The 55,437-nt window shown below is 44.6% G+C and overlaps 1 protein-coding gene and 1 pseudogene across 2 annotated transcripts; one reads left to right on the forward strand and one right to left on the reverse strand.

The window, feature by feature from the left end:
- Window positions 1-4,149: 4,149 nt before the first annotated feature.
- Window positions 4,150-4,642, forward strand: LOC101828036 (annotated as a pseudogene).
- A 13,496-nt stretch (window positions 4,643-18,138) lies between these two features.
- On the reverse strand, window positions 18,139-48,218 carry Calcoco2 (calcium binding and coiled-coil domain 2). 2 transcript variants are annotated; one of them, XM_040749566.1, is made up of 13 exons: window positions 48,139-48,218; window positions 40,217-40,405; window positions 34,925-35,027; window positions 34,168-34,301; window positions 33,261-33,386; window positions 29,134-29,222; window positions 28,790-28,859; window positions 27,608-27,730; window positions 27,010-27,096; window positions 24,179-24,274; window positions 22,040-22,175; window positions 20,068-20,099; window positions 18,139-19,387 (listed from the first exon to the last, which is right to left on the reverse strand). In XM_040749566.1, the coding sequence occupies exons 2-13, from the start codon at window positions 40,394-40,396 to the stop codon at window positions 19,235-19,237; spliced, it is 1,329 nt and encodes a 442-aa protein (XP_040605500.1). In that variant the 5' UTR covers window positions 40,397-40,405; window positions 48,139-48,218; the 3' UTR covers window positions 18,139-19,234. The 2 variants fall into 2 exon arrangements, 1 of the variants encoding a protein (XP_040605500.1); XR_005878407.1 differs by lacking the exons at window positions 18,139-19,387; window positions 20,068-20,099; window positions 22,040-22,175 and adding exons at window positions 24,797-24,971; window positions 25,237-25,392.
- Between the last annotated feature and the right edge of the window lie 7,219 nt (window positions 48,219-55,437).

A 55,437-nucleotide genomic window follows, 5' to 3' on the forward strand; every position in this document is an offset into this window, starting at 1 on the left:
CTCCATGCCTCGTTGGCATCTCCCAAGCACCTTGATTATCTCCTCCTGCTTCCTCTCTCTGCCCAGAAGTCCTGCCTATACTTCCTCTCTAGCTATTGGCCATTCAACTCTTTATTAAACCAATCACAGCAATGTATCTTCACATAGTTTAAAAATATTCCATAACATTTCCCCCTTTTTTTCTAAATAAAAAGACAAGGTTTTAACTCTAACATAGTAAAACTATATACAATAAGGACAACTATTGGGTAATAATTACATTCACAACGTCCAGTCCATTTGTATTTGGCATATTCAGAGAAAATACTATATTATCTATCCTAGCTTAGTAAGTCCAAAGTTTTATACCTAAACGATTTTCTATCATAATTGTATTGCCATCCTAAAAATATCTTTTTAGACCTAAAATTGTCTTGTTAGACAGGCAACTTAAGCTTTTATGTTTCTCAACCTTACAAACTTTACATCTCTTGTGTAAGTTACTGTAAAGAGCAAAAAGTCTTGGGTACACAGATAAGCTCTGGAGAAGCCAGGAAAGTTAAACACACAGTTCACCTCTTCAGTGGAATGAGGTGAGTAGCTACTCTTCCTGGAATTCCAGGAATAATGTCGTTTTACAACCTGGTGATCCTCTGCTGTCTGATGAGACAGGCTCTGCCTTATCTCCCAGGATTTATGTTTTTACTTATCGAAGATCTTTTCCCATAAATCATGAGCATTGCTTTTAGACCATGAAACCCATTCTCATGAGTAAGATCATTTATGCTTAACAGCACCTAAGTGACTTCTGTGTTATCATAGGGTCAGGCCAATTCTGACACCCACAGGTATTGTGTTTACCTGAACCAAGCTCCCTAGACTCTAAATCACTGAGTCAACAGTACCCATTCTTGTGAAAGAAGCCAGATGCCTTTTGTGAGGAATCTCAATATAAACATATCTTAAATTGTTGTGCACTTGAGAATGAGTTAATTGTTATCTGAATACCTTTTTCAAAAATTGTGCTGTGCTTAAATATGACTAAAGAAAAATGATCTAGGTCAGACTCTAAAAGTCCTGGTCCAATACTGATTACAATAAAATCAGGCTGAGTTGAGTTTCATTCTTGTCTCTTTGTGGATCATTTTTCCCCCTGCCTGCTGTAAAGCCTGCAAAGGAATCACCACAAGTTTCTTTTTTGAATTTGGTAACAAGGAAAACTGTAACTGTAACTATCTAGTCTTCAACCCCATCAGAGACCTGAGAAGGATATACTATAATCTGAGTAAACAGAGAAAGCAACTTGCAAAACTATAGAAATTACAGAAATAGCTGGCTACCTGGACAGTCACCCAAGGTTCCTCTGAGATGTTGGAGCATTTATCTTTGCCCTCCCAGCCCAAAGTATCTGACAGACATTCCTGTGAAGCAGGAATTTTAAAGGACTGTAGATTCAGTAATCTTCCTTTTTAGTCTATCATTTCTATACTCTTTCTTCCCTTTAGAGATTCCTGAATCTAATCTCCTTTGTTTAACTTTTTTTCCTATTACTTATAACAACTTGCAAACAACCCCTAAATGATAACAAACATCCATAACCCACCAAATGACCAAAAAACACCCATTTCAATGTGAGAGTATGGGTGTTGTGTTCTCTGGACTGCTTCCTGTTGTCTAGGGCAATGGCATCCTTAGGGGACCCTGGGAAAATCGAGATAATGGGCAAGTCCTGGGAGAGCTAGCTGTTATCATTTGTTGTCCAGTCTCTGTGTGATAGAAAACTTCAGGTCTTATCTGGAGTCCTGGCTGGAGTAATCTGTGAGGCTGGACCATATCAGCTAGCAGCTTTGAAGTTGTTCTGGATGTAGAATTTTGACGAAACTGCAATAGAAACATTTTGAGGCTGGATCACCTGGGCTGCATGCCTCTGTTGGTGTCTGGTCCTTTTTTTTTTCTGAAAACACACAAACTTTTAAAGGCAACACATATATCTGAATTAACACAAGTATGGAATGTGTGGTGTGAACAAGTCACCTAATGATGACTTTCTGTTCTATGTTTGAGCAGATAAAAGGTGTCTGTCAACTTTATAGATTTGTTTGGACTGTATAACCAAAATCTCTATACCTGTGCTGAGAAGTTGGTGTCTGAGTGTGTTCTGTGCTAACTCTATCACTCTCCATCTATCCTTTTTTTTTTTTTGGTTTTTTGAGACAGGGTTTCTCTGTATTGTTTTGGAGGCTGTCCTGGAACTCGCTCTGTAGACCAGGCTGGCCTCGAACTCACAGAGGTCCACCAGCCTCTGCCTCCCAAGTGCTGGGATTAAAGATGTGCAACACCAACGCCGGGCCCATCAATCCCTTTAAGGCAGGTTTTCTCTCTGAACCTGGGCTTATGTTTAATTGGCTGGAGCCAGAAAATCCCAGTGATCCTCCTGCCTCTGCCTCCTTCAGAGTTGGAGTTACAGGCAAGTGCAAACCATCTGGTTGGTTGTGTGGGTGCTGAGATCTGAACTCTGCTCTTTATTGTTGCATACAAACGCTCTGTAGTGGTTTGAAAGAAAATGGTCCCCAAAGGGAGTGACAGTATTAACAGGTGTGGTCTTGTTGTAGGAAGTGTGTCACTGTGGGGGTGGTCTTTGAGGTCTCTTGTGCTCAAGCTTCTCTCAGTGTGACAGTCAGTCTACTTCCTGTTGCCTGCAAGATGTAGCACTCTCAGCTGTTTCTCCAGCACCCCCATCTGCCTGAGCGCCATGCTCCCTGCCACCATGACAATGGACTGAAACCCTGAAATTGTGAGTCACTCCAATTAAATGCTTTCTTTATAAGAGTTGCTGTGGCCATGGTGCCTCTTCACAGCAATAGAAACCCAAGACACATTCTTAACAGTTGGACCTTCTCTCTAGTCCTCAAAAGTTAAAAAAAAAAACCTTGCCCCCACCCTGTCTCATCTATCTATGTATATATGTGTGTGGGCACATGTGTGTCCCTCTATACATGCTGAGTTTAGAAGATAACTTGCCAGGAGCTGGAGGGATGGCTCTGCAGTAAAGAGCACTGACTGCTCTTCCAGAGGCCTGGTTCCAGTTCCCAGCTCCCACGTTGCAATTCACACTGTCTGTAACTTCCACTCCAGGGGATCCAACACCCTCATAGAGACATAGAAACGCAGACAAAACACCAATGCCCATGAAATAAAAATTATTTATTTTTTAAAAAGATTTATTTATTATGTGTACAGTGTTCTGCCTGCATGTATCCCTACACGCCAGAAGAGGGCACCAGATCTCATTACAGATGGTTGTGAGCCATCATGTGGTTCTGGGAAGAGCAGGCAGTGCTCTTAACCGCTGAGTCATCTCTCCAGCCACCAATAAAAATAAACTGAAAAAATTTTTAAAGATTTATTTATTATGTATACAGTGTTCTGTCTGCATGTAACCCTGCAGGCCAGAAGAGGGCATAAGATCTCATTAAAATGGTTGTGAGCCATCATATAGTTGCTGGGAATTGAACTCAGGACCTCTGGAAAAGCAGCCAGTGCTCTTAACCTCTGAGCCATCTCTTCAGGAGCTAAAAATAATTTTTAAAAAATGTGAAACATTAAAAGAGGAAAAAAGAAAAGGAAAGTGCTTTGCCGAAGCTAGCTCATTCCTTCCGCCACGTGCGTATTGGGACTTGAACTCGATATCTGGCAGGGAGTACCTTTACCCACAGAACCATCTGACTGGCCAGTCAAATGAAGTATTGAATTTGCTGCTCAGATGAGGCTGACCCTGAACTACTGATCTTCCTTTGATACTACCCAAGTAAAATAATAAGTTTGTATTACTACCCCTGGCTTCACAATCTAGTCTTAAATTCTGTTGCTAAAGTAATTGGTAGTCAAAACCGAAGTTCTCACCACCCTGTTCCATTGTCTGCTGACATTTTCTTCCACTGGGTGTTCTGCTCCAGCTCCCAATCCCTTACCCTTTGCAACCATGTGACTTGATCAGTAGTTTTCTTTAAGTCTTTTTTGTTTTGTTTTGTTTTAAAGATTTACTATGTAGGCCATTTCGTGGATGCCAGCGAATGGAGAGCATCTTGCCCGAGCAGATCCCGAAGTGCGCAGGTGGTCCTGTCGGAGTGTTGGCATTTGAGCTTTGGTGTTTGGACGCAGGATCTCTAAATGCATCGTGATTCCTGTCCATTAGATTGTAAGGTTTATGTAGGCAATCTTGGAAACAATGGAACAAAACTGAACTAGAGCAGGTTTTGGGCTATTATGGACCACTTCCAAGTGTGTGGGTTGCTCGCAACCCTCCTGGCTTTGCTTTCGGTGAATTTGAGGATCCCCGAGACGCCGTTGATGCTGTCCGAGAGCTGGATGGGAGAACACTATGCGGTTACCAAGTGAGAGTGGAACTGTCGAATGGTGAAAAAAGAAGTTGCGATCGTGGCCCACCTCCCTCTTGGGGTCGACGCCCTCAAGAGATTATTGAAGGGGGAGTCCTCCACCTCGGCAAAGATCTCCAAGAAGGAGAAGCTTCCCTCGAACCCGGAGCAGGTCACTTTCTAGAGACAGGAGAAGAGAAAGGTCTCTGTCTTGTGAAAGAAACCACAAGCCATCTCGATTTTTCTCTAGATCTCGTAGCCGATCCAGGTCACATGAAAGGAAGTAGGCCAGTCGGCTAAGGAAGTGGTGTACAGGAAATGACTTCATTTGACAGAAGTATGTACGGGAAATTCAAGCTTTATTTGAGACTTTCATTATCTTGGTGCATTTTTAAGATGTTTTAGCTGTTCATATTTGCTTTGAACTTTAGTTTTTCATAGACTGAAATAAACCTAGATCCTGCCCAGTTAAAGTGTGATGTGCTAATGATATAGAAACCAGTGGTGGGGATAGATAAAGCTCTAGTTTATTTAGAAGCTGGGATACGGTGCGGAGATGTGGGTAAAATGATAGGCAGTCTTTAAAAGCTGTTGTTGAACACCAGCTTACAGGTAAAGCGTGGGAACTGCACACTGAAGGCTTTCATAGGTTCCTTACTGATTGCTATGTATGGATGCAAAGCTGTAACAGTCTTTACTTGGAAATGGAAGACTAAGTTACCAGTGTCCTGTCAGTGTAAGGGTACATTGTAGAGCTGAACCTTCCAGTTGCTGTGAAAGATTTCCTTTTCATGCTGTCATTTATAATATGTTTGTGAGAATCCTTGGGATTAAAGTTTTGGTTACAAAAAAAAAAGATTTATTATGTATACAGTGTTCTGCCTGCATATATCCCTGAAGGCCAGAAGAGGGCACCAGATCTCATTACAGATGGTTGTGAGCCATCATGTGGGAATTGAACTCTGGACCTCTGTAAGAACAGCCAGTGATCTCAATCACTGAGCCATCTCCCCAGCCTGCTTCTTTAGGTCTTATTCAAAAGCTTGCCTAGTGTCCTCATTTAATATGGCAATCACCCAATCCCTGATATCCCTAATCTTGTTACTCTGTATTTATTTATTTGTATGTTTGTTTAAGATTTATTGTAAAAGGTAACTTAGTTTTGGCTGGGGGGGGGGATGTAGCTCAGTTGGTAGAATGCTTGCCGGGCACTTGTGAGGTCCTGGGTTTAACCTCAGCCATGTACTGTGAGCAGAGACATCACCTGGGATTCAGTGGAGCAGGGGAAGCCGGAAGATTGAGGAGCTCAGAGTCATCCTTGACTACTTAGTGGTTTTGAAGCCAGCTTAGGCTAGAGACAAGTCTTTTCTAACATTTACTTTTATTTTATTTTTATTTTATATGCATATATGTCTGTGATAGTGTTGGGTCACTTGGAATGGGATTTACAGACAGTTGTGAGCTGTCGTGTGGGTGCTGGGTTTTGAACAGGGTCCTCCGGAAGATCAGCCAGTGCTCTCAACCACTGAGCCTTCTCTCTGTCACTAAGTATTCTTTTTATCAGTATACAACAAAGAGCGGTGGGCCTGGCAATGCCCCCCCCAGTCTGCTTTATTACGTCATTCATCATACTGTCTGTGGCTTTTGGCACAGGCTTCTTCTGTACAGCAAACAAACACGATTACTTGTAGTGTTTGCTATTTGTGCCTTTTAACATGCTTACATTTTAAGCTTCTCAAGTGTAGTAGATTTGTTGCCCATTATACACATCGTGCTTAAAATAGCTTCTGGCACGAGAGGTGCTCACTCAACGAATGCCCATTGAATGAACAAACCAATGGACTCATTCCAAGAATTAAGAGCCTACAGCTTTGTGATCAGCACTCTGACTTCATCCTTGGGGGTAGGAGTTCTGTTGGGTGGGGCTTCTCATCACTCAGCCCTCCCTCCCCTGCTAGATATGTCTTGGCTATTCAGTACTAGGTATGTCTACCCCCCTCAGAGGCCCTTGCAAGTCTGCCCTTCCTGTCTGTCTGTCTGTCTGTCTGTCTATCATGTATACAGTGTTCTGCCTGCATGGACACCTGCACTGAGGACCAGAAGGGGGCAACAGATCCCATTATAGATGGTTGTGAGCCACCATGTGGTTGCTGGGAATTGAACTCAGGACCTCTGGAAAAGCAGCCAGTAATTTTTTTAAAGATTTATTTATTTATTACATATACAGTGTTCTGCCAGCAGAAGGTACCAGATTTCATTCAAGGTGGTTGTGAGCCACCATGTGGTTGCTGGGAAGTGAACTCAGGACCTCTGGAAGAGCAGTCAGTGCTCTTAACCTCTGAGCAACCTCTCCAGACCGCAGCCAGTAATCTTAACCTCTGAGCCATCTCTTCAGACCCAAGACTGCCCTTCAATAGAGCTGTTCTTCTCACCCAGAGATGACTGGAAATGCCATAAACAACCTTTGGGGCCCAGTTTGAAGGTATTCACCCTGCATTGTCTACTCCTGTTACCTGAGACATTTGGTTTTCCCAGGTGCTGCCACGGGTTTGGTGCACAAATGCACTGCATAAGTCTTTGCAATGAACTGTACTGATGTGACTGTGTGTCCTACTGAATGAGTTTAACTCCGTGTTAACTAAGGTGAGTGAGGAATGAGGGAGACTCTCAACTCCCCACCTGCACCTTCCAGGAGCACCCTCTAGAGGGCAGTCTCATACCACTCTTAGCCTTTTCTACCGCAGCCCCTAAGGACGGATGGATGCGTGGATGCCTGGATGAATTGGTGGATGGATGAGTGAGTAAGGGAATGGATGGACTGAGTGCGGCCTGCTTGGGCTTTAGATTTGGCAGACTTTGGGAGAAGTTGAACCTAACTGCTTTAGTAATGGCAGAACTATTGACCGAGTCCTTAGCTTCACAATCTTAGGTCTGGGGACCATGACAGAATCCTGGAAAAAAGTTATTGTTTCAAAACAAAAAAGAAAGTCACATTATGGATTAAATGAGTAACTCTAATATGTTATCCAGTCAGCTGCAATTCAGTTTATATAAAGCTTGTGTATAAGCCATATTCCATGTGGGGTGTGAGCATGTATTAATAATTTTGAGGTGTCAAGCTATGTTGGGGTGCCCAGGACGAGCAGAATTGAGTTGACCTGCAGACCCCACCGGAAGGCGCAGGAGTTCAGGACAGACCCAGAGGCTTGAATCCATCCCTCCTTCCCCAGTGGCAGCAGCTAGGCCTCCAGCATTCAATGACTCAGGCTCACTCTCAGCCGTCTTCCATGATCTCAAGTTAAGGAGGGGAAGAGGATATATACTGACATAAAAAGCCAAAAGCCAGGTTTGGAGGGGCTTGCTTGTCAGCGCACTACTTAAGGGATAGATATAGCAAAATCCCTCAGAACATAAGGTAAAGAGTCTGGCGGGATGGTTCAGTGGGTAAAGGCCTTGTCATATAAGCACTAGAACCGGAATTTGGATTCCCAGCAGCCATGTAAATGCCAGATGGACATGGAAGACCAAAGCAATCTGGCCAGCTAGACTAGACTATTGGCAAGCTTAGGGTTAAACTGAGAGATTGCGCCTCCATAGATAACGGTAAAAAGATTGATATCTTATGTCAGCCTCTGGTCTCCATTGGTACCTGCACACTCATGCAAGCAAGCATACAACACACACACACACACACACACACACACACACACACACACACTTTAAAAGAACCAGTAGGAACCAGGCAGTGGTGGTGCACACCTTTAATCCCAACACTCAGGAGGCAGAGGCATGTAGATCTCTGTGAGTTCGAGACCAGCCTGGTCTACAAGAGCAAGTTCCAGGACAGGCTCCAAAGCCACAGAGAAACCCTGTCTCCAAAAACCCCAAGGGAGGAAAAAAAAAAAAAAAAAAAAAAAAGAACCAATAGACCAGCCTGAAAAAATAGGGGAGAGAAAAATACGTGGCCTGTCCCTCAAGCCTTAGAAACCTGTTGGGCATTATGACCCCTATCTTACATACGAAACAACTGACACATGCCCTGGTGGTACTGAGGAGGTCACTGAGAGCCAGACCCGGTGTCAAGGGGCCCTTTGTCTGTATTACCTCGCATCTTTTCCTCTCAGTGACCCTCAGGACAGTAGGAGTTTTGGGTTTCCTTTCCAGAGAAGACCTTGTAAATTCAGAGAGTCTAAGGAAATTATTGAATGGGAGTCAGGATTCGAGGCTGTCTGACTTCAAAGCTAGAGCTCTCATCTTCACATAATCCCTCTTTCTCTTCTCTTCTCTTCTTTCCTTTTTTGTTTTTCAAGACAGGGTTTCTCTGTATTGTCTTGGAGGCTGTCCTGGAACTTGCTCTGTAGACCAGGCTGATCTCAAATTCACAGAGATCCACCTGCCTCTGCCTCCCGAGTGCTGGGATTAAAGGCGTGCGCCACCAACGTCCGGCCATAATCCCTCTTTCTAAGCGGCCTGCCCAGTTGAATTTACCAAGCGCTTACAAGAGACACGCCAGAGGCTGGTGCCATGGTCACACTTGCAATCTCAGCACTGGGGTGGTGGCGCAGAATCAGGAGGGTCTCAGTAAAGACATCCCTTCCCCAGCAAGAAAATATCAAAAAGGAGGACAGGAAGATAGTGCCACACATAAACTGGCAGGATGGCACACTTATAATCTTGTTCTGCAGAGGCCGAGGCAGGGAGAGGTTGTCCTTGGCTGCACGGTGAGTATAAGGCCAGTCTGAGACTCATGCAAACCTGTCTAAGAAAAAAAATCAAACATCATTCTAAATATTTTGAACTTTATTTGTTGTTTGTTGTGTCTGTGTCTGTGTGAGTGTGGAGGGCAGAAGACGACTTACAGCAAACATGAGTTTCAGGACTAGAGCTCAGATCCGCAGTGTTGGCAGCGTGCGCCTTTACCAGCTGAGCCATCTTGCCAGGCCCCATTCTAAATTCCATTTATGCTGTGCTGGGGATTGAAGCCAGGCCTCGAGTACACACTGATCACTTTGCCAGTTGAGCTACATGCTTGGCTCCCATCAAAAACACTGTATACACTGTAATTCATTCAGATGAATAGGGGATTCTATATATTTTTAAAATTATTTATTCTTATTTTATGTGCATTGGTGTTTTGCTGCATGAAGTCTGTGTGAATGGTCAGATCTTGGAGTTAACAGACAGTTGTGAGCTGCCATGTGGATGCTGAGAATTGAACTCCAGTCCTCTGGAAGAGCAGTTAGTGCTCTTACCCCCTAAACCATCCTTCCAGCACCAGATTATGTATTTTTAAAAAAATATTTATTTGGGGCTGAAGAAGAAATAGTTTGGCAGTTATGAGCACTGGTTACTAAAACTGGCTATTGGGGGGCCCTCCCCCAGTCAGCACCAGGGTATGTGAAAAAAAAAATCAGTTGATGTGATGATAGCTTAGGGACATTCTTTTTTTTTCCTTTTTTAAAATTTAAATTAGAGCCGGGCAGTGGTGGCACATGCCTTTAATCCCAGCACTCAGGCGGCAGAGGCAGGTGGATCTCTGTGAGTTCGAGACCAAGCCTGGTCTACTGAGAGAGTTCCAGGACAGGCTTCAAAACAATACAGAGAAACCCTGTCTCAAAAAACCAAAAAAATTTTTTTTAAATTAGAAAGAAACTTGTTTTATGTGTCAATCCCATTTCCATCTCACTTCCCTCATCCCCTACCCCCCCACCAACCCCCTATTCCATCCTCCTTCTACTCCCCAGGAAGGGTGAGGCCTTCCATGGGGATTTCAGTCTGTCATATCTAGGCTGAGAGACTATCCCTCTATGTGGAATGGGCTCCCAAAGTACATTTGTACACTAGGAATAAATACTGATCCACTGCCAGAAGCCCCGTAGATTGCCCAGTCCTCCTAACTGACATCCACATTCAGGAGGTCTGGGTTGGTCCTATGTTGGTTTCCCAGCTATCAGTCTGGGGTCCATGAACTTCCCTGTTGTTCGTCAGCTGTTTCTGTGGGTTTCTCCAGCCTGGTCTTGACCCCTTTACTCATCTCTCCTCTGTCTCTGCAACTGGATTCCAGAGTTCAGCTCAGTGTTTAGCTGTGGATGTCTGCCTCTGCTTCCATCAGCTACTGAACGAAACCTCTAGCTCTAGGATGGTATATAAGGTAGTCATCAGTCCCATTATTGGGAGAGGGCATTTAAGGTAGCATCTCCACTATTGCTTAGATTGTTAGTTGGGGTCATCCTTGTAGATCTCTGGACATTTCCCTAGTGCCAGATATCTCTTTAAACCTATAATGGCTCCCTCTGTTATGGTATCTCTTTTCTTGCTCTCCTCTATTCTTCCCCTGACTCCATCTTTCTGATGCCTCATGTTCTCCTCCCCACCCCTCTTCTCCCCTTCTCTTTCTTCTAGCTCCTTCTCCCCTCCCTCCAGGCTCCCAATTAGCTCAGGTCCCCATTCTCCAGGGGACCATATATGTCTCTTAGGGTCCTCCTTGCTTCCCAGCTTCTCTGGCGGTGTGAATTGTAGGCTGGTAATCCTTTGCTCTATATCTAAAATTCATATATGAGTGAGTACATACTAATGTTTGTCCTTTTGTGACTGGGTTACCTCAGGATGCTTTCTTCTAGTTCCATCCATTTGCCTGAGAATTTCAAGATCCCATTGTTTTTTTTTCCCACTGAGTAGTACTCCATTGTGTGAATGTACCACATTTTCTTTATCCATTCTTCAGTTGAGGGGCGTCTAGGTTGCTTCCAGGTTCTGGCTATTACAAATAGCTTAGGAAAATTTTTATCTAATAGTTAGACCTTTTTATCTGAGGGGGAAAATAAAGAAGCCAGATGCTTTCTGATGGCAACTATCTCTTCCTTTCATCTGGAAAAAAGTCCTCTCAAACATTTCTCTCGCTCTCCTCCCCATGCTCTGTTCAGCAGCTCCTCCCTAATTAGGTCTACATCTCTCTCTCTCTGCCCCTCCCTGCTGCCTCTGCCCTTTGCCCTCCGCCTCCCCACATCGCTGCCCTCTCCTTTACGGTCCTCCTCCCTCAGAAGGAAGGACTGAAAGGAGTGCTTCCGGGGAGGGGACAGTTGGGATGACTTCCCAGGTGCTGGGGGAGGGGCTGCGATCTGACCTCTCCAGTTCTCTATAGGAAGCTAACCTGGTCCAAAAGAAAGCTGGACAGGGCTGGAGAGAGGGCTCAGAGGTTACGAGTGTTTCCAGCTCTTCAAGAGGATGAGTTTGGGCTGGGCAGTGGTGGCACTCGCCTTTAATCCCAGCACCTGGGAGGCAGAGGTAGGTGGATCCCTGTAAATTCAAGGCCAGTCTGGTCTACAGGGCAAGTACCAAAGCTACGAAGAGAAACCCTGTCTTGAAAAACCAAAAATAAATAAATAAAAGGATGGGTTTGGGTTTGGTCCTCAGTCAGCACGTGTGACAGCTGGCTCCCACTGCCTGTAACTCCAGATACTGGAGATCTGACACCCTCTTCTGGCTTCCAAGTGTGCCCGCATTCATTTGCGTACCCCCCAAGCATATACATATAAATAACACAAATCTTGATGTTTGTTCCAAGTCATAGCCTCTAATGGCTGGGCTATCCTTCCAGCCCTAAAATCTTAGTTTTAGAAGTAAGCTAAAAGATCAGGCCACTGGCAAAGAAAGTTACAGAACATCCATCAGCTTGGGGGATGGCAAGAGAGAGGCTCAGCCAAGTGGTTCTTATCTTCAGGGACGCTTGAGAGCCACTGTAGGGAATTTCCCGGACTATGAACTTTATTGGAGAGAAAACAGAAAGGTTGAGTAAGAGGAAGTTAGGCTCAGGCTCCACACCCCCTTCCCCCAATCTCCCACACCTGGGTCCCACCCTTTCCCTAGATGAACCTCGCAGCCAGCCTCTCCCTAAGCCCTGCCTCCCTCGTTTATAGCACTTAGGAGCACACAGTATGTTTAAATGATAATGATGAGGCCAGTGCTCAGAGACTCGAACTGAGGGACAGGAACGAAGTGCAGGGGTGATCGCTCTTCCTGAGAGACGGTTAGAGGAACAGAACAGGCACAGGCCAGTAGATAGAGAGCTGGGCACGGTGTCTCACACCTACAATCTCGGCGTTTGGGAGCTTGAGGCAAGAGGAGAGCCAGGAGTTCCAGGACAGCCTGGGCTACGCAGTAAATTCCAAGCCAGTCTGGGCTACAGTGTGAGACCCTGTCTAAAAAGTTAAAAAAGCCAGGTGGTGGTGGTGGCCCACACCTTTAATCCTAGCACTCGGGAGGCAGAGGCAGGCGGATCTCTGTTTGAGGCCAGCCTGGTCTACAAAGCAAGTTCCAGGACAGCCAGAGCTGCTACACACAGAAACCCTGTCTTGAAAAAAAAGTGAAATGAATTAAACAAAACAAAAAAACAACACACACACACACACACACGATTTTCTAGTCTAGCTAATTGTAAGGAGCAAAAGTATCAATCTTGGGAAGACTATCTGATTACCTGTTATATATTTTATTACCTTGTAAAAATATTCTAGGGCTGTAGAGATTGTTCAGTGGTTAATGCATGAACTGCTCTTGCAGAGCACTGGAATTGGATTCTCAGCACCCATGTTGGCTGTGGCTCACTAACATTGTCCATCCGACTCTAGTGAATCCAATGCCCTCTTCTGGCCTCACATGTACATATATATAGATATATACATATACACATAAAATGAAAAAAAACTGTGTCTGTGTTGTGTCTGCCACAGACATGAACTGCCAAGTTTAGCTTTTCCCTTCTCTGTTTTGAGATGGTGTCTAACCAATGTGAGTCTTCAGGGCTCCACAGGCTGACAGCAGGAAGCAGGAGTCAGTACAGTTGACAAACAGGATGTTGGTTTAGAACATATTTTGAGTCTACTGGTGGGTCCCAAAGAATTGACACGTAATTAGAAAGCTCAAGCCAAGCATGGTGGTACGATCCTTTACTCCTTGGATTTGGCAGGTAGAAACAGGATTAGAAGTTCAAGGCCATCCTGAACTACGTGGAGAGTGGGAGGGCAGGAACTATGGTTGACGACTAGATAAGGTCACTGAATTGAGCAGAAGTCAACTTGTCCTCCAGGTCCCTGTGTGCTCAGTAGCCTTGGAAGGGACTTCTTAGTGGAGGGTGCAGCCAATTGCAGTTTTAGAGCAATTATTGACATGGACAGATGCTAGAGGTTGTTAAAGAGGAGGCTAGGAAGCAGGATGCATGAGGGCAGAGAAAGCCCTGTCAGCTCGCATGTAGTAGTTTAGAGTCAGGGTGTTCCAGGGAACATATGCACACTACGAGACCCTGAGACCGGATGTAAAATATTGACCCAGGGAAATGTACCTGGTGTTTGCACTGATCAAATTGGTATAGCAGCTTCTTCTGTGAGGAGAAAATTCCCTGGGCTGCTGGTCACCTCACCCCAAAGACTCTTTCCAGTTTCACATTCAGGCTGGACGCCCACCCCCCTCCATCTTCTCCCTGCCTGCCACCATGCTCTCTGCCATGATGATCCCAGACTAATCTTCTGAAACTTTAAGCAAGCCCCTAATTAAAAGCTTGCGTTGGTCACGGTGTCTCATTGCTTCAATAGAACACTGACTAAGACAGTGTTCTTCATTCCATCACTCCAGACTCTGCTGCTGCTCACAGTGCTGTCTCCTGGGATTGAAGAACCACTTAAAATAATCCAGCACAGACACTTTTTCTGAGATCCTTAACCTACTGGTGCTGTTTGACAGCAGAGGCAATGCTCTTGCCCAGAATGCACGAGGCCCTGGGCTCAGTAGCACACAAATCATCAAAATATTCCTTTTCTAGGTGGGGTTTCACAGCTCTGTAATCAACACTCAGAGGGCTGAGGGAAGTTCATAGTCCAAGTCACAATGCTGGTTGCCCTTCCGGGAGCATCAGAGTCCGATCCCAGCACCCACACCAGGCAGCTCACAACTGCCTGTAACTCCAGCTACCTGGGGCCACCTGACTCTTTGCCATTTCTGCCTTCGTCTCCTAGAAAGGACATCTCTGTACCAAGGTATCACATTAGGTTTGGAAAACACCTGTATTAGCTGGGCATGGAGGTCACGCTTGTGAGACCAGCATTTGGGAAGCTGAGGCAGGAGGATTGCTGTTGACTCCCAGGCCAGCCTGCTGAGCTGTATCATTTCCAGTCTATCTTACAGATAGACCATTTCAAGAAACAAAACCAACACCCACCTACCCACATCCATTAATGTGGCGACTCTCAGGGACCTCTTTGTGCTCTGACATTCCTCTTCTAGGTGGCTGTCCCTTCCCCATTAGATTTGGAGACCTCCGCCTCCAGCCTGAGTTTCTCCCTTGGCAGTGTGAGTTACCAGAGGGCACAGAGAATGGCTCCATTAGTTTTGTGAATCCCTGAGGGCAAGGATTTGTTTTATCTTTTTAAATCCTGGGCTTTGCGCACTGTGGGTGCTCTATAACTGCTGATTGACTGGGTAAACAATGCACTTAGTCCCCTGGGGTGTCATATTCTTCCTTTCCACAGAGAGACAGCAATAACATTAGGCAGAGCAGACTGGATCTCTTAATGTGATTACCTGGGATTTGTAGGCAGTGGACTCTTTCCCCCGATTTTATTGGGTACATCCATCTCCACAGAATAAAATTCCCCAACAGAAACCACGAATGCTGCTGGCCAAATGGTGACCACTACTGATTGTTTTGACCCTCTCAATCTTGATTCCTTCCCAGCTAAAGCTGCTGTCACCAGCCCAAGGTATGGGGAGAGCTCAATTCAGTACTGAGAGAAACAAAATTTACCCAAGTTGAACCATCCACTGTGAGCTAATCTGTAGGCTTAGAAAGTTTTTTTTTTTAAGTTTAAAAAATTGACTTGATACAACCAACACAGCACAAAATACATGTAACTTAGGGCTGGAGAGATGGTTCAGCAGTTAGGAGCACTTACTGCTCTTGTAGAGGACCCAGGTTTGGTTCTCAGCTTCACATGGTGACTCACAACCCTGCAACTCCAGTTTCAGGGGTCCTACACTCTTCTGACCTCCAAGGGGACCAGGCACGGTGTACAGACACACACAAAAGCAAAGCATTCATACATGTAAATTAGATCTTCCAAATAGAATCCAGTGTTTCTTCTAGCCAACTTAGAATTGCACGATCACCTCTACAACAATGGCTCCTCTCTCCTCCTCCCTGCTTTCTTTGGTTTTTGAAACAAGGTCTTGCTATGTAGCACTGGCTGGCTTGGTACTCACTGTTTAGTCCAATCTGGTCTCAAAACTGTGGCAATCCTGTCCCTGAGTGCTGGGATTATAGGAGTTGTGCTACCATGCTTGACTTAACATTTTCTGCCCTGATCTTAAACAAACTCCACACTCACTATCAGTCACCTCCCATTTCCCCAGAACCAGAAGATCGCTTTCAGTCTATGATTTCTAGAGATATGCTTATTCCGGACATTTTGATAAATGGCACTTGACAATCAGTGAGGCATGTGACTGGCATCTTCCATGTAACATGCTTTCAAGATTCATCTGTGTTGTGACATCTGAGTCCATTTTTTTTTTTTCGAGACAGGGTTTCTCTTTGTAGCCCCGACTGTCCTGGAACTCAGAAATCCACCTGCCTTTGCCTCCCAAGTGCTGGGATTAAAGGTTTGTACTATCACTGCTCAACAGTGAGCCCTTCCTTCTTATAGTTTGGGTTGTGAGCCTTTAACGGCTGAGCCATCTCTCCAGCCGAGTCCTTCCTTCTTTTTTTTTTTTTAAAGATTTATTTATTTATTTATCATGAATACAACATCCTGCCTCCATGTCTGTCTGCAAGCCAGAAGAGGACACCAGATCTCATTACAGATGACTGTGAGCCACCATGTGGTTGCTGGGAATTGAACTCAGGACCTCTGGGAGAGCAGTCAGTGTTCTTAACCTCTGAACCATCTCTCCAGCCCCCGAGTCCTTCCTTTTTAAACAATTGTTTTACCTCTTCACCAGCCAACAGACATGTAAGTTATCACTTTTAGTGAGTTATTGACATTTCAACTTATTCATACATAAAAATGAATTGATAGCTGTCTGGGCTAAGAGGATTACCCAAGGTATGCAGGAAGGTATGGATTCCATCTAAACCATACATTTTATGAATGCACAAACATCTGAATATTGTGAGCCCAGCTAAGGAGGGCATGTTCCTGAGCTTATGTACTGCTGCTAACCCAGGCGAGGAGGTAACCAGGTGAATCTCTGCATTTCGTCCCTACCAAAGTCCATTTGTTTTATTCTTCTAGGTAACAAGCTGCATCTCTTAGCCCTGGCAAGTCATCTCATCCATACTTGTTGCTAGGAGACAAGGTAACCATATGCTTAGTTCAGTAAAAACTACTGCCGCCATAAACCAAATCACAGAACAAATAGAATTTGAACATTTTATATCAATTTTTACCAAGACAAAGAAAACACTAAAGCTATAACCATTGCTAAGGGCCTACGCTACCTGCATTTGCCAACTGTACTTTTTTGTGATTTTACTTCTTTTGGTGGTGTTGGGAATCCAACCAAAGATTGTTTTACAGGCTATACACTCTTACCACTCAATTATAGTCCTAGCCCTTGGTTTTTTGGGATAAGGTCTTATGATGTAGCTTAGCCTGTGCCGTGCTGAGATCAGCACCTCAAGAGCTAGGTCTGGTTTTCTCTTATCTCTCGAATGTGACTTTTCCCAAGTCATTAAGTAATGGAGCTAAGGCAGAGATTTCAGTAATAGAGAAAGCAAACAAAGAAAGAAAACCTGTTGCTACAACTGACACTAAAGACTGCAGTTTTATCTAAACTGGATTTGATAAAACTCACCAACTTCCTACAATTTTGCAGGTATCTCTCAACTATGAAGTGCGTGGGTGCACAGGGGGCGGGAAAGGCAAGTGGGCAGTGGATTATTAAGGATGATTGTCTCTTCCACCACCCAGAGCTGCCTGGGGCATAATTTCCCCTTCTCAACCTTGGTAAGAGCAGCTGGAGATAATGAACAGTGGTTAAAGACATTTTGTTTTACACTCAGCAAAAAGGCTCATTAACACCTCAACTGTTTTTCCTGCAGCAGTAGAAGGGAGCCTGCTGCTGCTGTTGCTAATCTTGGGACCCCTCAGGGCAGCAGGGGCAAAGAGGTGTGTAATTCACCAGAAATGGCATCCACTGATTTTGGATTATGCACACCACTGCTTCTCTCCATTCAAGTGCTTAATTAAGAGCTGACTAGTACAAAATAAAGGAAACTACAGTTCTTCCCAGAACTGTCTAGGGAGTCACGGCATTTCTACAGGGATGAGGGCAGCATGTTGGAAAAAAAAAAGTCATTTCCATTTGCCAAATTTCCATTGCGGATGGAGTAGGGTTCACGTTGCTTCTGGTGCTCTGGGGGACAAAAGGCTCATAAGTGTGAAAGTTCTCTTAGTGAAGATATGACACAGGAGGAGCAGTGATGTTTTGTTTTCATTTTATCGTGGAGAAATCAAAGCAGAGATGAGGGAAGATGTCTATCTGGCTTGTCTAATCTGTGGTCCACTGGACCACATGAGGCTGACAATAACTATGAACACAACCTAGCACAAAATCACAGTCTTCAGTCTTTCCTCCTTTAAAGATAAAACAAGCTGGGCGGTGGGGGCACATACACTCAGGAGGCAGAGGCAAGTGGGTCTCTGAGTTGGAGGGCAGCTTGGTCTATAAAGCAAGTTCCAGGACAGTCCAAGCTACACAGAGAAACCTTGTCCCGAAAAAAAACAAAACCCAATTCCTTAAAAAGAGTAATTTATTTTGAATAGTAAGAGATTAACAATAGTCATTATTCTTACATTCATATAAACAATTAACTATTGAGAAAGCTGAAAGCCCATATACCTCCTAATTATTCTTAATTCTCACTAAGAGACTAATGGCCTGGGAGCAGTGGCTCAGGCCCAGAGCCTCAATACTTAGGAAGGTGATTCAGCAGGATTGCAGAGTTCCAGGCCAGCCTGGGATACACAGTGAATTCCAGGTCAGCCAGAGTAAGGAAAAGAAAACCATCTCTCCCTATATATGACATCATAATACATGTTGTGTGTATAGAAAGGATCAGAAAATGCCAATCAGAAGTATTTAGATAGAAAGAAGCCATTTCCCTGGCCCTCCCCATTTTTCCTGAGAGAAAGCCTCACTATGTAGTCCAAGTGGCTTTGAACTCATAATCCTCCTGCCTCAACTGCTCAACTGCTGGAATATAGCTCCACATCGTCACATCCTGCTAGAAATGAGGACACTTCTCAGCAGGCGTGGTGGTGCACGCCTTAGAGGCCAGCACTAGATCTCTTCTACACAGAGAGTTCCAAGCCAGCCAGGGCTATAGTCAGGCCTTGTCTTCAAAAATAGAACAAAAAAAAATTGTAGCTTTTGGAAGCTGATAAATCTTTGGAATCTGCTGTACCATTTTGGGATAATTTGAGGCAATTGGTTGAAGAAAGGACTGAGTGAAGTGAAAGTGAAGAAACTCTCTCCTTCCAGTCCTGTTCCTCCCTCTGGGTTAGGACTGGCACCAAGGCACTCACGCCCCAACTGGGAATGCAGAGGGACAGCAGGAAGACAGTGACTTAGTGTGGGTCAGCTCTGTGAGTCAGCAGGCCCTGTCCTGGAGACTGAGGAGAAAGGCTGCAGTGAGGACATGGACAGGGCAGACACAGCCGCTGTCAACGCTACCCACAGACAGTGGGCGCATCCCTCCTTTGCAGGCATCAGCCTAGTGAGTCCCTAGTGACTTCCCGGTACACAGCCTCGTCTTCTCAGATAGCTCACAGCAGAAACTGTTCTGCACTCTGAAATCTGATGCAGCATAGACCCACGGGCGGGGACACTCAGAGAGAGTGGCAGAATACATGGTCTTCATAGACCTGCTCCTCTGTCGGTGGAAAGACTTCGCCACAAACTGGACAATTCAAACAACTGATCTGCATTTGCTGCTTCTTCGGGGTCTGCTCACGGACTTTATCAGCATGGACGGCAGCATGCTGGAAGAACAGAGGACAGTGGCAACGTGAGCTTTGATTCACACATATGTCCCTCACCTTGCTCTCCACTGTATTCTCAGTGTCTAGGCCTAATTAGCATATGAAAGGTGCTCAAGAGACACCAACATATTCACATATGGAGAGGATCCCTGGGGCTTTCTCTCACCCCAAGACTGAAAGGGCTTAATATTGCCAAATGGGTCAACATAGCTCTGGGCTGGGAGAAGCCCTGGGCAGGCCTTGCTTGGTTAGCTGCCCAGGCCACATCTCTTCCCCAGTCACTGACAACTTAACTTGCAGGAGGAGATTCTGTGCAATGCTGATAGAAACCTAATTTCTTCTCCTCACCTCAACAGGCTACCCCAGCCCTGGGCCCTGAACACGTTAAGTCAGCTGATTCCTGCTCCTCTCTCTCTCTGGTTTTCCCAGGATTTGGAATAGATATGGAAATGGAGATTTCTCAGGGATTTTTATTTTTATTTTTTTGGGGGGTTTCGAGACAGGGTTTCTCTATGGCTTTGAAGGCTGTCCTGGAACTCGCTCTTGTAGACCAGGCTGGTCTCAAACTCACAGAGATCCACCTGCCTCTGCCTCCCGAGTGCTGGGATTAAAGGCATGCTCACCATTGCCCAGCCTTTCAGGGATTTTTATATATGAATGTCAATCTCATGAATACTTACCAGGCTGGGAGGAGGAGAACTTTCTTGGATACCTGAAGGGAATAAAAAAGATTTCATTCATTCGATAAAAAAAACCAGCATGCCCGACACCAGCTGTGTTCTGTGAGATGTGTCCTGTGACCTTCACGGTCCTCTTTCACTATGCACAAGGATCTATGTCTGCCTCCGAGTACTGGGATTAAAGGTGCCTGTGCCTGCCAGCTGTTCTCTTTGGAGGGCACTCACCATCAAAAATGTCTGAGCAGAATGTGCCTGGGCTTTCAGGCCTCTATTTTGTCAGAATCTGTTGTTACACACACACACACACACACACACACACACAAGCCAAAGAACAGCTAGGTGTAGGTCCTAGTCTTGCTTTGTCTGGGGCAGGGTCCTAGTTGTTTGCCAGGCTGGCTGGGCCGCGGGCCTATGGCAATTTTCCTGTCCAGCCTCCCATCTCACTGAAGAACACTGGGATTACAAAGGTGTGCTTTGTGTGGGCTCCGAGGATCAACACTCACAAAAGCACTCTGCTCACTTGGCCCTCTCCCCTAGAAAGTCAGTTAGGAAAATTTTTCCTTTTTTTTTTAAGCTCAATGTTGTTAGTATTTTGAAATGGGGTCTCCCCAAGCCCAGGCTGGCCTTGATCTCACTATGTAACCTGAGGTGACGCTGGATATTTAATCTTTCTGCCTCCACTTTACAAACCCTAGCATTATTGCCACATGGAACCATGCCGGGTTTCTGAGGTGCTAGGGATCAAAGCCTTGCAGCATCCTAGGCAAGCACTGTACGAACTGAGCTGTATTCTCAGCCCTCATCATTCTCAATATTACTTTTCATTTGAGGCAGTTTCACTATTATGGCATCTGACATGGTCTCACACTCACCTGCCTTGGCCTCACACTCTATTTGTGTACCTGCATGTACTTGTACAATATTTGATCACATGTTCATGGATGGCCGCCAAAGGTCAACGCCAGTAGTTCTCCTCTGTCAGTTACCCCCCCTCAAGTCCTGGGGACTGAATCTTGGGCCTTCATGTACGCTAGGCAAGTGTTGGAACCCAATGGTTCTCTCTCACTCCTGAGACAAAGTTTCTCATTGAGCCCGGCCTCACTGACTAGCTGTGCCGGCTGGCCAGCAACCACTGGGTGCTCTGGTCTATTATCCTTCACCAGAGCCTGAGTTTGAGGCATGTGCCATTGTGGCACTTTTTATGAGGGTTCTGGGGACCTGAAGTCCAGGTCCTCAAGCTTGCACGGCAAGCACTTTACCCACTAAGCCAACTCCCTAGCCGTAGTCTTCCACTTGTTCCTTTCTGATAAGGCTCCCATGCTAGAAGAGTGACAAAGAATATAAAAGCATTAAACTATTTTAAAACAAAAACTAAACTTGTTCTTGCCTCTTGCAAAGACCTGGTTGTGACTTTTAAGAAAATGTTACTGCTTTAAACCATGCAACAAAACAAATGAGGCCTTGCGCCAGCTTTGGAGACAACAGGAACAGCCTCTCATTTGGAAGGGACAAGGGACAAGTTACTTCACACCCGCCCCCAGAAAGAAAACAATTGGCTCCTATTACCCTCGGCTGGGCCATCAGGGGGCTGCTGGAACTATGGGTTTCTGGGAGGCATAACCTGCCTCTAGCATTCCCATTTCCAAAACTTAATTAGCTTTCTCCTTTGTATGTGTGTATATTCTACAGAAACACATTTCTCTGATTTATATTGGGAAGGTAGCCATGGGACTCAATTTGTGTCTGCTGCCTCTAGGCAAATGATCTGATTTGTGTCTTCTGGATTCAGATTTATTTCTCAATTAACACTTCTTTCCTGCAATTTTTCTTTCTATTGGGTCCTCAGCTTCTGCCCAGCAAGTCTTAACAATGCTAGCTTTAATTAGCCACACACACACACACACACACACACACACACACACACACACTTGGGTGAAAAGGCTTTTCAGACAGAATGGGTAAATTGTCTTACCAGAATATGGGTTTCCGTACACAAGGCCTGGGTTTTGCCTACCAGCTCCTTGATCTGAAGACTGCGTTTGATCTGGTGAAGAGTCACTGTGGAGACCCATGTAGTCCACCAGCCTGTTGTTCTCTTTCTTCAGGATCTGAGGACAGAGGATTTAAAGACATGCTGAAAGAAAGACAAGCAAGTGCCATGGCGTGGTCACGAGTGTGGAGGTCAGGGGACAACTCTGTGGAGTTGTTTTTCTCCTACTTTAGCATGGGTTTTGGGGTAGCTCATGTGACCATGCTTACTTCTGTTTGCTCTTATTGTTGTTTGTTTGATACAGGGTCTCATGTGGCTCAGGCTGGCCCTTAACTTGTATGTATGTAGGTGAAACTACCTTTAGTTCCTAGTTCTTTATTTTTGTATTTCTAATTTTCTATTATTTATTTATTTTTGTTTTTGCAAGACTGTTTCTCTACATAACTGGCTGTCCTGGAACTCACTCCATAGATCAGGCTGGCCCTGAACTCAGGGGATCCACCTGCCTCCTGAGTACTAGAATTAAAGGCGTGTGCTGGCTAAGTTCCTGGTTCTTATGGCTGTACAGATGGCTTAATCGTTAAGAGTTTGCACTGCCCTTTGATTCTCAGCAACCATGTTGTAACTCCAGCTCTGGGAGGATCCGATGGCTCTGGCCTCTGAGGGCACCTGCACTCACATGCACACACCCATACATATATATGACACACAATTAAAACAAAACCCTGCTTCTCCTTGTGCTTTCTCCAGAGTCATCACCATGTCTCACTGTTAACTATTCTTCTGAATGAAGGAAACTTTCCAACAGCACTTTCTTGGTGCTGTGGATTGCTTTCCCCATCTACTCCAAGAACATGAGACTAGAAGACCAGAAACGGACCCCAAAGGCTTTCTGCAATCTCCAAACACATCAGTGCAAATAATAAAACCCAGATCAGAAATTCTCAAGCGGTTTATTACTTGGTGTATGTGGAGTTTCAGTGTGCTAGATGGAGAGCTTATGGAGATGGGACTGTAAGTGTGCATGGCCAGCACTTCTGAGCTATGCACTTTAAGATTATTTGCTGGGTACAGTGAGACCTTGTCTTAAACAAAAATCTCAAAGCAGTGCATTTTGTTATGTCATCATTGTTAAACTTTTGACAGAGTCCAGGTTTCCAGAAAGGGCATCGATGGAGCAGTGAGGTGTCAATCCAGGGGTAGCAAGAACACTCACTTGCTTAGACCACTGTTCTTGGATGCTGGACATGAGATTTTGCTGTCATCATCTTCAGCCAGTGAGGTTGTCAGTAACTCAGTGTTTGACATATACAGACACTGAATTTTGGATTGGTGAGTAAATGAATGTTTGCCGTGGCCTCACTCACTATAGCTGCTTCATGTGAGATGACTCCTGTCATGCCAAGTGAGTTCAAGTAGGACAGAGAGAGGTTTATATACTTGAAATCTCAGTACTTGTGAGGCAGAGACAGGAGGATTGCTTTCAGTTTAAGGCCAGGCTGAATCGCATATGGAAGCCTTCTTTCAAAACACCAAAAAAAAAAAATTTTTAAAAAGCACGGTTTCTGCTTAACTAAGCTGGTAGAGTGATTGCTTGGCATGCACAAAGCTCCCTGGGTTCGATCCCAGCACCACATAAATAAAACTAGGCACAGTAGTGGATGACTGTAATCTCAGCACCAAGGCAGATGGGGTCCATGGGTTCAGGAAGTCAAGCTCATTCTCAGCTCAAGGCAAATTTGAGATCAGTCTGAGATACATAAGATACTGTCTCAAAAACAACAAACAACAACAACTAAATTGCAAGATGAGGTAAATTTAGAAAACAGGATCAAACTTAACTCTTTGCTTATGAGTAACTGCTTCACTGGGAAAGACCTTCTATTCAACTTTACTATCAAACCTCTGAGAGCCTCTCTCTCTCATTTTTGTTTGTTTGTATTTATGAGGGTTTCTCTGTGTAACAGCTCTGGCTGTCCTACTGATTTGTAGACCAGGCTGGCCTCTAACTTAAAGACTGGCCTGCCTCTGCCTCCTGAGTGCTGGGATCACAAGACTTATTTGAATATTTTGAGACAGGGTCTCAAGTCTTGGGTTTCTTCCTTCTTTCCAAACACTTACATCATTTTCTCTTTCCAGTTTCTCTTTCTCTCTCTTCAGAACATCAGATACAATCTTGTTGTCACTTAGCGTTCTTGACAGGGCGAAGTTCTCGTCCTGTCAACAGCAAAGACATTGGAATTAGGATCTTATACAGGAATGGAGCCCCAAGGTAGATTTCAGAGGAGCTGCCTTACAGGGAAGAAGACTGAGTGAGCGGGGAGAAGGGACTCTGGGAGGAGGAAGCGCGCTGGGGACTTAGCCAAATACTGGAAAGCTTGAGCAGGCATGGTGATGTCAAGGCGTTTGCAGTTTATCTGGCAGGGTTAGAGACTACAGAAAGGCAAGGCAAGCTAAGATTGATATATTAGAAGTAAAGATAACTAGAACCCTGTAATCCTACTTAGCATGACATGACCTTGTCACAGTTCTGAGTGGACACCTTACTCCATGGGGCCTGAGGCACTTGGGTCTGGTTTGGGAGGACTTTCTCCCAGGTTCCACAAGGTATACAGCCTGGGTTCTAGACTCCCCAGAAAGATGGTTGACTCAGCTAGTCTCATGCCTCAGTATTTCCCATATTGTGCTTGTACACATACACATGCATACATCTCACAAACATACTTCAGCTAATCTTACTAGTTGTGGTTTTTGTTGCATGATTTTATTTGAATGCTGGTGCCCAAACTGCTGTGCGCTTCTAGCCGACCCTGAGGTAATCGAGAGGGGGCTACCCGATGACAGAGCTGACGTCAGGCTTCTTGCTCCCCATCCCCACTGGCTCCTGTTGGCTCTTCTGGTCCTGCTTCACTTCCTCAAAAGGCAGAAATAGAAAGGACTCTCTGAGTCTGCACCGAACCTCCTTAATCACTACAGAAACTTTCTCTGAGATACATGAATGGGCCTGAGTTCCCAGAGACTTTCCCCATGCCCAGGGTGGCTTCTGGCCTCATAACTCCACCCCTCTGTTTTTGAGAAGAAAAAGTTCTTAGTAACAGTATACATCTTCTGGACTTGATCTAAAATTCCTAAACTTTCATATCCCTTACTCTCCTGGGCCCCTTAACTCTGACACCTACCATTGCAGAAGCCCTGAGTTGCCTGATCTGTTTGTGGAGTCGCTGACATTCTTTGTACTTCTCTAAGTAACAGGCTCTCCCGGCCTCTACCTTTGCCTTTAAGCGGTCCACCTCTCGCACTAACTCCTCCTCCGTTGTTTCCTTGTTCTTAGGCTCCTGAAGTACAAGATACACAGTCCTTACAGTTAGAGGGCTCTAGCATAAGAAATAAAGACTTGTTATTAGAAGGGGATGTAGTTCAGAGGTAGAGGCTTGCATAGCATGCATGAGGTCCTGAGTCTAACACCCAGCACATGCCATTAGTCCCAGCATTCGGGAGGCAGAGGAAGGCGGATTTCTGTGAGTTCAAGGCCAGCCTGGTCTACAGAGCAAGTTCCAGAACAGGCTTCAAAGTAACACAGAGAAACTCTGTCTCAAAAAACCAAAAAGACTATAGATTAAAACTATTTCCCCCCTCTTTTAACACTCAAAAACAAACAAACAAACAAAAAAACAACCTCAGATAAGCTTGGGTGTTAGGAAAGAAGTGGATGAAATGAAGGGAACGAGACAGGCAGAACAGAAGAGCTGGGGTGGTGATGCAGTCCCCACCGCACACAACTGACCAGTCAGTGAACTGAACTGACATCAGAGAACTTGTGACCCATCTAACATGTATGTGCAGGAGGAGCCTCTCAGCCACCCTGATTGGAACACTACAGTAATGTGGGCTCAGTGGTACCATGCCGTTTTCCAGAAGTGAGAAATGCGGTTTTGTAGGAAACAGTCTCAATTGTAAAGGCGGGTAATGGATTCAATTTCTCAAAGCCCCATCTATGGGCTGCACTTAACCTGAGAGCTGTTGGTTTGCAAAGTGTCCTACTCTTCACCTTTCATATTCGTGGTTCTGGAGACTGGTTCTCACGTACTGTAGGCTGGCTTCAAACTTATTAGGTAGGAAGGACCATGAATTCCTAGTTTCCTACCTCTACCTGGCTGAGACTGTAAGAGTGAGCTGGCAAATATAAAGAATACATCCAGTCAGTTCTCAAAAGCTGATCATATACAGCAGCTACAATATGAGATATAGCCACTTTCAGAAGTCAGGGTCCTCACTTTTTGTCTTACATCCATTCAGAAAACAGATTTCAAGTACCTGTCAGCATCACCAGGCCTCTTTTTTTTTTTCTTTGAGACAGGGTTTCTCTGTATTGTTTTGGAGGCTGTCCTGGAACTTGCTCTATAGATCAGGCTGGCCTCGAACTCACAGAGAACCACCTGCCTCTGCCTCCCGAGTGCTGGGATTAAAGGCGTGCGCCACCAACGCCCCGCTATCACCAGGCCTCTTTTTCAACAATGTTACTTCCAAAAATTACTAATTAATTCATTAGACTTTCATTGCTATATGACTATTATCCAGAACTATTTACAATTAATGATAATTACTAACATTAATAATAACAAAATTGGCTGTGAGTGTTACAATTTCATGTTGTATGGCTATTTACAGTTATTAACTTGTTTGTCATAACAACTCTGGAGTGAGTTCCTAACCACTACAGTGTGGTGATGTTTAATTTTCACGACTCCTTCATCATTCATCACATAGTAGACACCTCCACCTCTCTGAAGCATCTTTTAAATGGCAGATTCTCTGTACTTTTGGGGAGAAAGTAAAACACCACAGGTGAATGCTATCCTAATGTCTTATTTGTCCTTTCTGTCTCCTGAAAACAGGCCCCATGTCGTTCTTAGGCACCCGCCCACACAGCCATGCACAAACAGATAACATGCCTTTAGCTCCTGTTGTTTCTTCCTTGCCATAGTTTCTTTCTTCTTCATGTTTTCCACTGTCTGTTCAAGCTTCATCTTCTGCTCCTTCTGCACAGAAAGAGACTTTAGTACCATGGCTGGGAACAGGCACACACACATATACACACACACCTGCTGAACTCATGAGCAAGCAGGATGCTGAGGAAGAGGTAAATCTTTCAGCTGTTGAATAAAACCATGATATAACCTCTTGTAAGATGGCTTCTTTGAGCCGGGTGTCGGGTGTCGGTGGCGCACGCCTTTAATCCCAGCACTTGGGAGGCAGAGGCAGGCAGATCTCTGAGACCAACCTGGTCTACAAGAGCTAGTTCCAGGTCAGCCTCCAAAGCCACAGAGAAACCGTGTCTCGGAAAAAAAGAAAAGAAAGAGATGGCTTCTTTGAGCTGGGTGTAGCTCACACCTTGAATCCAGAACCAAAGAGGGAGAGGCAGGAGAAACTGAGATCCAGGCCAGCCAGCATACAAGTGAGATGGTGTCTCAAAAAGTAGGAGAGGTAAAGGAGACCTTCTCCAGAGCCATGAGTAAAGAAAGCACAAGTGTATTTTCCTGAAGGATCTACCTGTTCAGTTAAACTGAGCACGAGCTGGCTATTCTCATTTTTGAGACGTTGCAGCTGCTCTGTCTTGTCTTGGTCTCTTAGAACAAGCTCCTCCATTTCTTTCTGTTGAGTTGACAGCTGGGCCTAAAACAAAAATAGTGAATCCACAGTAAGACATAAAGGAAAACTACCCAGGAACAACGTTCCATTCTAAAGTACAGGAAGGAAGATGTTTCCACCAACTCCCACTGCAAAGAGGCCTCAGCTACTTTACTCTCGGGTTCTACCCTACAGCCTAAGATCTGACTCAGTGGGGCAACCACAACCAGTCTTTTTTTTTAAACAAAAGTTTGTCTTTCTTCCTAAATACGAATAGTTCTACTTTATATTCTAGGCTTCTGAGTAAAATTTTGCTTGGATAAATTTTATAATAAATGAAAGTCATTGTTATAAATGATTATAATCCTTAAGATTAGTTTATGTAATACACACACACAGATTATTAATTTCCTTGTAGACCATTACTATTTGTAATAAATATGCATATATGGACCCACATGATTTAAGGCTGAAAAATACATAACCTGTAACTTTAAGTAATGTTTAATCTTGATGGTCAGTTTGATTAAGAAGTGCCTAGGAGATGAGCACAGCACACTTTGCATATGTGGACATTGTTTTGTTTTTGTTTTTGTTTTTCCCCAAGTCAGGGTTTCTCTGTGTAACCCTGGCTGTCCTGGAACTGGCTCTGTAGACCAGACTAGACTTAGACCCACAGAGATCCACCTGCCTGCCTCTGCCTCCCTAGTGCTTGGGATTAAAGTTGTACACCATACTTGGCTTCTGTGGAATTTCGAAGGAGGATAACAAAGGGGAAAGGCCTACGCTGAGGTGCTTGGGCAGAATACAGGGGAAGGAGAAAGCTAGCCCAAGCATTCTCTGCTTTCTGGATGCTGTGGTGTAAGCTGTTTGCTCTGTCATACGCTCTCCACCATGGTGGACTGGAACCTCTTACACTGAGGCAAATAAATCCTTCCTTTGTCAAGTGTTTTACAATAGATATCTGCCACAGCATGAAAGTTCAACGGCACAGCTGTGCTTTGAGGTACCTGCTACAATGAACTGCATCTTTCTGGACTTCCAGATCACGAACAGTGGCAAAGTTGAGAAGATGCCCTTCAGTAAAAGCACAGTGTTACTTACCTGAAGCTGTTCTACTCTGAGCCCCATCTTCTCGTTTTCAGAGGATATCTTCTGGTTGTATTCTTTCAGCCTATGGGAAGCGGAAATGACTGTTTACCCCAGCACATAAGTGACTTAAGACTGACTTGACCTAAAACATCAGTTAGTTACCCATATACATGCCATAACAGGAAGTTGTTTTTCTTCTTGAGATAGGGTATCATATGCCCTGGTTTGACCTCAAACTCACTGTGTAGCTAAGGATGACCTTAACCTTCCGATCCAATGGCTGGGATTGTAGGGTGTTCAATGTTAACTAACAAACAGCAGCCACTCCCATCCAAGAGGAGGGCAGGTATACTCACTGGAGCAGCTCAGTCTCCCAACAGGCCTTCTGCTCTTCCATTTTCTGTTCTAACTTCTTATTGATGCTCTGCAGTGCCTCCAGTGCCTCCTGTAGAGTGAAACATGATTAAGGAGGCAGATCTTTTTTTTTTTTTGTTTGTTTTTTTTTTTTGTTTTTTTTGTTTTTCGAGACAGGGTTTCTCTGTATTGTTTTGGAGGCTGTCCTGAAACTCACTCTGTAGACCAGGCTGGTCTCGAACTCACAGAGATCCGCCTGCCTCTGCCTCCCGAGTGCTGGGATTAAAGGCGTGCGCCACCAATGCCCGGGCTGAGGCAGATCAATTTGAAGACACGTTTTAGTATGTAAGCACTGTGGTGGTTTCACGGTCAGTGTCCTTCTCAGGCATTTGAACCCTTGGTCCCCAGCTGGCGGTGCCATTTGGAAAGGTTATGAGCAGGTGCATCCTTGCTGGAGGAAGTGTGTCATTGAGGGCAGGCTTCCAGGGTTTATAGCCTTGCCCCACTTTTCCGTTCTGCTTCCTGCAGTTTTCTGCCACGCCTCCCCCCCCCCCCCATGATGGACTCACCCCTTGGAACTGTAAGCCAAAATAACATCCTCTTCCTTATGCTGCCCTTAGTCACAGTGCTCTCACAGCAATAGAAGAGTAGTACTCCATTAGCACTTTTAACTTAGTCACTACTTTAAAATACTGTATTAGTTAGGCAGAGCACTAAAGAGCAGAGAATGGCATATTTAAGGGGATTCCACACTAAAAAGTATTTTTAAATTCTTTTTATTAAATTTATTTTTTTTACATTCCCAACCATAGTTTCCCCTCCCTCCGCTCATTCCCTCCTTCCATCTCCTCTCTGTTCTGCCCCCCAATTTACTTCTCCTCTGTTTCTGTTCAGAAAGGATCAGGCCTCCCATAGATATCAACAAAACATGGCATATCAAGCTGTGGTAGGACTAAATACCTCTCCTTATATTACTGAGCAAGGCAATCCAGTATGAGGAATAGGTTCCCAAAAGCCAGAAAGCATTAGGGACATCCCCTGTTCCCACTGTTAGGAGGCCTGCAAATAGACAAAGCTACACAACCATCACATATAAGTATAGGGCCTAGGTCAGTCCCATGTGGGATCCCTGGAAAGATCTCCCATGCTCATGGATCAGTAGGATTAACATAGTACAATTGACCATCTTACCAAAAGCAACCTACAGATTTAATGAAATCCCCATTAAAATCCAAACACGAGTCTTTACAGACCTTGAAAGAACAATACTCAACTTCATATGGAAAAGCAAACAAAAAAAATCTCAAAGCAGGATAGCTTAAACAATCCTGTACAATAAAAGATTTTCCGGAGGTATCGCTATCCTGATTTCAAGCTCTACTACAAAGCTATAGTATGGTAGTTTGAATATAATTGACCTTGCAGGGCAGTGGTGGCATACAACTTTAATCCTAGCACTCAGGAGGCAGAGGCAGGCGGATCTCTGTGGGTTCGAGGCCAGCCTGGTTTACAAGAGCTAGTTCCAGGACATCCTCCAAAGCCACAGAGAAACACTGTCTTGAAAAACAAAAACCAACAAACAAACAAACAAAAGAATATAATTGAGCTCTATAAGCTCATAGAGAGTGGCACTTTTTAGAAGGTGTGGCTTTGTTGAAGTAGGTGTGGCTTTGTTGGAGGAATTGGGTCACATAGGGGTGGGCTTTGAGGTCTCCTATGTTCAAGTTAGGTCTAGTTCAGTTCACTTCTTGTTGCCTGTGGATAAAGGATGTAGGGCTCTCAGCTACTTCTCCAGCACCATGTCTGCCTGCCCACCACCAAGTCACACCATGATGATAATAGGCAAAATCTCTGGAAATGTAAGCCACACCAATTAAATATTTTCCTTTATAAGAGTTACTGTGATCATGGTGTCTCTATACAGCAATAGAAATCCTAACTAAGACATAGTGATTAAAAACAGAATGATATTGGCATAAAAACAGACAGGTGAATCAATGGATTCGAATCAAAGACCCAGACATAACCATACTTATGGACACCTGCTTTTTGACAAATGGAAAAAAGAAAACATCTTCAACAAATAGTGCTGGCATAACTGGGTGTCAGAATGTAGAAGAATGCAAATAGATCCATGTCTATCACCATGTGCAAAACTCAAGTCCAAGTGGATAAAAGATCTCAATATAAATCTAGATACAGAGAACCTGATAGAAGAGAAAGTGGAAAACAGTCTTGAATGCATTGGCACAGAAGACAACTTCCTGAATACACCAGTAGCACAGACACTAAAATCAAATAATAAGTCTCCATGTGTTTTTTTGTGAGGTGGAGGCCCAAAGGAAAGTTTGACTACATATGATGCCCAGTGTGGGGTGCCATATGGAGAGTCTTTCTTTGTCCCACCTGTCAGCTCCCAAATAATGACACAGAGACTTCTTATTAATTATGAAAGCTCTGTCTATAGCTTAGGCTTGTTTATAATTAGCTCTTATAACTTAAGTTAACCCATTTCTATTCACCTACATGTTGCCACGTGACTCGTAGCTTTGACCTCACCTCTATCATGTCTCACTCCCTCTTGAGTCTGGCTAGTGACTCCACTGTTCTTCCCAGAACTCTGTCCAAAAGTTCTGCCTGCCTATGCCTCCTACCTAGCTACTGACCACTTCGCTTTTACTAAACCAATCACAGTGACACATCGTCACACAGTATAATCAAATATCTCTCAATAGGACAACCAATCCAACCACATAACCTTCGACCTACAGTCTGTGGCATGTACTGGGGAAAGGTAGCACAGAGATAGTGGGAATGGCCAGCCAACGACTGATTCCAGCCTGAGATGTGTGTCATGAGACTGAGCTTACCCCTGACACTGCCTAGAGTACCAGGACCCAGAGGTTGGATGTCCCAGAGACCTAGTGTCTTAAAGACATTTTGAGTTATATTCTTTCCATATATACATGTGGTGTTGTTTCAAGGCTCACACATGCCAGGCAACCACTCTAAACTGAGCTATAGTCCCAGCTTGTTCTTTCCAGATCAAAACAGTTTCTGAGGAGTAGAGAAAATAGCACGTGCTGCTCACACAGAGAATCTGGTTTCAGTTCCTAGCACCCACAATGGAGGCTTACAAAAGTCTGAGAATCTAGTTCCAGGAAGTCAGATTCCTTCTAGCCTCTTCATAAACACACAAGCAGGCAAACATGCATGTGTATTTTGATTTTTGAGACAAATTTCACTACATAGTCTAGGCTGGCCTAGAATTCACTGTGAAGACCAGGCTGGCCTTAAACTCAGATCTACCTCTCTCTGCCTTCCAAGTGCTGGGACTGAAAGTGTTTGCCACAACACCCAGCTAAAAGTGTTTTTTTTTTTTTTTAAATGCACCTAACTTCAGCTAGATGTGGTGGCTGATAATTTTAATACTAACACTCAGAAGTACAGGCAGGTGGATCTCAGTGAGTTCAAGGCCATCCTGGTCTACATAGCAAGTTCCAAGACAGCCAAAGCTGTATAGTGAGACCCTGTTTCCTTAAAGAAACAAAAGCCTGGATGCAGAATGGTGGTACAGGTCTGCAATCCCAGCACTTGAGAAACCGAGGAGGCAGGAGACTGGATCAAGCCAGCCAGGGCTATATATCAAGACCCCACTTAAAAAAAAAAAGCATCTATCTTAATTTCACCACTTACCAGAGCTTTTTATTTATCCATCAATCCATTTTAAAGGCATTTTTTGAGTGCCTGGTACATACCAGACACTGCTTTCCAGTGGCTAAAAGCCAAGTTACTTTTTACTATTATCACCTAAACTGATAAGAGCCACATAAGCCACCTTTAATCTCAGCACTCCGGAGGCACAAGCAGCATCTCTGTGAGTTCAAGGCCAGCCTGGTCTACAGAGTGAGTTCCAGGACAGCCAGAATTGTAACACAGAGAAACCCTGTCTCAGGGGAAAAACAAAACCAAACAAACCAACCAACCAGACAAACAAAAACCAGCCACATTGAACACAAAAAGGTAGGAGATAAATCACAAGCCAAGTCAAACAGAAAACAGCACTGGGTCAGGTACACTGCGATTCCTATCTACCTACTCCAAGTTCACCTTTGGCCAGCATCTGTACCTGTTTGCTCTGGAGCTCGGCCTGGGCATCTGAGTTCTGCTTCTGGAGGCTGGCACAGCTGTCTTTCAGTTCCTGGTTTTCCTGGAGAAGCTCCTCATTGTGTTGCTCAATCTCTTCCACCTTTCCCTGCAAGAGAACACCACAGCAGCTTTATTCAAGTCCTTCCAGCAGGAATTTCCCACAAGCTGGGATGGGGCAGCTGAGTGATTCCCACTCACTGGAATGACACTGGCTCACGCCAGCGAGAGAAGCTATGCAGGGTAGGAAAGGGTGCAACATCGGCATGCCTGTTAATCACAGAATTAAGTTTGCCTTTGCCAGGAGAGAAAGAGAAGCCAATTTAAGGCCATAAGAAGTTATGAGGGGCTGGGCATTGGTGGCTCACACCTTTAATCCCAGTACTTGGGAGGCAGAGGCAGGTGGATCTCTGTGAGTTCGAGGTCAGCCTGGTCTACAGAGCAAGTTCCAGGACAGCCTCCAAAACAATACAGAGAAACCCTGTCTCGAAAAACAAACAAAAAAGAAGTTATGAGGGACAATAGGCACAGTGGCACATTCCTGTAATCTTAGAATTCCAAATGCTGAGGCAGGAGGACTGCCTTGACTTCTGTGCCAGCCTGTGCCATAGTGTGAGGTTCTGTGTTTTTTGCTGTTGTTGAGGTTGTCTTAAAAAAAAGCAGTTGTTACAGCTAAGGGAATGGAATAGTTACAGAAGTGCCAGAGAAAGGAGAAGTCATGCTTTTTTTTTAAATGTATTCTGAAGTCATTCCTTAGTGGGTTAGAGTGGTATCATCTGATTTTTTCCCAACAGTATCTATAGCCATTCCATAAAGCCTATTGACTCAAACTCCACCCTAACCTGGAGCTCCTATGCTACAGAAAGGCGTGAGGTGAGATTATTACAGACCTTAGTGGTAACAACCACTATGTCCTCCTCAGTTTCTGGACGGAACTGGAAAGGGATACTTGCTCCCCGGACCACACCATCTTGGTCCACATAGCAGAACTGGTAATGCTCATCATCCTTGGGCAGATAGTAGGCTGAAAGAAGAATGTGGTCTTTAGAACAAAAACAGAGCTATCCCATGTAAAACAAAAACAAAACCTGTCCCAGAAAACTCAAAGGAATTTGTCCATAAAGATGGCTTTGCTTCATCCTGACTAAAGGTCAGAGTACAAAACTGTCCTCTGTAAGTCATAAGACCTAAAGGTTAAAGGTGTGGCTACAGTAGGATGTTTGATCTTGGTCTTGGGTGTTATCTAAATAACAACAGACTTGGTATGAGATGTGGTTACTTTTGACCCTCAAGACCAGAAATTAAGTCTAAGGTGTGGTTTCCAAATGCTTGGAGAATTAAGGAAGAAAGTCTGTTTGTTCCATATACATGATACCATGTTCCCCTTTTTGGTTGGGGTATGTAAGAATGGTGAAGAATAAACTTGGTGTTCAGAATTGACTGGATTTGCCCTCCTCACTCTGTCCTGTGTCTCTGTCTTTCTCTTAACATCTTTACCTGGCTTTTCTCAACCCACACTCCCCCTCTCATGTACGAACCAGGGGCAAATTGGCTGACTCTGCCTGCAGCCCTGCAAACACAGGCTCCCACAGGAATTAATTAGCCTTGGCCAGAGTTCTCAGCTACTTTGACTCAGTATTTTCCTACCTTTGAATTGGACTTCCTGCTGCTTGGTTGACTCCTTGTTGAGGTCACTGGGCAAGGCAACCCACATGAAGGTGTAATACTCCCGGGTTGTCTTCCACCCCACCTGCAAGGACAAGAGGCTCTGATTCAGCACTGATGGAACTTGAAAAAGTCTTATTTGGGCTACAATTTCCTAAAATGCAATTTTATTTATATATAATGAAGATAGAATGAATTCATTATGACAAGAACCATGTTTTTTGACTTGTGGCTATTATATGGGAAAATATCTAATATAGTGGTTCTCAACCTGTGAGTTGATGCTTTTAGCAAACTTCTATCTCTAAAATATTTACATTACGATTCATAACATTAGAAAAATTAGTTATGAAGTAGCAACAAAAATAAACTGAGGTATACAAACACAGCTCAAAATACCCATTACATGAGCTCCAAATTTTATCCCCAAGTCACCAGCCAGTTAAGGTAGCTCATGCCTATAGTTCTGATATTTGAGAACCTAAAGCAAGAAAACTGCTGTGAGTTTGAGGCCAGCCTGGACTACATAATGAGCTCTTGGCCAAAAATCAAATCAAACAACCAAACAAACTGTATTATCCAAAATGACAGAGCATAGTATGGGTAAAATGTTTTGAGAGGAGCCAATCATAATGATGTCTGCTCATAATCATAGTTACATTGGGAACCTGAAAGACTTTGAGTTTGAAATCAGCAAAACCTTGTGTATGTATGTGTACTTATGCATACATGTTTGTACACATGTGTATGCTTGCATATGGAGGCCAGAAGTCCACATCAGCTGTCTTCCCCAATTGTTCTCTTCATCTTGTTTTGTTTTGTTCAATACAGGGTCTCACTATGTGGCTCTGGAATTCACTCTGTAGACCAAGATGGCCTTGAACTCACAGAGTTCTCCCCTGCATGGTCCTGGAAGCCCCATAATCTCCTCTCTCCAGTCCCCATCCCATCTGCTCAGAGTCTATGAACAAAGGAAAGGTGCTCAAAGCCCAGTTCCAAGTTCTTGGTGGGTACTACAGTCACCCAAGTCCCCGCTTAATCGCTCAGCACAAACCCAGCTTGTGGCAGACACACCCTCACTCCATGCCTACAGTCTATAAACTTTGCTCCCCTGGCTCAGGCGCATGACTTCTCTAGCACTGATCTCTGGTCCCAGAGATCCTGTTGTCCGACCAGGAGTTGCTTTGCTCAATATACCTGTTGTTACACTTTCAATTCGGCTTGATCTGGGTTACTGTGATGGCAGAGAAACTTATTATGAGCGGGGCAAAAAAACCCATTAGAAAGTAGTTATGTTCTCTTTACAAGTTTGTACTCTGTGATGTCTAATATAGACTTGTAATGTTCCAACCTGACTATAACAGTGAAATCTGCCTGTCTGTCTGTTTGTTTATTTATTTATTTTTGATAGGGTCTGGTAACCCAGGATGGTCTTGAACTTGCTATGCAGTCAATGATGACCCTGAACTCCTGATCCTCTCTTGCCTGGTCTCCCAAGTGCTGAAATTCTAGGCATGCTCTACCATGCCTGGCTTATTAATTAGTTTTTCAGATAGAGTCTCACTATATAGCTTAGGCTGGCCTCTAACTATCCCTTCTGCTTCTTGTGTCTTCAGGAGGAGAGTGTCAACAAACGAGACGCCAAATTCCACCTTATTGCTATATTTTGACCCTATCTGAGCCCAGTAGGAAGTGAAAGACCTAAAAATAATTCCCACTTTTATATACAAGGAACAGCATAATTGAAAAGGCTCTACCGAAAGCCCATCAGAAAATCCTAGGGCATATCAGAGCCTCATTAATGCACACTGTGTTACTGGAAACATCTCAGAGCCGAGGAAGCCTGTGGTGGGACGGGAAGTGAGAGTTTTATGGAATCCTCATTCACATCCTGGAGTTTCTCAATATCCTGTGAGAAACACTGCTGCGAAGACCTAGGAATTACAGGTGACTTGGAACAAGGAAATGGCTTCTAGCTGCCTGCAATGTCCTAGTCTCACACAGTCTGTCTGCTTGTGAATGCTAATTCCTCTCTGAAAGTTTGGAAACATTTAAAATCCCTGGTCAAGGAGAGCACAAAGCACAGGGTAGATGATACAGGGAGCCAGGCAGGTTGACTCCCACCTGCTTTTGGCTCTGTTCTTGATGGTAGCTGTCACATCTAGAAAAGGAGGGTAGCACTACTGGACACTTGAAGCTTAGCCTGAGAGTGCCCTCTTCTAACGCCAGCACTTATAAGGCTAAGGCAGGAAGATCAGAAGTTCCAGAACATCCTCAGTTACACAGTGAGTTCAGACTATGCAGAGAGAAAGCTTTAGAAGTGAGATATCAGGAACAAGACTTTACAGTCAATGACTAGATTTTTTTTTTTTTTTTTTTTTTTTTGGTTTTTCGAGACAGGGTTTCTCTGTGGCTTTGGAGGCTGTCCTGGAACTAGCTCTTGTAGACCAGGCTGGTCTCGAACTCACAGAGATCCTCCTGCCTCTGCCTCCCGAGTGTTGGGATTAAAGGTGTGCGCCACCAACGCCCGGCCAATGACTAGATCTTTTAATTAACCATCAAAAGAATCAGGATAGAGAAGACAGTGACTTGGGAGTCAAACAGACTTGCTCCGACATTGAGGCCTTAGGAAAGAGTCACTATCATTCGATACCCATTCTGCTGCCCATCCATGTGTCCTCAGGGGCAGTTGTGCAGTGAGATCTGAACTACAGCACCTCCCTGTAGCAGACGTCTAGCCCATAACACATCTTCAGAGAGGCTGCTGAAGTCAGTGACTTTGTGAAAACAACATCAGAGCCCTCCTTTAGAGTAACCATCACTTCTTCTTCATCTTGTTTTTTTTTTTTTTTTTTTTTATTCGAGACAGGGTTTCTCTGTATTGTTTTGGAGGCTGTCCTGGAACTAGCTCTTGTAGACCAGGCTGGCCTTGAACTCACAGAGATCCGCCTGCCTCTGCCTCCCAGAGGTACAGGCAGGCAGATCTGTGAGCTCCAGGTCAGCCTGCTCTACAGGGCAAATTCCAGGACAGGCTCCAAAGCTACACAGAGAAACCCTGTCTTAAAAAAACAACAAAAAACCCAAAACCAAAAAACAAATCATTCTAAATCTGATTAAGTTTAGCTCTAGGGGATCCAACACCCTCTTCTATATCCAACAGATACCTGTCCTCAGACATGTACATACCCCCTCACACACATATACATAATTAAAAATAAAATCAATCTTATTTTGTTTTTATGACTTGTTTATTTTTGCGTATGAGTATTTTGCCTATATGATGTATGTACACTGTGTACATGCCCAGCACCCACAGAGGCTAGAAGAGGGCATCAGATCCCCTGGAACTGGAGGTATAGATAGCTTTTAGTCATTGTATGGGTTCTGGGAACCAATCTTGGACCCTCTGAAAAAGCAGCAAATGCTTCTATAACCACTGAGCCATTTCTCAAATTAAGTTTTTGTTTTGAGCTAATCTTGAATTGGGGAGATGGCTCAGCAGATAAAAAACTAGTTGGGAAAGCTAGATGACCTGAGTTCCATTCTTGGAACCCATATAAAGGTAGAAGGGAGAACCAACTTCACAGAGTTGTCCTCTGACCTCCATATATGCTCATCATATACACACACCACCAACACAGTAGTAATAAAATGAAAACAAATAAGCTAAACTTAGCACTGATCTATGACTTTGCTACACATAAGGAAGAAGAAAACGGCTATGGCCTCCTCTCCAAGATGAAAACACTCTGGGTACCAGTTCTGTGTCAGTATATAGTAATCTGTTGACTCAGTATCCCAGGGGCTGCCAGTGTCCTGAAGGCCATCTACTGCCCATACCTCTGGATACCAAAGACTCAGCAATAAGCTGGGTCTTCCAAATCACTAAGGCAGAGGATGTGAATGAGCAAGTAAAGGATGGTGTCTGTTTCCGGGATGAACAGCACTGACAAATGTGCACATGGCATAGGGAAGTGTCAGACCAAAGGTCACCGGTATCAGAGCCAGCGACCTTTATCTCTTGTCTCTGTAAATAGGATTGGACATTAAGATGGGGTGTATGTGCTGGGAAGGAGGAAAGGAGAGAAAGGGACACAGAATAGAAGGGAGAAGGAGAGCATAAGGAAGAGAAGGGAAAGGACGGAAGGAAGGGGAGGAGAGGCAGAAGGCAGAGATGGGAAGGAGAATGCGATGGAGAAGAAGTTGAATATAGTTTCAAAACAGTTTCTGTACTTAAACTGACAGGATGATCAGGTACTACAAGAGGGCACAGAGGGAGTGTTCATACTTAATCAGGAAAAGACTTTTGGGATGCAGGATGTCAAACCAGGCCTCTTCTCAATATCCTTTTTAGATTTATGACATTCATATTAAAACAAACTAAACAGGTACAACTTAAGCCCACCTATAACCACAGCACTGTGAGACAGAAGCAGGAAGTTGGCTACACAAAGAGTTTGAGGCTAGCCTGGAACATGAGAACCTGTCTCAACCCCTCAAAACTAACAAAGCCATAAAGATTATATAAAGGGGTTATCGAACTTAATCAAATCACATGTGCATATTTCAAAATAAACTAATGTATTTATATTTTTATTTGTTTATTAACGTGTTAATTTAATACCTATGAGTATTTTGCATGCACATGTCTGTGTATGACATAACAAGAGGGCATTAGATTTTCTGGAAGTGGATTTACAAATGGTTGTGAGCTGCTATGTGGATATTGGGAAAACCCAGTCCTCTGGAAGAGCAGGGATTAATCTTAACTGCTGAGCCATCTCTCTAGCCCTCTAAACAGAATAATTTTTAAAGCATTTAGATTTGTTCTTTGGACACATAATAAAACTTGGGGATTGTGGGATTTTATCTTTTAGTTTGGGACTGAAAGTAAATTTGTTTTTCTGTTTGAGATAGGCTATCAATATGTATCCCTGGCTAACTTGGAACTCTCTATGTAGACCAGGCTGGCCTCAAACTCAGAGATCCACCTCCCTCTGCCTCCCATTTGCTTGGATTAAAGGCATGTGCCACCACAACTTGAATTTATAAAGCGTAAGATTTTCATTTGTTTATGATGAACTATCCTCATTGACAGTTGCTAGTTGCTTAAGAAATAAACTGGGATTAAAGGTGTGCATAAGGCTGAAATTTAAAACTGGGGGTCATGCACACTAGTGTGTGATGAGGGAACATGAGGAATTGTAGTACAGAATTTCTGACTGGGTAACTAAGACTCACCACTAGTTCCTAACCCTCGCTATTAGCACTCACTTTAAAGATGCCGATCCAGTCCTTGCGACGAGGGACGAACTGTTGGGTGAAGCTGTAATAGCATGTGACATCTCCTCCAGGGACATAGAACTTCTCCACACTGCTAAACACCACCTGAGAGAAACTGCAGTGCTCCAGCAACACAGCTGATGTGGGGGGCTCATCTATTGTCTTTTCCATGGTGGAGTCCTGCCAGGAGACATGGTATAGAGCACGTGAGAACTCAATAAAAAGGAAATGTAAAAAGATAATACAGAGTAACATTTAGAAAGGGTCTGGGGAAAACTTCCAGGCTCTCAACCAAGACCTCTCCAGTCAAGCAATCAGGAAAAGCAGAACCCTGACAAGAGCTGAGACAACAGACTTGCTTTCTGTTTCACTTTGTGCAGTGTGCATTCCTAATTTCCTATGCTATCAACATTTTCAGAGAACATCTGTAACATCTGCACCACAGGCACCACTGCCCTCCCATACCCCCAGACTTGGCTCCTAAGAAAACAAGCCAGTCTACAGAAAACTGCCTGAACTGGCAATTTTTAACCCTAAAAAACTCTACTTTTCATCCCAGAAAACCCCATGACTTTAGGAAAGCTAAAGTCTTTGGATTTCAACCTTGCATTTAATTCCATTTATCCCTCAATAATTAGGCTGGATTTGGGACAAAGACAAGGAATTCTGTGATATGCAGTGGTGACAAATGTCTAAAATCAATATGGTGTCCTTTAAATTCTAGTGTACTCCCTTCCTCTTCCTTCCCTGGATCCACCCACCCCACCCCACTCCCCTCCCCTGCACACTGGGCAAACCCTCTACAGCTGTGCTGACTAGTTTTTATATCAACTCAATACAAGCTAGAGTCATCTGGAAGAGAGAACCTCAATTGAGAAAACATCCCCCAAGACTGGCCTGTGGACAAGCGTATGAGGCATCTTCTTGGTGCTGATTGGGGGGAATAGGGAAGTTGAGTTCACTATGGGTAGTACCAACCCTGGGCTGGTGGTCCTGGGAGCCATAAGAAAGTTGAAGAAGACATGAGGAGCATGTCATTAAGCAGCACCCTTCCATGGTCTCTATATTATCTCCTACCTCCAGGACCTGCTCTATTTGACTTCCTGTTCTGATTTCCCTCAGTGATGGAGTGTGAGCTGAGAGTTGTAAACTAGAATAAACCCTTTCCTTTCCAAGTTTCTTTTGGTCATATTTCAACATAGCAATAGAAACCCTAAGGCAACTGCTGGGCTATATCTCTGGTTCTGCCTTCTAAAGGATGGATTTGAACAATTTAATCAGCTGCGCCTTGTTATTATTGCTTACCTATGTAGCCCTGGCTGACCTAGAACTCACTATGTAGACCAGGCTAGCCTTGAACTTAGAGATTCATCTGCTTCTGCCTGAGAGCTAGGATTCAATTAAAGTCATGAAACACAAATGCCTGTCTCTAAGTTCCTCCCCCCCCCCCAGAAGGCAAGTGAATTTTGGAGCGCTAAGCAGTCTATTGGGAAATTTAGCTACAGAGCCAAGAATTCATTGATTTTCCTGGTTTGGGACAGTCCAAGTGGAGTGGAAAGGGTCATATTTTAGTCCATCATTTTCCTTGTAGCAAGCTGTTATATGTAGGATAGGAGCTGCACTGTGAGGCTATGGAATATGGGCTGGCTGGGAGGTTTCTCAGCTTTTGGATTCTCCCTAGAAGTCTCCAGTCACAGTGAAATCACCATGCTTTCTCAGTCCTAAGCCTGAGGAACTAATTTATCTAAGCATATCAAATGATCCTGTTTGCCCTTTGGCTATGGGTTGAGGCTACCCTTCAATTAACTTAAGTACCCTCATCTTTAGTTCTCCTTGTGACAGGTCATCCTCACTTCACACAATATAAGGTTAAAGTAACTGCCCATTAGGCATTCTTTCAATAAATGAATGAGCAATTTATACACATGCCATTCATCAGAAAGTAAAAGGGGAAAGGGCTTTACAGGTAAATAATGGCAAGGATAGGCTGGGAATGTAACTCAACAGGTAGAGTGTTTGCCTAGTTAGAATAAGAACCTAGGTTAGATCACCACCACCCTAAAAACATTAATGATGATGATGGTAGGATTAGAGTTCTTTTCTTGTTGGTTTAATGATATATATAATATTTATTTATTTCAAGGCCAACCTGGGCCACATGAGACTCTACTTCAAAAAAAAAAAAAAAAAGGTTGAGGAGATGAAAACATCTAAGAATAGTGCTAATTCTTGGTATGACCAGTTCAACTAGGTTAGCTGTTTTAAGTGACATGGTGACAAAAAAGAAAGAAAGAAGACCAAAATCTGATTTCTTTAAGAACATCACAGTGGCTGGGCATTGGTGACACACACCTTTAATCCCAGCAGAGAAACCCTGTCTCGAAAAACAAAAGAAGAAGAAGAAGAAGAAGAAGAAGAAGAAGAAGAAGAAGAAGAAGAAGAAGAAGAAGAAGAAGAAGAAGAAGAAGAAGAAGATCACAGTGGATGGTGGTGGCGTGCCTTTAATCCCACACTTGGGAGGCAGAGGGAGGTGGATCTCTGAGTTCAAGGCCAGCCTTGTCTACAGAGCTCCAAAACAGCAGGGGCTACACAGAGAAACCCTGCCTTGAAAAATGAAAAAAGAACCCATTATTCATTTTTCACACACACAAATTCTGGCAAGCTGTTTTACAAATGATACTTATCTAAAAGGCTGGATTAAGTAAGAATACAAATGGCATGGTACAGCCTGCCTCCCTTTCTCACTAAAACAGAACACTGAAAAGGGGACAGCCCACCCACAAATGGCATTAGAGAGCCATGCTCTGAGACCTGTACACACAGTCAAAAGAAATCCCATCTCCTTCCTCATCTGAAAAGTTGTCTAGAAAAAGCAACAGCTTGGTCTCTTGTTTGATAAACATGAAGCTTCCAGATTTAGCATCTGTCTCAGCATGTCTGTGGACTCAGAGGCCACCAGTGGTCCTGAGATGCAGAATTCAATCCTTCTTAGAACAAAGTTAAATCATCTGGGGAAGGGGTTGAAGAGGTAGGATGGACAGCAGCAGCGTTTCCCCTTCTTTCTCTTCACCAATAGCAGAGGGAAACCCAACTCGTATCATACTAATCCTAATTAGCTGGGTGAGGAAGTACCCAATTAGCCTTTTTCTGAAGGGAAATGGCTGATTTAAGATTAGTGATCCTAAATCGGGCGGTGGTGGTGCACTTAATCCCAGCACTTGGGAGACAGAAGCAACGGATCTCTGTGAGTTCGAGACCAGCCTGGTCTACAAGAGCTATTACCAGGGCAGCCTCCAAAGCCACAGAGAAACCCTGCCTCGAATCTCTCCCCCACCCCCAAAAAAGATTAGTGATCCTAACCTGAGCATGATGACTTGCACTCCCAGGATTTGGGAGCTCTGAAGCAGGAGGATCATCATGAGTTTCAGGACAGCCTGGGCCTTGACAAACCAAACTGTTAGTGATCCTTAAATCTTTCCCTTCTGGGCTGGTAAGATGGCTCAGTGGATGGAGGTACTTGCCACCAAACCTGACAAACCCAAATTTAATCCCTGGAGGTCATACCCTGGAAGATAACTGACTCCTGTAAGATATCCTCTGACTTACACTTGAATACAACAGCACTTGTACCCAGACACACACACACTTACACACACATAAGTAAATAAATAAATAAACTTTAGTTTTTTGGTTTTTCAAGACAGTTTTTTTTTTCTGTATAGCCCAGGATGTCCTTGAACTCACATCACAGAGATCTGCCTGCCTCTGCTTCCTCAGTGCTGGGATTAAAGGTGTATGCCACCACCACCAGGCATAAATAGACATTTTAAAAGCCTTTCCTTCCTCTGAGGGATAAATATCCCTGGGAGACATGCTTTAGAAACAATGCCATCTGGAAATGGAGGGAAGGAGGCACAAAAGAAAAACTAGAATGAGCTAGCACCAGTTTTCCCCTCTCCCACCCACATGAATGCTGGCAATAATTCAGAGGCAGGAGAAGCAACATAAGAGCAAAATTAAATTAGAGGTCCACAGTGCTATGAAATTATGAAAATGTAATGGGACATATTAGGTCCATATTTGAATTTTTATTATTTTCCCAAATAATAAGTAGTGTGTGGGGGGGTGATTTTTTCTTTTCCATTTATGTATGGGCGTTTTGCCTGCATGTATGTGGATGTATGTATGTGCACCATTTGTAAACTTTGGCCTGGGGCCTGTGGAGTTACAGATGGTTGTGAGCCATGGGTGCCAGGAATCAAACCTAGGTCCTCTGCAAGAGCAAGCAAATGCTCTTAACCAAGGAATCTCTTCAGGATCCACAAATGGGGATGGATTTTAAAAGCAAAAGTATCACGCAGTTTGGCACGACTGGCATACATCAATAGTCCTGCTATACAGGAGATGGAGGCAGGAGGATTCAGAGTTCAAGGTCATCCCCAGCTACATACCTAAGTCTAGATTTCTGAGACTCTGTCTCAGGAAACAAAACACCACTACAAAAACACATTGATCTCAGAATAGAAATGGTTGCTACTTTTTTTTCTTCTTCTTCTTCCCTTCCAGCAGTTTCCAAAAGAATTAGGGCACTCGGGGGAACTGGCAATAATAATGTATTTAAAAATGAGTCCCAGGAAGAATGCCTAGGAAAACCTGACATATTTCCATCTAATGAGCCTTTTAGTTTAATATACTACTCCCAAAACTGTTCCATGAAGCATAGATCCTCTTATCCTGAAGCAAGGCAACAACAGCCAGTTCTACTTCTCATTTGGGGCGAATCTGCAAACTACAGTGATAGATTTCAGCAGAAAAAATTTTAATTTTCAAAGATTTCTAAATTAGCCTTTCATACCAGTTGGGTATATGTTTCAAGAGAAATAAACTTAGTAGGCATGGTGACTCTTGCCCATAATGACAGCACTCAGGAGGCAGGAGGAGACAGTCTGGTTTATAGAGTGAGTTCTAGTTCAGCCCAGGCTACATATGGAGATCCTGTTCAAAAATAAACAAGAGCTGGAGAGATGGCTCATTGGTTAAGAAAGCACTGTTTTGCAGAGGACCAGAGTTCGATTCCTAGCATCCATATCAAATGGCTCACAACCATCTGTAACTCCAGCTCCAGGGGATCTTATGGCCTCCAAAGAGCTACACGCACACACACACACACACACACACACACACACACACACACACACACACACACACACAAACCTTTGGGACTGTAAAGATGGCTTCCTCAGCACTGGTTACTCTTCCAGAGGACTGGGGTTGGGTTCCCAGTAGCCATACTGGCAGCTAATATAATTTGTTATATTAGCTGTAAGCTGCCATGTGGGTGCTGGGAATGGAACCTGGGTTCTTTGGAAGAGCAGCTAGTGCTCTTAACCTCTGAGCCATCTCTCCAGCCCTGCAAATCAACTCTTAATTTGAGAACAGTAAAACCAAAAGATGAGTAAAAGTCAAACACACAGACAAAATGTAAAGAAGTCAAACCCCATTTGATCCTTTCATCCTACTTCTTTTACTTGCTAAAGCAAGCAATCAGCCAAACGGATGGACGGATGTGAACGGCAGTCCTCCCGACCCTGGCTCAGCCAGCTCTAGCAATAGACAGCATGAGTGCCCAGGTAGCCCCGGGAAAGGGACAACAGCCAAGAACACAACCACTCCCCCTCAGGTTATTCAGCCACTCACTCCTGTTCAAGTTTCCTAAGTTCCTTCTCATGTCATGAATAAAATGTTTTAGGGCACATAAGACAAAACTATACCACTCGGGGCCTTTCAGACACAGACTGTTAGAAATGGCTGTCATGTTTGGTCTACGCAAACCCTCATGTCACATATCACACCACCACAGCAGTGCCAGGGGAAGCACAGGAAAATAGTTCTTAGATGTGAGGTATACACAACTGGAAGAAATTACAAAAGTTCAGTCTATCCACTTTTTGTTTCAAAAATACTTTAGGGTCTGGAGAAACGATGGCCCAACAGTTAAGAATACCTGCTGCTCTTGCAAAGGATCTAGGTTCAACTCCTAGCAGCTCACAACCATCTATAACTCCAGGGGATCTAAAGCCCTCTTCTGATGACCTCAGGCATTAATACAGACATGATATACAGCAAAATAACCATACATGCACAATTATAAAAAATCCTTAAAAACATTTTATTTATTTATGTATGTGTGACTGACTGAGTATGTGTACCACATGAATACAGGAACTAAAGTTCCAGGTTGTGGTGAGCAGCCGGGGAAGGATGCTAGGAACTGAACCCAGGTTCTCTGCAAAAGCAGCAAGTGCTCCTAACTGCTGGGCCATCTCCCCAGTCCCATACATCCCGCCCGCACCCTCCACCCTGAAAGGGTGGCTCTGTTGTGCCAGATCACAGTGGCAGTGTTCTAAGTATAGTAGCACAGGAACTTTGCCAGGGGCCAAAAGATCTGGGATCTCATCTTAGTTCTACTGCTACCCTGAGGTCAGGTTAAGCCATATAAACCCTCTTCAGGCTTCTGGACGACATATGAATCTAGCTAGAGTAATCTCTAGGGACCAGTTCAGGTGTCGTGATGATCCTGTGTGCATGAAATACAAAGAGCTCATCTTCTATGTCTTTCTCTGAGACAAGCAAGCATGACATATCAGTAAGAACAGCCAGTTTTGTTTTGTTTCACTTTTGGTTTCGTTCTTATTCAAGGCACCGCCTCTCTCACTCTATAGCCCAGATTGGCCACGAATTTTCAATACTTTTTCACTGTAAGTTGTATTATGTTTGGCAGGGCGGTGGTGGCACTGGCCTTTAATCCCAGCACTCAGGAAGCAGAGGTAGGTGGATCTCTGGGAGTTTGAGGCCAGTCTGGTCTACAGAGCTATAGTTCCAGGACAGGCTCAAAAAGAAAAAAAAAAACCAAAACAAAACAAAACAAAACACCAAAACAAAACCAAAAAAAAAAAGTGTAACTTGCTAGTGTCGAGTAACTCAGGATCCCCTGTCCTTTCAAAGTTTTTCCTGCTTGGCAGCTGTCCTGCTTGCTTGCTACAAGATAGAGTTTCAGAACTCCTGACAATACTTGGAAAAATAAGCGATCGAGACATCCCTAATTGTGTGTGGTACATAAGTCACAAAGACCTAGTGAATTAGTAAGTCCTTTGTTATATGTGGGCTTTGCAAAATAACAATTATAATAGGTAAGTTATGATACAACATTCAAATTATCCTCCTAAATTCCATCCATGGCCACTTGTTGATTTGCATCCAGGGCAAATAATTCAAATGACAGAAGAATGTTAACACATCGATTGGTGTTGAAATGTGAATGGAACACCAGTCCCCCTCCACTCCCAACTGAGCTGGGGAGGGAGCGATGGGGGGACCAACTAATGAAGCAGGGCACCTGGGCTCTCTACAACAACCTACGGTTACGGATACAAAGGGAGAGGGCTTCAGGGATTTAACTTGCTGGTACAGAGGTTAACACGGACCTGAAGAGAAAGTAACTTGGTCAGAGTGACGCAGCGGGGCGCTGAAAGCCCATAGCGGTGACCCAGTAGAAGCTGGGTGTTCAGAACCCCGGCGACCAGGGGACCTGGTGCCACGGCGAGCCTAACACAGGGCCACTGCGCCAGAAGCCTGGCTCCTGTCAGAGACGCCGGTCCTCCCGCGGGTCACAAGCCCCGTCACCCCGCAGCCCCTCCCTTCTCTGGAAGAATCGGCCCGGGCCGCCCAGGCCGCGGTAGGCGCTCCAGGCCCTCCCGGAGCCACCCTCGCCGACCCACGCCCCCCCAGGAAGAAACGAGGTGAAGCTGAAGCCCGCTACACCGTGGCCTGCCTGAGGCCCGGCATCAAGGCCCAGAAGTCCGAATTTGGGGAAACCAAGGGCCCAATCGACCCCTTTCACTTCAGGGACTCACCTGGGACAGCAGCCAGCGGCGGCGCAACAGCAATAGGGAACCCAAAGGCCCGTGGGCGGGACTAAAAGCAGAAGGGACGGCCAGGCCCCGCCCATAGCGTCACAACACTCACAAGCCCCGCCCCGTAGTGCCTTGGGTGGCCCCTTTTTTATCCACCCTAGAGAAAACTTTTTTTCCCCTCAAAGCTCGTGTCTTAGAAAGGGCATTGAAGAGTTTATCTTAATTTTCCTACCTCTACATAAAAACTTCATTCACATATATATTCCTATAAATACAGATTAGACTCTGACATTTCATCCTGCTTCACACACACACAAAATCAGACTTGGTAGTAGATACCTGTAATCCTGGGCTATCTGAGATTTTGTTTCAAAAAAAAAATCATGTCTCACACCTGACCTTAAAGGAAATCTATAAACTTTCCTGAGTCTCCTGGGACTTGGCTCAAAAAGTTTGTTTGTCTTTATTCATTTTGAGTGTATGGGTGCTTTGCCTGCATATATTTATCTCACCACTTGTGTGCCTGGTGTCCAGAGAGGTAAGAAAAGGGTGTTGGATCCTCTGGAACTGGAGTTATGGATGATTGTGAGCCGCCGTGTGGGTGCTGGGAATACAGTCCAGGTCCTCTGCACTAGCAACAAGTGCTTCAGTGGGGATGGGGGCGGGGACTAGGGGCGAGGCAGAGGTGGGGCAGACTGGGGCAGACTGGGATTGGGTGCGGTGTCGGGTGGTTCAGGTCCCAAAGAGGATGTGTGGAGATGGCAAGGGAAAAGGCGGACACTGACACGGTCTGACAGTGAATCAGGATGGCTGCCCGGAGTTTACTGAAAAAAACGAATACGCCTCTTTATTTTGGGGGGAGGAGTTCTTGAGACAGGGTTTCTCTGTATTGTTTTGGAGGCTGTCCTGGACCTCACTCTGTAGACTAGGCTGGCCTTGAACTCACAGAGATCCGCCTGCCTTTGCTTCCCTAGTGCTGGGATTAAAGGAGTGCACCACCAACGCCTAGCAGAATACCTTTTATAACCTATAGTTGAACATAAGATTAAACAGGGTGGGGGTGTGGCGTGGGGAAGGAGGGATGTGATCTGGGTTGCAGTTTGAGATCAGGGATCGAAGAAGCTAGCATCGACTTTGACTTGGTGTTAACTTGTATGGAAGTATTCAGAATTAACACACTATATGATATGATTCCACAGAGTCGGGGATTTTTTTCCAAAGAATTATTTTGTTTAGAGAGGCTGCCATTTTTATACATTCTCATCCTTCAAACTCCAAATAAAATTTCCCAAAGGAAAAGGCATAAAGAAACTCCCATAACATATAGCGAGAATCATTAAAAACAAAAGGCTTAGGGTGGAAGCTTCACCCCAGTCCCTGGCATCCATCTACCCAAAGAGTCTGGGATGTTCTGGGGGAAGTTCCACCCAGGCTCCCTCCCCTACCTCTCTCCAAACTCTGCTACCTCTCAGAAAGTCCGCCACATGATGACCCCTCCCCCAGAGATGCTCAAGACCACTCCCATAGGGCATTTAAACAGCCCCCCCAAATAGACTCGGGGCGGGGGGGGAGCTGGAAGGCCATCTGGAAGCATTGTATCCATTAAACGTGGGCTTTTTCTAACCTGGTTTGATTTTGTCTGATTTGGATTGCTGCATCAGCAGAGAGGCTTATGGGGTGCAGAAACTTCAGAAATTAAAACAGTGCTGGAGAATTGTGATCCGAAAAGTTGAAATGCTAAAACTTGGTCAAGCAGCAATGGTCTCCATGCAGTTCATGCCGCAACTCTTTAGCCCCTCTGTTGTGTTTTTGAGACAGAACCTTGTTTAGGCTAGCCTTGTAGTAGACATGTAGCCAAGGTTGGCCTTGTAGTCCAGATCCCCTCAGGTCCTGAGACTATAAGCACGTGCTATCACCGTGGCTTCTTCACACAGCCTGCTGGTTGTCGGTCCTCACCTGTCTTTATGGTCGTCACGGATGCAACAGAGTCTCTCTCCCCGTCAGTCTTGACTAAAGTCTTCTTAACCATTTTAACAGGGTCTCACTGTGACTCTATCTTAGTATGGCCTTGAACTCAAGGCAGTCCTTCTGCCTCAGTCTCTCAAGTGCAATATTACAGGTATGAACCGCCATGATGGCTGCTACTTTTTTTTTAATTGCCCAGAAGATACTAAATTCGTGCTGTCTATGGGAGGTTAAGTTTAGAAGTGTCCCTTCTCAAAGGTGGTCCCACAGTTGAATCTGGAAGAAAATGTTCTGTGTCACATAACAGGACATTTATGCTTCTGAAGCAGTCTTAGATTCCAGACTGGGGGAAAAAAAAACATCCTAATGCTGCCTTCTTGGAACATCTTGGGTGCTCTCCTGCACGTTCTCTGAATGCCTTCTCTAAAATCAGGAAGTCAGATTGGTAATAGGGCTCTGTAGGAGAATTGCTTGCTGCACAATCCCGGGACCTTGACTTCTATCCTGAAGCCCAAGCAGAGGTAGAAGGAAGAAAACTAACACCGAAAACCAGTCTGTTGATGCACATGTGTGCAGAGGCACAGATGCCAGCTAGGTAGGGAGACCCTGCTTCAATGCCCAACCCCCCACCCCAAGAAAAAAGGGCAAGGCAGACTTGCCAGTCAGGATCATACACACCTATAATTTCAACCCTAGGGAAACAGGCAGAGGCAGAAGGACCTTTGGGAGTCTGAGGTAGCCTGGACGATACAGTGAGTTCTGGACCAGCCAGAGTTACATAGGAGACCTTCCTTGGAAACAGAGACAAAACAAAGCGGGAGGCTGGAGAGATGGCTCAGTGCTTCAGCACTTGCTGCTCTTGGGGAGGACGTGGGTTTGGTTCCCAGCACCCACATGGTAGCTCACCACCACCTGGAACTCCAGCTCCACTGGATGTCTTTTACTTACTTCCTGCACATCCTCTTTCGACCTCCTCAGTGACCAGGCATGCAAGTAGTGCATAGACAATATACATAGGCAAAATACTCACACAAAGTAAAATAGCAAGTTTGATTCATATTCTTTTTTTTTGCCATATCTTTTTTTTGTTGTTGTTTTGTTTTGTTTTTCGAGACAGGGTTTCTCTGTGGCTTTGGAGGCTGTCCTGGAACTCGCTTGGTAGTCCAGGCTGGTCTCGAACTTACAGAGATCCGCCTGCCTCTGCCTCCCGAGTGCTGGGATTAAAGGCGTGCACCACCAACACCCGGCTTTTGCCATATCTTATGTGGCTCTATCTTGGAACCCTTGAGGCAGAGAGGGAATGAAGAAAGAACAGATGAGCAGACCAGGAACAGAAAAGCTGGCGTCAGCTGTGTTGAGTGAGCTCTGATGGAGTCCCACCAGTAACAGCCCAGAACCTCGGCGTGTTCACTATGTTCAGCATAGAGGCAGGAGTTAGGTAGTCTGTGCATGTTATCAATGAACAGTCTCAGCTGTAAACATCTGACAGGAAGAAGCTGTAGTTGTTGCTCGGTTTTGTACACCTCAATCAATCTCTCTCACTTGAACCCCCAGGAAGCCTTTGCCATCATTGTGAACCTGGCCAAGAGGAGGCTTTGCCATGCACATAGGGCTGAGGCATCAGGATATTTAGTATAGCAATGCCCATGTTAACAACACTCATTCACTCAGGACTTTACTCACTCAGGGATTCGTGTGTGTGTGTGTGTGTGTGTGTGTGTGTGTGTGTGTGTGTATTGTGTATGCATGTGGGAATGGCAATGGGGCATGTGCACATGAGTATAGGTGCCCATGTAGGCCAGAGGAGGCATCAGATACCCTGGAGCTGGAGTAACACGGTGGTAAACCACCTGATGTAGGTGTTATGACCTGAACTTAGGTCTTCTGCAAGAGCAATATGTGCCTTTAACTGCTCAGCCATCTCTCCAGCCCCTCGCTTTATTTTTCATGTATAAAAACCCTATGTGATAGTTATAGCTGGAGCCTGGGTTCTCTGCACAGAGGCTCTTGTGGGTTTTCACATCATGGTTGGTGATCTCCTAACGGGGAGACTTAGTAAGCTGAGTCTCTCTCTCTCTCTCTCTCTCTCTCTCTCTCTCTCTCTCTCTCTCTCTCTCTCTCTCTCTTTTTAAAGGTTTATTTATTTATTATGTATATAGTGGTTGGTCTCATGTATCCCAGCAGACCAGAAGAGGGCACCAGATCTCTCTATAGATGGCTGTGAGCCATCATGTGATTGCTGGGACTTGAACTCAGGTTCTCTGGAAGAGCAGCCAGTGCTCTTAAGCCCTGAGCCATCTCTCCAGCCCGTAAGCAGAGTCTCTTTACACAGGTCAGATAACTGTAGGTCTGGAGACGGCATCAAAGGTGGCTTTTGAGAAGTTGCCCAGGAAGACCGGGATCTGTCACCTTGAGTGGGACAGCATGGGACTTTCCAATGTATTCACCTAATAGCCTCTCCCACAAAAACAATGGAAAGTTTAACAAGATGATGGGCTCTAGGATGGCCAGTGGCTACCTCCTTGGAACACTTAATGCCCAAACCAATGTGACTATTGTAGTCCCCAGTAGTGACGACTACAACAACACCACAAAGCTCCTTGAAGCTGCTCCACCCGCCAGGTCTGCTTCTGTACTGCCATGATTTCTCAAAACTTCAACTTAAGGTGTGCAACCCAGAAAAACACAATCAGTAATGTCAGACTTCTTGATGGCAAGGACAGCAGGTAGATCTCTCCTGGGTACTTGATTCTCTATGTCCTTGACAGGAGGCCCCGCTTGGTGACATGGATGCCTTCAAGGATGCCTCCCACCCCAGCCCAAAGCTGAGGCCCCTGGCCATGGTGAATCCCCAGCTGCACCAGGGTTACTACTATTTGGTGCTTTCCTAAAGAAGTCTTAGATAACTTTGTGGAATTGGTTCTTTGCTTTCCCTTTATATGGGTTCTGGAGCTCAAAACTAGGTCATCAGGGGGGGTAGGCAGATCTCTGTGAGTTTGTGACCAGTCTAGTCTACAAGAGCTAGTTCCAGGACAGCCTGCAAAGCCACAGAGAAATCCTGTCTCAAAAAAAACACAAAAAAAACCCAAAAAACAAAAAACAAAAAAAAAAAAAAAGGAGATCGAGAGAAAGGCTTGGGATAGTCACATTTTCATTAAATACGCCAGAGATTTTGTGGGTCACACCAGCTATTCCAGAACTTGGGAGCTTTTGAGTAAGAGGATAAAAAGTACAGGGTAATCCTCAGCTACATAGCTAGTTTGAGGCCAGCCTGGGCTATGTGAAATCCTGTACCCTGCCTTACCTCACACCCCATAATTATGGGGTTTTATGCCCAGCTCTGGGGAAGGAAAGGGATGCTAGGCTTGTAGCTCATGCTTCCAGTCACAGTACTTAGATGGCTTATCTACGTGTGAGGCCACTGTGGACTGCACAGTAAGGCCTTGTCTCAGAAAGGCAAAAGAAAAAGTAAGGAACATGCCCAGTATTCCCCTTGTGGTGCAGGTGCTTCTATGGAACTCATTTCTTTGTTTCAAGGAACCTTTCACACCAAGAAAAGGATGCCTTGCGGGGGGTGGCCCATGCGGGGGGTGGCCCATGCGGGGCGGCAAGTAGACTTATCGGAGGAACTGTGTCTCAGGAAGCAGGCTTTGATAAAGACACCTTTTCTAGTTTGCTCTCTCTGCTTCATGCTTGCAGTACAAGATGTGAGCTCTCAGCTGTTCCTCTGGCAGCCGTGCCTACTGCCTCCACTCTGCCATCACGGACTCTCTGTAACTGTAACTCTTTCCTCAGTCATGATGTTTTATCACAGCAACAGAAAAGTAACTACTATGAAAGAGCTGAGGACTGGGCACACCTCTATACGAGGAGAAAACCTGCGTCATCACGGCTTTCCACTGCTGCAGTCCACCGGATTTGTTGAGGTCCACTACTGAGTCTGAAGCTAGGCAATTAGATAAGACTAGCTAACCAGCAAGCTCCAGGGATTCTCCTATCTCTACCACTCCAGTGTTAGAATGATAGGCACATACTAAAGCCTGTCTTTTTAACGTGGGTGCTGGGGGGCTGAATTTCTGTTTGTGCTACAGGGACTCCATGGACTGAGATATTGTCCCAGCCCATTGTATAAGTTTCTACAACATCCCCACACGAATCACAGACTTCAAGAAAAAGACATCTGTGGAAGGCAAAGTTTCACCTCCTCAGCACCCTTTGCCTACCTTGAATCCATCTTTGGCTTTATTTTGACCATACAGGAAGAAAGTATTGTCGGGATGCGCTCTGATTTGGGGCTCAGAATAAAGATCTGGGTTTTTTGTTGTTGTTGTTGTTGTTTGTTTGTTTTTTCTAATGAACTACTTGAAAGGATCCCAAGCCCGGGAAAGAGCCTGCATGTCAGTTGCTGAGCAAATGAAACCTCTGAGGTTCTGTATTGTTCCACTGTGTCTATTGAGTCAGGTGGGTACCTTAGGAACAAAAGCGACAGTGAAACTAACAAGCTGGGGTCTGGGGCCGCGCTCCCTCTCACAAACACATATACTTGTGGCTTATTTGGAGTTCTCAGGTGGGGACCCAGTTCAAATATTTTGACAGCTGGAAAGGCCCTCAACACTCTTCTTCAACCTCTCACACCTAGGCCTAAAAAATCCCTTACCAAATGTGTTATTTCTTGTTTGTCTCTCTTTCTTTTGAGACAGGGTCTTAGTATCCAGACTTTAAACTAACTGTATAGCTGATGATGACTTTGAATTTCTGATTCCTCTACCTACTCTTACTTAGTGCTGCGATTACAGGTACGTGCCAAAATGCCCTGTTTAAGAGGTGCTGGGGAATCGAACTCAGGAATTCATGTTTGCTTGGCAAGTGCTCTACCAATTGAGCTACATTTTCAGTCCTCCTTTTTTTCTCCTTCATCTCCTCTTCCACTCCCCTCTTCCTTTATTTCATTTTCCATTTCCTGTTTATTTATTGATTTCCTAAAGAATTTTGCATTATTCTTTAGGGGAAAGGGTGCATGCTATGCAATCTCCCACTACATGCAGTCAAATTTCCCACATTTGGGGAAACCACAGAGGACAGCCCATCAGGAGTGCAATGGATAAACTTACTTTTTTTTATTTAAATTTAAATTAGGTAAACTTACTTTTTAAGATAAGGTTTCACTCTGTGATTCAGGCTGGCCTAGAACTCAGCCCAGGGTGGCCTCACCATTCCTGCCTCTACATTCTGCTGGGAATACAAGTATATAAAAACCACATCTGCTCTGTTTTTTGTTTGTTTGTTTTTTAATTTCTTGTTTTTGAGTCAAGGGTCACTCTTTGTTGCCTAGGC

Source organism: Mesocricetus auratus, unplaced genomic scaffold (genome assembly GCF_017639785.1).
Source record: "Mesocricetus auratus isolate SY011 unplaced genomic scaffold, BCM_Maur_2.0 Super-Scaffold_100007, whole genome shotgun sequence".
In the NCBI taxonomy this organism is placed as follows: domain Eukaryota; kingdom Metazoa; phylum Chordata; class Mammalia; order Rodentia; family Cricetidae; genus Mesocricetus; species Mesocricetus auratus.

What these genes read in the sequence shown, in the direction of transcription:
- Calcoco2 (XM_040749566.1), bottom strand. Translation starts at nt 40,396, where the DNA reads ATGGAAAAGACAATAGATGAGCCCCCCACATCAGCTGTGTTGCTGGAG. An exon ending in TGGGAGACTGAGCTGCTCCA is followed by an intron (nt 28,860 to 29,133) that starts GTGAGTATACCT and finishes CGCTTCCCATAG; the next exon opens with GCTGAAAGAATACAACCAGA. An exon ending in GTTCTCCTCCTCCCAGCCTG is followed by an intron (nt 19,388 to 20,067) that starts GTAAGTATTCAT and finishes CTGTTCTTCCAG; the next exon opens with CATGCTGCCGTCCATGCTGA.